Source organism: Ambystoma mexicanum, chromosome 6p, assembly GCF_040938575.1.
Source record: "Ambystoma mexicanum isolate Mex_15411 chromosome 6p, UKY_AmexF1_1, whole genome shotgun sequence".
Taxonomy (NCBI): Eukaryota; Metazoa; Chordata; class Amphibia; order Caudata; family Ambystomatidae; genus Ambystoma; species Ambystoma mexicanum.
Genome location: NC_090935.1, coordinates 855,788,557 through 855,860,645, shown reverse-complemented (window position 1 = coordinate 855,860,645; position 72,089 = coordinate 855,788,557).

The window sequence follows — 72,089 nt, the reverse complement described above, 5'->3', positions numbered from 1 at the left end:
CACTGTACACCCCCACACCAATCCACACGAAGAACATACTCAGTGCTATGCCCTAGGTGACAGACACACCCACTGACGCACACCTTTATTATTTTTCACATAGGTTTTTCAAAAATGCAGAAATGCATGACGCACAAAACACTCATCTAAATGCTTGCTGACGCTTCTCCTAACCCTTGCATTGTGATGAAAATACAACGTAGACATGGTCCTGCCTATGAAGAAATGTGATACTGCAACTTAAAGTGCCGTGCATTAAACATCCCCACCTATGCACCAGGCCCAAGTAGGCCGCAAGCAAGAGCCTCCACGAACATTGAACGAGCAAGAGTACAATTGCTGACCCTGCAGAACGCGCCCAGCGAGAACTGACAGCCAAGGGAGCGATGTTGCAACTCGCTTGCCACCAGCCGACGCCAAGGTCGCACCTGCAAGCTAAGCCAGACACACAGTGGAAAGTACAACTTAAATGTGCAGAATTCTGCCTCAACCACGGTCTCTCCTCACGTGACCAAGCCAAACCTGACAGGGTGCCAGACCCAGAAGGGAGAAGTCGCCTGGGTCCCACGTTTGAGACACAGGCTGCAACAATGAAATGACCCAATGGACACCTACAGCGATGGGAATGGTCTGCTCTCAGGCATATGAGCAAATCCACGCATTGTCTGCACAAACACATAGTTAAATATTGTTGCAAATGACAGGTACACCGCGAGCTGGGAACAACAATGGTCCCAGGCTGGGGGGCTCGCGAGTCGACCAATCAGAACATGGGGCACTCATCACTGACGCCACTAACATTATCCAATCATTAGGGGTCTTTGTGTAACAATTTTAAAGTATCTAATAGAAGGGAGAACCCAAGTATATGACCTGACTGACCCTTAACCACTAACAGCGTTCTCTATACGTATGCTATACTAACCCTACCACTTGAGGGACCAATCCAGAGTGGTGATAGGTTTTTTGCTAACTTTCCCAGGTGACGCAAGTAGCGCGTCATACTGAGGCAAAAAGGGGCCTGCGAGCCCCACGAATTTCCAGAGTCTGGACGGACGCGTACGATCCTAGACCCATCCCTGCCATTATTCAATAAACAGCAGTAACACCTGTCCTAGTCCATATATAATGTTGTCCCGTGTTGAGTGAATGGACTTCCTCCATCACCAGTGTAGTTTCTTATTCCAGAATTCATTACCTGCCCGGCGTTTGCTGTTGCACCGTGTGATTTTGCGCAACTCCATTTCCACCCTGCTGTAAGAACATATGCAGATTCACCATCCCTCCTCTAGTACCTTGGTCGTTTTGCACCATGCCTTGACTTCTGCATGAGTGTGCTATATGCCCTGTCATCCCACACATCCAACATATTGGCAGTGGTCTGATTATTTGCCGTTTGACATATGCTGATTGCCGTTTTGCATGTTTTGGAAACCTCCCTGATTACCTTGAAAACCTCCCTGATTACTCTGCCATCCTCTTCCTCGAAAGCCTCTCCATCTTGGGTAAAACCCGTTATTGCCTTGATCAACCTGCCTTTGGTTATTTATCTGTTGCAAGTTTGATCCATCTGTGTTAGTGATCATTGCCCCTTCAATGGCATATTTTGACAATGTCTCCTGCACTAACTTTGCCTCTTTGACCTTTCGTGCAGCCTCTTTTTTGTGATTTTTCTCTTGCAGCAGCCTGCAATAGTGCGCAGTGGTCAAGTGTATTTCAGATAACGGTTTTGCCTCTGTTCCTACCAATTTCTTGAGCTGCTTCTGGACCTGATTTGGCAGCCCTTGGCATAATATATGTAAAACACGGGTATGGATTTCCCCCAAGATTCTCGAGTTTCCAGTACCCAAGCTTCTTGGAAATTCTGAATGTAAAGCAAAGGATCCTCTGGCTCCTTCATTTTACGTGTCATTATAGCTCCCGTGTCTGAAGTGTTCGGGTATAGCACTTGCAGTGCTTTCCATACCGCGGTTCTGCAATTGTTAAACAGCGCTCTGTCATGCGCAGTATTAACTGTAGTCACGCCAGGGTAACCTCCACGTGTCCAAACATCATCAGCTCTATCACCAAGTATGGCGATTAAAAGACCCTTAATGTCCCCGATAGCTAACGTGTGCCCTTCCGTCATTTATTCTAACTCATCTATCCATTTTCCTGCTCCCAATGTCAAAATTGGAAGCTTATTTTTCAGATTTTCTCGATTCATGTGTGGCCATGGTATATATTGTGGCCTAGTTTGTTCTTTCTTGAGTAACGGGAACTGCGACACATGATACTCCTTTTCTTCTCTCATCATTTTTCTATCCCCTGCAAGGGTAATATTCCTGCATGGCCGTCTACCTGGCAATTGTCCTTTATCTATCAGATAGGGTGGTGGAGACACCCCCATCTGACCATAAGAAACTTCTTCATGCCGACCTGCTTGTGTGGCTGACTCCGATGTCCTGGGTGCAGACTCACTAGTATCTGACCATTTTATTCCCTTCCCTTTAGAGAATCGCTTTTCACATTCTTTCTCGTCTTCCTTTTTTTTGCATTCTTCTCTTTCTGTGTCTGATATTGTCTGTGCCCAACTTGTGCAACTTCTCTCATCCGCCTCATTCCTATTTAGTGTCAACCTATCTTGGGACAGCTCTCTGTTTCTGCTACTTCGGAAGACATCCTTAGTGTTATATAACTGAGTGCTCTCAGGACGTTTGTCCTCTTCTTTCCCTTGGGGTACCTGTTCAAGCCCATTTCATCATATATTCTATCAATCGTTTCTCCGATGCTTCTGGTGTGGAAGTCATCTTCCAGATTTGCCCTGGAAGTGCCTGGTACTGAATCATAACAGGAAAGAATTCTTCTATATCTTCCCAGTCTACTACTGGATCGGGTTTTTTAATCTCTCTTTCAAGATATTCAAGATATTCAAGATCCCGTGCTCTCTGTCTTCGCTTGCGTTCTATATCATCGAATTTGCTGCACTTCCTCGCTTCCTCTCTAACCCTATCTTCTTCCTGTTTCTTCACATCTCTTCGTTTATTTGCTCTTCGTGTCTCCTCATCTCTACGTCTTTTTATTCTTTTCTCCCGTATTTTTTGTTCTTCTTCTTCTATTCTCCTTTGTTCCTGCCTATCCTGCTTATCCTGATCATTAGCTGTTCTCTGCTTATGATCACATTTCCTTTCTTGCTCTTTGCGATATAACTGCTCACGTTTCTGACAATCTTTCTTTCCGATTCTTTTGTCTCTCAATCCTTTTTCTTTTTCCTTCTCTTTTCTTTTTGAATCGGCTGGCTCTCTTTGTCTCACATCCACAATGCCTTTACCATCGAGTTTCAATAAAATCTGACCTCCCAACCATTTGTTCTGTGTGAATGCCATCTCATCAGTTCTATCCTCATCTCCTTTCCATCGCTTTCATGCTCTACCCATTTCTAGAGATGTACTTGCTTGTGCTTGATGTTCTTCCTTTTCGTGTCTCTCCTTGTCCCTCGGGACTTTGGAGGTAATATCTCTTTCTTTGCTCTTCTCTGGGCTTTCGTCACTACTTTACGTATAGCGACTCATATGACGGGTTGCTATATCCCATGGCTGCTTTAAGCTCTCTCAATGGGTATAATCCTTCGTCTGTATTGGCTTCGCTTTTCGTTTCAGACAGGGCGGGTGGCACAGAAGGCGTTTTACCCCCCTCTGTGCATACATTAAGTAGCCAGTCTACTGGCGGCTCCTCCTCTTTTTCCTCTTGGTACATCTTTCAAAGCTCTAAACTAGCTAGGCATTTGTCTAACTTTTGTCCAGTATACGTGGTGTGCAAATATGTCGTCATGTGTTGCAGGATTGTTTTAGATAGCGAGCCACCTTGGGCCCATGGCATAAACATTTATTTTGCGGTTTCTTTAACCTATTCTGCACTGTACTTCTTCAGCTTAGGTGCATGATTTGGCAACTGTTTGCACAAGTGTATTAATAGGGTAACATCTTGCATGCTTAAAACCTGTTAATCCTCTCTATATGTAACACTTTATTATATTTCATGTTTCACCAACAAGATCAACAATATGAGTGAGCACCAATCGTCGCAAGCTCCAATCCCGTTTTTTCACAAAAATGTTACTTTTGTTTTTTCAAACAACAACCATCAATCCATGTCATGCAACATCATTTTATCTTAAGCGTGTAATTTTCAGGCTATTTTTCCCGAAAATGTTCTTCCCTCATGATGTCAGAGAGAAAAAAAAGACAAGACAGACAAAACAGACTCCGGCCGGCCACATAAATCTCATGCCCCTACCATTATTCGGACATGGAATGTAAGCCCATTTCTTTCAAAAAAGTTATTAATCGTTTTGGTCTCCTATAGGGTCCTATTTAATTCAGGACCTTAAATGAAGGCTTCTTCTGCTGCTCTTTAAAACGTAGGTATCTGGGCATGTACTCCTCTATATTCTCTAATTTCTCTTGGGTGTCCTCCCAATATCTCTCTATTTTCTCTCGGGTGTCCTCTCGGTATCCCTCTATTCAGTATTTTCCCCTTATGTATGTATTATACTCTTACTCTGTCGCTATTTGTGTCCCACCTCCCTCCATTACCTTCCCTTTACTTCTTCTAAGGCATGCAATTTTTGCCAAAGCATTTAGTCTTTTTCACTCACCGTTTGCATTTTTTTCCTCTCCGGATGCTCGGGATCACCGCCTTTGTTACCGCCTCTCTGTGCCATTCGTCTGATAAGCTGCTCGTAGAAGTGGGAACGGGTTTATGGGGGAAAGCAAGCGTCCCTTCAGACCTAACCTGCAGAGTTTTTTCTTAGACTAACCACTATCTAGGGGGAGCCTCTCATTCTACTCAGCCGGATGGCAAAGGACTTGTGATATTGCTGAGGATCTGGAGTTATTTTAATGTCGATGGTCAATAGGTGTCTTATCTAATCGATTCTAATCGAACCATCAATCTCTGCAACCAAGTGTGCACGATGGACCCCAGTTGGCCCATTAGAGCTGGTGGTTTCCAAACGGCACTTTAAAATGAGTAGCAGCTCCTTTGAGATAGATGGGGATGCAGATTTATACTATTGCATCAAATCAATAATGACAACTCAATGGTTTGGCAAAGGGAGTCCGTTTAATGACAAGTACAAAAAACAGGGAGTTCAATAAATATCAGCAATCGCTCGATCTTCCTTCTCACTTAAACTCCAATTAATTTCAGAAAAAAACATGACATTTATACTAAAAACGTGTCATCATTGACATGTAACTCTTAAAAATCTGCATGCAACTTGATTGGTTCTAGAAAGGTAACTCAACTATAGGTACCATATCTGTATATGGTAACGGGGAGAGGGGATTGGATAATTAATGTCAGGTGGCACAGCTAAGCCCTTCCTTCAAAAGGGCTACTGTAAAAGTCACAAGAAGCATGACGTCTCATTGGTTCTACTAACGATAGGACCCTAGATTACACAGTCCACTATGATTGGGTTGGCATCAACCCCACTCATACTTTTCCACTTGCACTTAGCAGCGTGCAAAATAGCTGGCCAGGTGCAGGGAGTTCACCTGCACCCCCACCTTCCCTCCAATTATTGTTACAATCAATCATCACTTCAGTAGTCATGTGTCAATTATTTCTTTGTAGTTGGCCTCGAGTCTGCTTCTTGGTCTAGGAAAGTTAAGGCGTCTGAGTATGGCCAAGGTCCATGCGTAGGTATGAAAGTTTCATTTCTTCAGCTTGCCTGGTCACGTGATTCCGACACTGGGAAATTGGCCTTTCCTTCATGTAATTTCATGTATTTGATTTAATTTAGCCAGTTGTCTGCCATCTGTGGCTTATCTTGACCTTTCCGAACAGGATACTCTGTTCTTCTTTCGCTTAATTGTATCCACTGTCGGCCTATTCCAGCTGATACAACCTTGGCTTCTTGGCATGGTTACCCTTGTCTGAGTCTCTCTCCGGTTTTAATTCTCGATTTGTTTGCTGTGAAACTCTCCTCTTGAGCCCTTTAGTAACCTTTGGTTGATTCTGCTCTTGTGCGTAGTGGAAGTATACTTATATACAGTGTCTTTTGAGGTAGATATATGTATAAGTAGCTCTTGTCGCAATCGATTTCACTTCTTAGCATAAGCAAGCCTCATGATTTCTGTGCTTCTTGCAGTTACTTTGCATATGTACATGTGTAAACTAACTGACTATCTTCATCGAGCATATGACATAAGTTTCTGACATCTTGACATCAATTGTTTGAGATGTCACTTATCCATGGTATTTCATCTCTTTTGTCATCATTCTCAGGTCATTATATCTTTTATATGTGAGTCAGTCTGGGTTCTTATGACATCACCATTCGTCTTCCTTCAGTATCTTCTTAGCTTCTTCAGGTATTAAATTCTGACAATCATTCTGTCTCACTTGTCAATATGGATATCTTACTGTATAGGTTTTCTAAGGTGGCAGTACTTAGGTGCTGTTGTTCTGATAGGTACTGGACAGAGCCCAACTGCGGCTCTCTGCTGGTTGATTTGCCCATCATACGTTACATATTTCGGCGTGAATGTTCCTGGTACTTCAAAATGGGCAGTTGCCGTGTGAATCATGCTAGTCACCACCTCTACAACAGGTTTGGGGTTCCAAGTGCACTTCCCTGTTATTATTGAGTGTGTTGTCAAATTTCTTTGGCTTCATAATTGTGTGCTCTTAACAGTCACCATGTACACCATTGCATGGCTTATAATTATACCCTCCAACACAAATTGATACCTCTACCTGCTGTGATTTTGTGTCCCTACAGCTGCCAGAGAAACCCAGGTGACATTGAACATATTCTGTGCCACATTAGAGCAGGTGCTGTAATTGTCAGGTTAGTTACAGCAAGGGTCCTCCTTTTTGGCGGTTAGTCATCAACTTTGAAAAATCAAAACAAGTTTTTCTTTGATAAAATATTTCAATATACCAATTCAATCAAGCGTAATATACAAGCAAAGTTTCTAAAAAAAAAACATTTAATCATGGAGATATATATAAGCAGAGAACATCCAATTGTCCATTGTCAATGGCCGACGCATTTCGAGGTAGTTCCTCCTCTTCTTCAAGGTCCTAATAGGACTGTTGATAGGTGTCATACATAAAGGAAAAAAACATAGTGACTTCTGTTATAACACATTCATAAGTGTTTGACAGAACATAATGCAGTCCATCTACTAGAAGTATATTAGGAATTGCATCACATAACAATCCATAAACAGAGAGGAATATTTGCAAGGAATGCCTTGTACATTCCATAGGTACATCATATTGAAGTTAAATATTAACTAACCACAGTACATCAATGAAAGTGACTGGGAGCAAGCTCATTCAATTTGATATGTAAGTTGTAAAAGAAATGAAAAAAGTGGGTCTTAGCGTTTGCAATCAGTGTTCATGTGAGTATCAAAGTCACTAGGAAGTATTAGATGGGAATTGAAACTACAGACATATTCAACTATTATTGCTATTAAAAGCACTGGCCATCCAGAGTTATGTGGGAGATCTAAGAAGAGTGGGTCTAGGTGGTTACAAACTGTCCTTAGGTGAGTATCAAAGTCCCTAGGGAGTAGTAGGTGGGAACTAACAACATATTCAGTTATTATTGCTATAAAGGCACTCACCATCCGGTGTAGTATCTCCATCTAAAGGTGTGCATACAACCCCATGTGTTGTGCAGGAGCTCCCTTCCACCACTGCAGGAGCAGTGCCCTGCCAGGAGGCTTGCCCCCATCTAAAGGTAGGCTATCTGCCTCATGCCACAGCTCCCTGATGTCCGCTGATGTCCGCTGCACCATAAAAAACATTTTAATTCACTGGAGCCTCCATAATTCGCCAGCACACTCAATTTGTGCTTAATGCCACTCGTTCAGCATCAGGCCTGCCTCCAGTACTCCGGAGTGCAATCGCCGCCATAGACGACCACGAGGACTATAGCCACTTGAAAATGGCCACCTGCAACCTTTGTTAGCAGCTTCCACTCGAGGAAACACACCAGGCTCAGCCCCCTATCCTGATTGGCCTGGAGTCCCTATTTTCTGGCCAATAGTAAGCCGGCAGGCGATTAAGCTGGCCCACCACCGAAGGCACACTGCCTAAGGCTTTCTCCTGTCCAGAGCCTGTCAGGAGCCGAAAAGTTCTGAGTGCCAGAACCCCTGCTACTCCTGGGTCCCACTTGTAATACGTTGCTAATGCATGCTCATATATTAGGGTAAGCAGCTCACCAGTGTTTATTGTCATACCTTCATTGCAACCTATGTTATGCTGTTTACTCCGTCAGATTGTTGTTCACATTGCTGCAAGGAACTGTTTAAAAGACACATTTTTTGTTGCCCGCGCTTTGGACTTTTGCAAATTGTGCACTGCTGCCGGGCTTCATGGTTGTCTGACCTTGTTGGGATCTCATATCGCATCTCTTACGAGCACGCTCTATGTATATCATCTTATCGGTGCTGCGCCTCATACTGTTTACCCCCACCCAGCCTACACTTATATTCAGCAAATATGATACTTGCTCCTATGCTGGCAACCCGCGCTGCTGAGTGCAATGCATTTTTGTATTTCTGGCTCACTACAACCTATATGGTGTGTTAACCAAATCATCCTCTCTAGTTTTGAATGAGCTAAAATGCTCACTTGGGCGAGCCAAAACGTATAATTGACTGTTTCACTACTGTTCCTTACTCAACTATTCTCCTTCTAACCATATATTTACACTCTGGTACTACTGCCATGCATATTACTGTAATGCTATGATTGAGGTGTATTGCTGTTGCTCCCGCTTATTAGAGTAATTTTTAAGTGACCACTGGAAACACTATTGCCAGTTGCCTTAGTTCCTGCTGCACAGTGTTTCTAGCCTAATCTGTGATTTTCAAACATAGACAGACCCTGTTGCCATACTGGTCCTTACCTGCCTGCACAGTGTTTCTAGCCTATTCTGTGATTGTCAAACCTAGACAGACCCTGTTACCATACTGGTCCTTACCTGCCTACACAGAGTTTCTAGCCTAATCTGTGATTGTCAAACCTAGACAGACCCTGTTGCCATACTGGTTCTCACCTGCCTGCACAGTGTTTCTAGCCTAATCTGTGATTGTCAAACCTAGACAGACCCTGTTGCCATACTGGTCCTTACCTGCCTGCACAGTGTTTCTAGCCTATTCTGTGATTGTCAAACCTAGACAGACCCTGTTACCATACTGGTCCTTACCTGCCTACACAGAGTTTCTAGCCTAATCTGTGAGTGTCAAACCTAGACAGACCCTGTTGCCATACTTGTTCTCACCTGCCTGCACAGTGTTTCTAGCCAAATCTGTGATTGTCAAACCTAGACAGACCCTGTTGCCATACTGGTTCTCACCTGCCTGCACAGTTTTTCTAGCCTAATTTGTGATAGTCAAACCTAGACAGAACCTGCTGCCATATTGGTTCCCACTTGCCTGCACATTATATTTTAGCCTAGCTCATGATTGTCAAACCTAGTCAGACCTGCTGACATATTGGTTCTCACTTGCCTGCACATTGTATTTCAGCCCAGCTTGTGACTGCCGATCCTAGACAGACTTTTCTGCCATACTATTTGTACCCAGCTGCCCCGTTCTTGACCAACTACTCCGGCTATATAACTACTCCGGCCACCCATGATGCACTTAGCAGTTACTTGCCTTGCCAACTGACTACCACACCCCACTTATACCTACAGAATGTACCTACTAGGCATCTTATCAGCACTGCTGAGAGTAATTCTCCACCTCATCCACCTGTCCAGCCACCCCAGCCTCACTTCTTATTCTGCTTCCATAGGCACCACTGTCCCACTCACAATGCACCTCTCTACACCATGTAGCCTCGCAGCCAGAAACACCAAACTATGTGCCAGATTACCCAAAATTATATGAGCCCCGATCCAGAGACTCCAACCAATCCAAATTCACTAACCGGAGCCTACCCATGCACTCGGTCCCTCCCACCAACCGCCCCATGGACACAGCCAAACTAATAACAAGCATCAGGCTCTCAACTTAACCACCTCAGCCACCCACACTAAATCTATCACCCCTCTCATAAGAGGCACCTTAATTGATATGATATGATATGATATGGCATTTGTAACGCGCCTATATACAAATGTAGTAGCCCATGCCACAGACATAGCAGACCTCATTCTAGCAGAAGAACTAGACTTCCTAGCCATCACTGAGTCCTGGCTCTGTGCAGCCGCTGGCCCTGCTCTCTCACTAGCCATCCCTGACGGCTATACTATCATCTGAGTGGACAGAACAGAATCTAGAGGTGGAGGCCTCACTATAATTGCCAAAACACAACTCAACATCAGACTTGACACCACTAACCACTTCCCATCATGCAAATCTCTCACAGCTAAACTTCCTACCGCCAGCTCCCAAAGTATCACCATCCACTTACTCTACAGACCCCCTGGACCACTAGGTTCCTTCGAGGAAGATCTCACTACCACCCTCACCAACAACCTAAAAAACACCACCCAGAGCCTCCTCTTAGGAGACTTCAACCTGGGCCTCAAAGACCCCAAACACCCCCAGGCTACCCTCATTAACAATACCCTGTTAGAATTAGGCTTTACCCAAAGAGTGTCCACCCCTACCAACAACAAAGGAAGAACCCTGGACTGGGTAGCTGACCACAACTCTGTGGCCTCCATCACAGCCAACACCCCCCAACCATGGTCCGACCACCATCTCCTCACCTTCAACCTGGACGCTGCTAGCCCTATTATTAACAACTCTCTAGCCACAGCTATCCCCACGAGAAGCAAGAAAAACATCACAGCTGAAAAACTCATCCCCCCTTATCCTCCCAACTTTGAACCAACTCTTAGCCACCTCTAACCCCCATGACCTCATAGAAAATTATAACAATAGCATGCGCTCAGCCTTAGACTCTATCGTACCCCTAAAACTGAGAAAATGTAAGCCGAAAAAACATCTGAACACATGGTTCTCTACCCATCTAAAAGCCCTCAGATTAGAGAAGCGCATAAAAGAACAAGCCTGGAGACAATCTCCCACAGACATTAACAAGCAGATCCTCAACAAAATAGTCTCTACCTACAAAAAGAAAATCATCATCGCTAAACAGGAATCATACAACCAGAGAATATCACAAGCCAAAACCAGTACTAAGGAACTGTTCACTATCATCAAAGAACTGGAAACACCTGTCCTAGTCCCAGACACATGTGTGAAAGATAAACAATGGTCCACCAGTGTCCAAAATGCCCTCTCTAATAAAGTAGCAGGCCTTCAAATCAAAATGTCCAACAAGAAAGATTCCCTAACCAACTCTACCAACTTCACTAATACTCCCACACACCCAACACCACGCCTCATGCCTCAGAACCCGATACCTAACCCACTCCCCCGCTTCAACTTTTCCAAAGTCTCTACGCTAGAAGTGGAAAAAATCATCCTCAGCCTTAAACCCTCAAACTGTCAGGGCGACCCTTGCCCCGCACAAATCATCAAAGACGCAGCTAGCGACCTCTCACCATTCATCACCAAACTTATTAACGCCTCCTTCAGGTACCATCCCTAATAACCTTAAAGAATTGTGGGTCCTCCCTCCACTCAAAAAACCCTCCCTAGACCTGATAATACCCATTAACTACAGACCTATTACCACCGCCCCCTTTTTGCTCAAAATATTAGATAAGACAGCCTATCAACAAACACAAAAATATCTTGAGCGAAACCACCTCCTGGGAATACGGCAATCAGAGACAGCTCTCATTGACCTTAAGGCCCAAATCGACACTCTGAGAGATAATGGGAAAACGGCTCTATTGCTTCTTCTAGACCTCTCCGCAGCGTTCGATCTAGTGGATCACAGAATTCTCTGTAACCACCTATACTCGGCTGCCCACTTCTCCCAAAAAGCCATTGGCTGGATTGAGTCATTCCTGAGCAACAGATCCATGCGTGTTTTCCGCACCTCAGCCTCCACCGACCCCATCCCCATCACATGTGGGGTCCCCCAGGGTTCATGCGTCTCCCCTACACTCTACAACGTGTTCATGAAGCCCCTGTTTGATGATCTGGATGGTCTGGGTATCACCTACACTAATTACGCTGATGATACCCAGATCCTCATCCAGTTGACAGGAGATTACAACAAGGATTTGGCCTTGGTGAACAGGGTGTACCTCATCATCCCGGCATGGATGGCCTCCCACAGTCTATGCCTGAATGATGACAAGACTGAACTCATCATCCTCGGATCCACCCCCAATCTAAACAAACTGGAACACAACTACTCGAGGTTCACTATAGATGGCAACCCCATCAAGGTAGCAAAAGTAGTGAAAACCCTAGCAATCTACCTAGACTCTGCCCTATCCTTCCATAAACAGGTTAGCTCCATAGCCTCTTCCACAGCCTACACATGTAAGCTTATAAGAGCAGCCAAACCTTTCCTATCCACTGAGAATTGCATTACCCTTGCCAGAGCCCTTGTTTTATTGAAACTTGACTATTGTAACGCCCTTTATGTTGGAGCCAAAAAACAGATAACTAACAAAATCCAGACCTTGCGAAATAATGCTCTCAGAGCAGCGCTCAGCATCCCCAAGAGAGCACATATGCCAACATCAGGAGATCGCACAGCTGGCTCACCACCACCGACAAAATCTGCCTCAAAGTATCCTCATTAACACACAAATGCCTCAATAATGCAGCCCCCCGCTACTTAGCTGACAGAATAAAATGATACTCCCCTAACAGGCCCACCAGAACTTCCAATGCTAACTTGATTACAGTTCCCAGGTTCAACCGATCCAAAATGGGCGGTAACAGCTTCCAGGTAAAAGCGCCCAATACTGGAACTCCCTACCACTCACCCTTAGGACACCCCAAACCTACCCCCTCTTTGGACATAACTACATCCAGTGGCTAAAGAATAACGACCAGTAACTGACCTGCCTTTGCATTCTATGCTTCTATGTAAATATGTATATTTGTAAACTGTATATCATTGTATCCATCGCAACTGTATTAACCTATGCATACACTGTATATTACTGTACAGCAATGTAGCCAAGCTGAGAATAGCCTTACTGCTCCTGCGCCCTCATACCTTCGGGTCTGGTACGCAATATGAATGAATAAACTAAACTAAACTGAACCTGGCCTAAGCACCACCCACCTTTTTAGCCCAGCCCCTTTCTTCCTGCTCTTAACTCCTAGATCAAGGGTGTCTCTTGCCTGGGCATCTGACGTGAAGGGCTGACGAAGAAAAGGGCAATTCCTGTTTGGACCTGTTCGGACCGGGAGGACTCAGGGCACAACACCCTGCTCAGACAGCAGGTAAGCTGCACCAACATGTATTTACTCCCTCTGTCTCCACAGGCCATCCCCTCCCCCATGATGTTCCCTTGTGCCCCCCCACCCTTCTTGCACACAGGTGTTGCCTCTTTTGCTTGATTCTTCTACCCTGCCCCCCCTCACCCTCCCAGCCTACTTCTGCAGGAGTCTGTCCTGATACATTCTGGTTTCACCATATCACCGCCCTGTGGCCAATTCTGGATTTGACTTTTATGGGCTTCATTTATTCATGGTGTGTCACTTTTTCTCAACTCTCATGCTGGACTTCCTTTGCAACTTTTACTCATTATGGCCCAGAATCATACTGTTCCCATTACATCTTGTATCCTGGCTTGCAACGTTATGTGTTACTACTCACTTCTGCAATTGTATTCGCTCTCCCCTCTTGCTTCTCCACTCTTTTGACTGCTTACTTTCTCTTCTCTCCTCTCTCCCTTTTCCTATTTCCTCCCCTTCTCCCCTTATTTTCTTCTATGCACTTACACTATCAGAATTGTCCCTGGACCTAGTATGATAGCAACCTTATCTTTCTCCTCCCCCCTCCCGTTACTTGCCCCACCCCCTTCAGCACTATCTGAAATTGTGTCAGTCCTAGTACGATAGTCGCTTGTTCTGCTCCTCCCCTCCCTTTCTGCACCCTTCAACCTCACCATTTGTTTTTCTCTGGCTCTACCAGAAATGTCGTCAGGCGTAGTATGGTAGTCGCCTGTCTGTTTCCATTTCTGTCCCACTCTCTCCCTCCCTTCCTTACTTGAGCTTAGCTTATCTTAGCTTAGGCTTAGCTCTTGCACTATCTGAAATGTCATCAGGCCGAGTACGATAGTCAATTTCACATCCTTACTGTTCATGGTCTGTAAGAATGTCATTGTATTTTCCCTTGTTCCCTCCCTTGTCTTGAAGCACTTTGAAACACATTGTGTATAGATGCTATATAAATAAATGATCATATCATATCATACGAGCTGAGAGCAGACGATTTAAAAACTGGCTTTGCCATGAAACGTGCCGGGAATTGTGTTGTGAAGTGTTTTGCAGTGGCTCCCCATGACGCTGCTGGCTGTACTTTGCTGTTCATCCAGCTGATGGTGCTGGTGCTGGTGAATACACTTTTAAGGGGCTGAGAGCACAGGATTTAAAAACCTGCCCTCACCGCGAAGCGTGCTGTCAAGTGTGCCAGGAAGGGTTTTGCAGTGGCTGCCCAAGACGCTGCTAGCTGTGCTTTGCTGTTTATCCAGCTGACGGTGCTGGTGCACACACCTTTAAAGAGTTGAGAGCTGAGAGCGGAGGATTTAAAACCCACCTTTCCCGCGAAGCATGTCGTAAAGTATGTCAGGAAGTGTTTTGCAGTGTCCTGCTGGGTTCTGTTGTGCTTGTGACCACGACACACGAGTCAGCTGTGGTCTGTGATCTTTCCAAATCGATGGCAAGGTGAGTTCCTCTCTCTCCTTGTCTTGTCCTGTTCACAATCACAGAGCTTCTCTAGTTTACCGCCACTACCCCAACTTGACTGTGCCTGAATTTCAATTACTTAGTCTGCCTAGCTCCGCAGTGCCTTGCACGCCTACACACATTACCAAGATCACTCTAAGGTCTGCGTGCTGGCTAATAAATACATATTCATGTTGCTGGGCAATGCATCAGATAACATGCCACCTATCCCCCCACTTGCCCGTACATCTCCATCTTGCCTTCCACCATTCAAAGATCCTAGGATTTTGTCCACATCCGATTATGATGAGAGCGAAGCTCCCATAGTATTGACAATCAGCGTTTGTGAGATGGATTTGGTACCTGTGTCGGCTACTGTGTTCGCTGTGACTAATGATGGCACAGAGGGAAGGGTGGAGCCTAATGCTCTAACTGTCTGTGATAACATAGCCCCAACTTCTAAACCTATTGATAATTGTGAGAACACGCCGAACTGTACAAAGGTAAAAGCGACCGTTCCTACGTCTATGTTGACATGAATGAAGATGAAGTTGGGTAATGATTTGACTATTTTGCAAATGACGAAGAAACACTATTGAAAGGATGCAACTAGAGGAACATTTATTGCAACCACTCCACTCAGTCAGGAGTTAACAACTCAAAATAAGACACTGAGCAAATCCAGAGCTAAAATATACGATGGCCATGTAGAGATGGTGGAGGGATTATCTGAAAACAGTCAATTTTATGCAGATCGGAAGTTGTCCCTTGACCATGACTCTGCTGTTCTGTGAAAGGTCTCGAACCAAGCAGGACACCTGTCGCCAGAAGCCATTGCTTTGCTACAACATACTATGATGGCAGCCCTCATAATCTCAGTTGCACCATTTACCAAACTATATGAGTCCTTATATGATGCTCTCAAAGACCAAGCAACACTCCTGGCCATGACTCACACTAAATTGTACACGACAGAGTGGACAAAGAGGCGAAACCTCCTTGATGTGGCAAAATAGACTATGTGACCTGGTAAAATGCAAAGACTGTGACAAATCCATTATCATGACTGCTGTCTTAGAAAACTGTAAATGGATTCATTGTTGACTCTTAGAGCCAAAAGGAGACAATAAGGAACGAGAAATCATAAATAGAAAGGCTCCACATTGACAAGAAAAGCCAGCTGACTCGAACCACCTAGCTGGAGCTACCAGAGAATACACTAATAACCATACATACCTGCATCTGGAGAGACAAATATATTTTACTTGGCCGACATCCAAATAACCTCTTCAAACAGAGGAGAGGGCCACAACTGCCAGATGGAGTACTAACAAACAAGGCACACACAGAGAAAGACCTTTTAGCCATGTATTGATCTTGCAAGCAACAGAAACAGCTGATGTATCACCCTTGACACCAGCGATTAATTCGCCTTCCTCAGATGACAATGAGCCCTTGTCTGTTCAAATGGTAGTTAAATAATTTGCAATATTTGACAATAAGACTAATGGGAAAAGATAGTCAACAACAGGTGAAGAAAACTAAAAACGAACAAATACCCAAAACAACAAAGTTAAATGGCTCTTGAGCTTTCTTAAGGTTTATAAGAAGTCCACCTGCAAAGAAACAATTGGATGGTTCGACAAAGAATAAGGCCAATCCAGTCACAAGTCCATGTTACAATCGATCTATCGATCAAGATGTGATATTAATTAAAAAAACAAGAGATAATGAGCCCGGTTTTTGACTGTATGTTAGATCAAGAAGATCTTACTACCTTATTGAAATTATTAAACAACCATGAAGACCATGAGGAAATACTAAAGGCGGAACCAGTGGCTTCTGCCATGTTCAACTGCTCACTTTGTCAGTTGGCAAAAAGAGATTCATCCCCGTCCAGAGTACTACTGGGGAAATCGAGTGGTTCTTTTACTCAACCCAATCTAAGACTCGGCTTTGTGACACTTGAAGAAAGGCGAAATGGCACTCTTATAAGGGGCTCTTATCTGCCGCTCCCTTTAAAGACTAACCCTAAAAGAAGCCATAAAACACACAAAAAGGCATGGAGAGATGTCCCCCCTCCCCAACAAAAGACAACCTAATAGCGTTGAGAGAATCCTCTGAGCAAAGGACATTTTATTCTAAACCATAGAACTGTCCTGAAATTGTTCCATCACAGCCCTTATTTGAGATATATAACATCAGAATATATAAAGATTGTCCAATTAATTAATGAAACAAGATTGGACTGGGTTGTTCTTCACTTGAACTCAACTCTAGTGAAAGAGGCGCTGTTTAAGAGTGCTGTGGATTTCCCACGGCTTGGTTTTAAAATATCGAACTATAGTGATCATGCCAGCAAATCCTTTTCAGATTTCTGCACACCCCATTATCCACAGTCACCTTTATGGTGTGTTTCACTTGTGCTATTTTTTACGTGCACGCGCACCCGCTCCCCTTGGTTCGTGGTGCCGGCGCTATCCGCCTTTTCTCGCCCTTGGTTCTGTGGTGTCTGTATTCACCCAGCTATTGTGTCTGCCAGCTCTTAACTCAGCTTCACTCACCCTTTTTACTACCACAGCATTCCATTATTTCTGTGTTTCAGTATACACTCCTCTGTGTTAGTAACCCTCATCTGTTACCCGCTGGGCCTTTTCTACATACCTGAGGCCTCCCTCTTTCTTATTGTTTTTGCCTCTACACTTGTTGTACTTCTGCACAGCGATTTAGAGCATTGGCCCAGGCTCCCTCTCCATTCGGCTGAACCGAGTTACAGTCCAAGAATCCTAATATACTGGGAAAGTAGCCCCACGGATTCCCCCCTGTCCCTAATGTGTCTACAGGGGGATTGATCCGTGTATTCGTGACAGCAGTCCACTAACTTAGATATTCCTTAGAAATTGTCCAACAGAGTACTACTTGTATAAAACATGTCCCATTTCTCTCTGCCCCCTTTAGGGTGAAACTACTACACTACACTATTCCTGACCTGAGGAAGGCCCTTACTATTCATGCCCGTTTGGCACACCGAAACGTGTTATCCCTCCACCTCCACAGGTGGTTCCCCTGTCGATTGGAAGTACTCCGGGAACAAGTCTATGATTTCTCCTACACGTTGGCAGATAACCTCACAAACTTAGTCGATTGAATAATGTCTCTTTTTACCTACCAGGGTAATTTTTAACACACCCTGGTAGTACCTATGTTGTAGGAATAATTTGCATCCTGCTAGGATAATTTCAGCAATCCAAGTTATTTAAATTATCCAAATTGCTCTTTGATGAATATATTGCTCTTTGTGAATTGATGTATATATGATGAATGTTATGTTTTATGTTCTTTTCTTCTTTCCAATACTTTCATTTAATTTTTGTGAACATTTTGAATAACCAAAAAATGTGTTCTGAATAATAAATCTATTTTCTGAACTCTTTTGACTTTTTTCTTTGGTTTACCCTTCGTGACTTTCTCTGAAAGCACATTCCTTGCATTATTATGGAAATTTAACCTAAATAATTGACAGAAATCAGGACTGTCAACAGCGTGGGTACCTCTTTTGCTTCTGTTTAAGAAGCAAATCCTGGGTTGGCTTAATAAAAGAACAAAGACAAGTGACTACAAGCACAGAAGGCCACCACTTCAAGCGGGCTAGTGAAGGGGAATACTAAGCGACCTGAGACAACAAGATATCCCCCATTGCGAATCAGTATAAAATATCCTAGGGAGCAACCGGCTGCTTTACTCAACCAAGTGGCGAGAGATAACATAGTTCACAGGAATGAAGACTGGTCTGGGCTGGCAAAGGATATCATTCCACAGCCTTTATTAAATCATTAGAGCCAGGATTTGAGAGAGAAGGTTCGCTTGATGATTGGTTCCTGGAATACACATGGCTTCATATTTGTTTTTAACAGTGGCAACCTGGGTTAGAAAAATATGACGTATTGTGCTTCAAGGAAACTTGGCTGAGAGAGGTCCCTGTATGCGATGGATGCGATTGTTACCTGAACCAAGCCAAAAAAGGAGAAATGGGTAGACCCTACTCGGGTTTCCTTATCCTTGTGAGGAGATGCAGAGGCCTAACTATGAAAAACATTCAGAGCCCGAATCTCTATAAACAACTGGTGACAATTGAAAAAGCCAAAGAGAACAAGCTTGAGAACATTACGACTGTTATCTGTAACGTGTATAATAGTATGGATAAATACAATTACAATCTATTCACCAATTAAATAATGGAATCTGGGAACGATTTCCAACGAGCCAATAACGATCCCCACATTTTGATGTGTGGTGACTTAAATATGCGCCTTATAGATGAATAGGGATCGATCATCAATAAAGAGGCCTTTGCTTGCAATGCGCACAGATGGCTAGACAAAGCTACAAACCGTGAGCTCCATATGCTGAATGCTCAGACTGTAGAAGGCATCCCTGTAAAGTGTACTTGGCTCAAAGGAGGACCCTGGATTTGTATAGACTATGCATTTGTATCTGTAAACCTTCTACAATTGGTGTCAAAGTTTTGAATCAGACAGATGCCGACTAGTGACTATAAGCTCTTTGAAATATCTTGGACTATTTCAACCATGAGCCACATAAACAAGCTTGATTGCAAGTTGCAAGTAGGGCAAGAAAGAAACAGATTGCATTTGAAGGCTCAAGAGATAGGAATAATGACCAACTCATTAGACAATCAGATCAAAAAGAACTAGGAAAGCTCGGAATATGTATGGATTCTAGAGACTTTTAAAGAACATAGTAGCCCATATTCCAAGGCATCTTTTGCTCCCCTGCATCTAAGCAATGTAGAAGTTGATGAAGCAAAAAAAGCACTTCCAATAGACTTGAGAAAAAGAACTGCAAAGAAAGCCCTCTGAATGTACATTGGGGGATATATTGACCCACTCAACAGCATTCCACCACATCACCATGCTGCCTGTCTGCAGAAAACAGCAAATAGCTGTGCTGGCTACTGTGCGCACAAGGACCTCAAAACTGCGTTTTTGCAGCGACAAACAAAAAGGCTGCACCTTCCTACCAAGCACACTTCAGGCAGGATGGAACAAGGGGACACACTGAAGGAGCATGCCAGTGTGTTCTGAAACATATAAATGAAATAAAATGAAAAGGCAGCACTGCTTGGCTGCAAAACCCCAAAATTCCCCTTCAAAATGAAACATTTTCACCTTGTAAACATGCTGCTTTGACGCTAATTCCATCTGTTCTGTCTTAAAGTACCATGATTAAAAAGGCCCTGCAATGTCCAGGATATTTGTTTATGCTTCACCAAAACCAGGCATAATTTCTGAATGACAGGCCCTGTCAAACCAACTCTGAAAGAAATCAACAAGGAACTTACACTTTTATTCGCACAGGAAAACGCGTTAATTTCTTTACAAATATATCAAAGCTTAATAGTACAAAGGAGACTCCAGCTATCTGAGCCAGGTCAGTTCCAAGGTATCTGTGCTTCAGACAAAACTCCTGCATTCAAAAAAATAACTATAGCTGCAAGACAGTGTGGGAATCGGATGAAGATGCAAAATCAAATTTGAAAGGAAATGCTAGCAGTTTTCAACACATGTGTAGAAATGGGCTTTTGCAAAACTAAAGGAAAACATTGGCCCTTTTAAAAATGAAATTGTTGAATGAAAGCTTGCATTACCTAGCAAAGTGAAGGGGTTGTGCTGTTGGTGATAGTACACACATGGGCTATTTTATTCCACAGGTTTGTTTTAATTCAGGACCCAAAATAAGAAGATACAGGGGGTCATTCTGAGTCTGAAGGTAAGGGAAAAACAATGGCGGTAAAGGATTACCCACATTGCTAACCGCTCCAGGCTATTCCGACCTGAGTCCCCGCTATTAGCGGCACCGTTATTTAACGGTACTGCAAATAGTGGCATTTGCACAGGTACGTGGCACATCATAATGGCAATACAGGCATGCCGCTAATGGGAGGAAATCACAAGTCAGGCGGACAAGCAAATACCGGCATCATGAAGGCGCTTATAGGGGATACCGGCATGCCAGTAATACCGGCATCTCGAACCAACCATAAAATGCAATGTGCAGTGTTCCCAACTGCCACAGATGCACACAATCAGCACAGGTGGAGACAATGGAGTCTGGGCAAGTACAAAAGGAGCACACCCACACACCACACCCCTTCCCACACCAAGATGATTCTAATAGTAATAGCAATACTGGAGCTGGAGGACATGCTTGCATTGAAACACCAGCAACAACAACAGCAACAGCAGGCACCACAGAGGAGACACAGGAGGAGAAGGAGGGTGAGACAGGCCCAGCATGCCGCACCAGTGCAGCCAGCGGTACCACGCAGGCAGCCAACAATCCCTCGCATCAGAGCCAGTCCTTTCAACCTAACCCCAGAGCAGATCCACACCCTGTACCGACTGGAGCGGGACACCATCACCCCCATCGTGGATATGATACATGACGACATTGTCAGCCTCATTGAAATATGAACCGCCATCCCCCCTCTACTGATGGTAGCGTCGGTGCTCCAATTCCTTGACACAGGCACCTACCAGCACACAGTGGGGCACATGCATGGCATATCACAACCCTTATTTTCTCACATTCTGAACCAAGTGCTGGATGCCCTCCTCAAGCACACAAGGGACTACATATCCCTATCACGGACTCCCCAGGAGATTCTTGATACTAAAGTTGGCTTCCATGCACTGGCAGGCATGCCAAATTGTATCGGTGCCCTCGACTGCACCCATGTGGAGTTAGTGGTCCCGCAAGCCATGGAGGTGGTGTACTGCAACCGCAAGCAATACCACTCCATCAATGTGCAGATGGTATGCGACGCCAACAAGATCATAACACATTGTTGTGCCCGATATCCCGGATCAACTGATGACTCTATGGTCCTGTCAATCTCCAGGCTACCCCGCTACATGGAGCGACATGCTGGACGACGTGCCTGGCTGCTTGGTAAATTGCATGACAGGCATATGGCACTGATTTGGGGGGAGAGATGCACACACCACCATTATGTCAATATTGATGTGACAGCATGATGTGCACATCACTAAACTCTGTGCCCCAAAGCATCCCAAACAGAACATGACATCCAGATCCCATAGGACAGAAGAAAGGTGGACACCTATCACAACATGACAAACAGTAAACCCCCCCACATCCCACTAAACGTGTACCACTGATCAGAGGACCTCACCTTCCGTAACACCATCCAGCAACATGAAGTGAATATGCACTATGTTGCTGTCTCCAGCAAATCACCACACAGGACAAGCATTCATGGGAGTGCATTGAACCAAACCACTAAGGGAATCCACTGTCTGTCACAGGGCCGCCACAACCACAGGAATGCAGCATGTCACCATGGTAAAAATCAGCACTGAATGCCTAACATTGCAGAGCCTACTACAACTCTCCCAGTCCGTAATTCCTACAGAAGACAACACATCACAAATTAGATACAAACACAGCTGTATGCGTAGACGATGCATGTGCAACAAGACGGCAGTGCACACCGTGTATCATCTTGAAGATGCAACCCACACCATTAGTCCATGGCACAGGACACAATGAGGGCCTGAAAATGGCGTGCATACAACCAGGGACATGTGCATGTGACCAACGATAATCTGCAGACATGTGTGACTAGTACAGCTGTCCATCATGATTCGACTGACATGTACCTTTTGTTGCCTCCCATGCAGGTGACAGTGGCTATCCCTTGAAGCCGTGGCTCCTCACCCCTATCCGAAACCCTCAGAACAGGAATGAGGAGGACTACAATCGTTCCCACACCCGTACCCGTGTGGTCATTGAGCAGACCTTTGGCCTGTTGAAGGAACGATTTCGCTGCCTTAGCCGGTTGGGTGGGGCACTCCTCTACAAGCATGTAAAGGTGGCCAAGATCATCATGGCGTGTGGCATGCTGCACAATATGTGTATCTGACGGAATGTACCCCTGCCCCCTGACATTGGACTGCTACCACCTGGTGATGATGAACGGGATGAAGAAGATGTGGCTGCACATCAACGCGGTGCTGATGCACAGGAGGGACGTCCTGTGCGTCAGTCAGTGATAGCACAATATTTCTGAAACACATGGTTGCAGAGGGTGCCATGACAGTTTGACAGAGGGCACTGGGTATGGGAGTACATGTACACTATGCACTGTATATGAATAAATGACACATGAGCAATGATGAATGTCCACTCAAGATGTTTTTTTTCACACAACTGGTGTATTGAAATTTACAATGAAGTAGAAAGTGCACCAACCCCCCACCACCCTAACCCCTCTCCCCCCAAAACTCCCCAACACACCCTCACCCCCTCCCCCTCCCTCAAAACTCACCAACACACCAACACACCCTCACCCCGTCCCCCAAAAACTCCCCAACACACCCTCACCACCTCCCCCCAAAACTCCCCACACATGTCCAACAAGTGTCCATTGCCTTTATCAGGCTGGCCAGTCTACTTCCTGCCACTCCCTGCACCTGGTGGCTTCATGTCTGGGTGGCGCAGGGTGCACGCCGACCTTTGCAGTGGGCTGGTCTGTGTTGAGCTGGAGGACGATGGTGTGGCCGCCTGCTCCATCTGGGGTGCTGGACGTTCAGCCTCCATAGCATCAGCGATTCGACTGAGGACCTGCCGCAGGGTGGATACCTCCTCGCACAGTCTTCTTGTATTTTCTGCAAAGATCTTGCCCAGGGAGGCTGTGTTTTCGCGTCACTCCTGCCCTGCTTGGGCATTGTCATTCACAAATTGATGCACAAGGGCAGTCAGCTCCTCATGCTGCTGCGGCCCTGCCGGTACACCTGTGGAGGGTGCTTGGGTGTCATGTTCGACTTCTATGGGCTCCACTATGGGACTCATGGCCCCTTGTTTGTACTCCCCCCCAGACTGCTCCAGGGTGGTGTCGTGGTCAGACTCTAAAGATGTGATCTGGGGGGATGGTGCTGGTCTTGGTGTGTGGGGCAGTTCGGAGGAGTTGTCCTCCACGGGCCCCCACACCTCTTCCTGCGCCTCCTCCTCAGCCAGGGGTGCTGTGGCTGCTGCCTCCCTGACTGAACTCGACTCTGCTGAGTATGGAACTTCAGCTGTGTCCTATGGCAGTGTGACAGGGGTTGCAGCTTCCGTCTCGATGGCCCTTGGCGGCACCGTGGCATCTAGAGGTGGTTTCCTTAGTGGTGCATGGCAGGCCTTGTGTTGGCCCTTTGAGGTCAAAGGCCTGTTGGCCTCATCCCGGACCCTCTTCCGGGGTGCGTTTGGCTGTGGGGGTGAGTCCCGTGCCTCGCTGTCATGGTCTGAGCCTGTGGGGGTCGAAGAGAGGGATGGTATGAGTGATGGTTTGATAGGCATCATGCATACATTTGTATAATTGCTCATCTACACAATAGAGGGTAATAGGCATTTGAGTTTGGATGATCATGTTGCTTGCTACATGGGTGGGTAAGGCATATGTCGGGGTCGTTCATGTTGGGGCAGGAATATGGTATGTGACATGCATATTTGTTGGGGTCTGCATGCAGTGTAACGTATGCCATTTACATCTTAGTGTGGTTTGTGTAAGGTATGGCATTGCCTTGCTGCATGCATCTGCATGTGTATGTGCTGCGTCCAACAACTTTGCTGGGAATGTGTGTGTATTGGGCCATGGTTTGCCTCTTTAGACAGACACATTGGTGGACTTTCATCAGACTCTGCATTACAGTGTTTTCTTTGGACACTCACCTTCGTCCGCTGATGACGGGGCGCCACACTCCATGTCTCCCACGCCTTCTATGGCCTCCATGCCGATCAGGCTTTATGGGAGAGCTTGCTCCTCCGCCAGTTGACATGGCCTGGCTCCTGTTGGCCGAGAGGATATTGCAGACTCGCAGGCACAACTCATCCCACCTCTTCCTGCAGTTGTTGATTGTGCGAGGGTGTTACCGACCACGCTTGCTTTTTCCGCCACTAGTGCCCAGATCTCCTTCTTTCTAATTATGGCCTCCCTCTTGAGGCTCTGGGCAAACACAACATCTGCATTTTCGTCCAGGGTCTCCGCGAGCATGGTCAACTCATCTTCATTAAAGCGCTCCCTGCGCTGGCGGGAGGCGCCCTTCTTCACAGCCTTGGGCATTGTGGTGTTGTAGTGGTTTGGATTTCACACACAACAGTATCCTACAGGTCCTGGCTGCTGAGTATGGCAATGGAGAGTGTTTTTAAAGATGGGCGCCGTGCTCTTTCCGGTTCCTGTGCGATGACGCTACTTCCGGTTCCGCTTATTTACGGTGACCGTTATCAGCGGTCACCGCTAGAAGCGATGACCGCTAATGCGTCTTGATTCATGCCGGTAGTGCAATCTGCACTTTACTTGATGGTGCTGAGGGGCTTTTTCGGGACTTTTGCGGCATGCCGGTAATGTCGTTACCAGCATGGCGCAAAGTGTGTGCCTGCAAGGTCGTAATAGTCCTCTATTTGCGGTCTCTGACCTACACGGACACAATATTTACTCCATGCCGGTAAGGACAGTTACTTACCCCCAACCTCGGAATGACCACAGATTTTAAAACACATGGGCTGAAATTGCAAGCTCTCAAAAATCAGTTATTCCAGATGGCAGAGACTGATACTTCCACCTAGGAAGGGAGACACCCCATAAACTCTCAACAGAGACTAACACCCCACTGATAATTACAGGGTGGGAAAGAATCTAGGCTGGGATGAACCCACTGACAATGGACTGCCAGGGCAAGGAAGTTTGAAGTGTGAAGGGGCAATACAAAAAAATTAGCAGGCGCCCCTCTCTCGAAAAAACAAGGCATGATAACCTGTTCAGTGATTATTAACCACATTGAGAGTTCGCAGCCATTGCTTTTTGCTCACTGTACCTTCACAGATGGGAAATATCCATTTGCATATCAGTCTTTGTCCCGCCCACAAGGGCAGTCCAGCACCGAAATGCTATGGCAATTCCTCTCTGAACAAGAGTACCATCAGCAACCCCATACACGTGTTTCAGCTTTGTTGGGCATCATCAGTGAGGTGAAGCTGAGCCTCTCTAAGCACAGTGAGCAGGGAGTCCACGTCTGGTTGCCCCCAGGTAACCTAGGGTGACCAACCCCAAGTTCCTTTCAAAAATACAAAAAAAGGTAGCAGGCGCCCCGCTCTAGAAAGAACAAGGCATGATAACCTGTTCAGTGGTTATTAACCACATTGAGAGTTCGCAGCCATTGCTTTTTGCTCACTGTACCTTCACAGATGGGAAATATCCATTTGCATATCAGTCTTTGTCCCGCCCATAAGGGCAGTCCAGCACCGAAATGCTATGGCAATTCCTCTCTGAACAAGAGTACAATCAGCAACCCCATACACGTGTTTCAGCCTTGTTGGGCATCATCAGTGAGGTGAAGCTGAGCCTCTCTAAGCACAGTGAGCAGGGAGTCCACGTCTGGTTGCCCCCAGGTAACCTAGGGTGACCAACCCCAAGTTCCTTTCAAAAATATAAAAAAAGGTAGCAGGCGCCCCTCTCTCGAAAGAACAAGGCATGATAACCTGTTCAGTGGTTATTAACCACATTGAGAGTTCGCAGCCATTGCTTTTTGCTCACTGTACCTTCACAGATGGGAAATATACATTTGCATATCAGTCTTTGTCCCACCCACAAGGGCAGTCCAGCACCGAAATGCTATGGCAATTCCTCTCTGAACAAGAGTACCATCAGCAACCCCATACACATGTTTCAGCCTTGTTGGGCATTATTAGTGAGGTGAAGCTGAGCCTCTCTCAGCACAGTGAGCAGGGAGTCCACGTCTGGTTGCCCCCAGGTAACCTAGGGTGACCAACCCCAAGTTCCTTTCAAAAATACAAAAAAGGTAGCAGGCGCCCCTCTCTCGAAAGAACAAGGCATGATAACCTGTTCAGTGGTTATTAATCACATTGAGAGTTGCCAGCCATTGCTTTTTGCTCACTCTATCTTCACATATGGGAAATATCCATTTGCATATCAGTCTTTGTCCCGCCCACAAGGGCAGTCCAGCAGCGAAATTATATGGCAATTCCTCTCTGAACAAGAGTACCATCAGCAACCCCATACACGTGTTTCAGCCTTGTTGGGCATCATCAGTGAGGTGAAGCTGAGCCTCTCTAAGCACAGTGAGCAGGGAGTCCACGTCTGGTTGCCCCCAGGTAACCTAGGGTGACCAACCCCAAGTTCCTTTCAAAAATACAAAAAAGGTAGCAGGCGCCCCTCTCTCGAAAGAACAAGGCATGATAACCTGTTCAGTGGTTATTAACCACATTGAGAGTTTGCAGCCATTGCTTTTGGCTCACTGTACCTTCACAGATGGGAAATATCCATTTGCATATCAGCCTTTGCCCCGCCCACAAGGGCAGTCCAGCACCGAAATGCTATGGCAATTCCTCTCTGAACAAGAGTACCATCAGCAACCCCATACACGTGTTTCAGCCTTATTGGGCATCATCAGTGAGGTGAAGCTGAGCCTCTCTAAGCACAGTGAGCAGGGAGTCCACGTCTGGTTGCCCCCAGGTAACCTAGGGTGACCAACCCCAAGTTCCTTTCAAAAATACAAAAAAGGTAGCAGGCGCCCCTCTCTCGAAAGAACAAGGCATGATAACCTGTTCAGTGGTTATAAACCACATTGAGAGTTCGCAGCCATTGCTTTTTGCTCACTGTACATTCACAGATGGGAAATACCCATTTGCATATCAGCCTTTGCCCCGCCCACAAGGGCAGTCCAGCACCGAAATGCTATGGCAATTCCTCTCTGAACAAGAGTGCCATCAGCAACCCCATACACGTGTTTCAGCCTTGTTGGGCATCATCAGTGAGGTGAAGCTGAGCCTCTCTGAGCACAGTGAGCAGGGAGTCCACGTCTGGTTGCCCCCAGGTAACCTAGGGTGAATCAATCAAGCTGAGAAACCCCAAAGTTGCTTTGAAGGAAATGACAGTTGGTTGCAGTTGAAAGAAGAAAAAAAAAATGATCTAATGGGAAAGGACTGCCATTTGTTTCTAAAGACTATTTCATAAATAAAGTTTAAAGACTTTTATCTCTGCAGCAGGACTTCGTAAAAATGTATAATTTTCACAGTGTAATATTGATTTTTTAGGCTTTGTTTTAAGAATTGGTAGAAATCACTGACACCTTGGAGACAGAAAGGGCGAAGAATGGTGGATTACAAGAAAAGCATCCATGTTGCAAATGTGAATTTATGTACATACATCCCTTATGATAATCCACACATATGTTTAAAGTTATAGAATTTTGAGTAATATAAATACCGTTGAAAATTGCACAAAATTGGTAGAAGGACAAAACAAGGTCTCACGGACTGGATGATTGAATCAGACAGATGTCGACTAGTGACTATAAGCTCTTTGAAATATCTTGCACTATTGCAACCATGAGCCACATAAACAAGCTTGATTGCAAGTTGCAAGTAGGGCAAGGAAGAAACAGATTGCATTTGAAGGCTCAAGACATAGGAATAATGACCAACTCATTAGACAATCAGATCAAAAAGAACTAGGAAAGCTCGGAATATGTATGGATTCTAGAGACTTTTAAAGAACATAGTAGCCCATATTCCAAGGCATCTTTTGCTCCCCTGCATCTAAGCAATGTAGAAGTTGATGAAGCAAAAAAAGCACTTCCAATAGACTTGAGAAGAAGAACTGCAAAGAAAGCCCTCTGAATGTACATTGGGGGATATATTGACCCACTCAACAGCATTTCACCACATCACCAAGGTGCCTGTCTGCAGAAAACAGCAAATAGCTGTGCTGGCTACTGTGCGCACAAGGACCTCCAAACTGCGTTTTTGCAGCGACAAACAAAAAGGCTGCACCTTCCTACCAAGCACACTTCAGGCAGGATGGAACAAGGGGACACACTGAAGAGCGTGCCAGTGTGTTCTGAAACATATAAATGAAATAAAATGGAAAGGCAGCACTGCTTGGCTGCAAAACCCCAAAATTCCCCTTCAAAATGAAACATTTTCACCTTGTAAACATGCTGCTTTGACGCTAAATCCATCTGTTCTGTCTTAAACTACTGTGATTAAAAAGGCCCTGCCATGTCCAGGATATTTTTTTATGCTTCACCAAAACCAGGCATAATTTCTGAATGACAGGCCCTGTCAAACCAACTCTGAAAGAAATCAACAAGGAACTTACACTTTTATTCGCACGGGAAAACGCGTTAATTTCTTTACAAATGTATCAAAGCTTAATAGTACAAAAGAGACTCCAGCTATCTGAGCCAGGTCAGTTCCAAGGTATCTGTGCTTCAGACAAAACTCCTGCATTCAAAAAAATAACTATAGCTGCAAGACAGTGTGGGAATCGGATGAAGATGCAAAATCAAATTTGAAAGGAAATGCTAGCAGTTTTCAACACATATGTAGAAATGGGCTTTTGCAAAACTAAAGGAAAACAATGGCCCTTTTAAAAATGAAATTGTTGAATGAAAGCTTGCATTACCTAGCAAAGTGAAGGGGTTGTGCTGTTGGTGATAATACACACATGGGTTATTTTATTCCACAGGTTTGTTTTAATTCAGGACCCAAAATAAGAAGATACAGGGGGTGAAGCGTGGTCATTTACATATTAACATTGGCGACGAGGATTGGGCCAAGGAGAAAAGGCCCCCAGCAGCAGCAACACTGCAGCAATATTGATTACAGTTTGGATGCAAATGGACGGAGTGTTACACTAGATGTGTTGTGTAATAGCAGGCGAGAAACACGGCCATCCTCCTGGAGCGGAGTAAACCAGCAAAGCGCATTTTGGAGCGGAGCACCAAGAAAGAAGTCAGTGCCTGGCAGTGGAGAGAACCATAAAAGCATACTGGAGCTGAGCACGAATATTGAGGAGGTTGGATGACCTGTGGATCACAAATTGGATCACCTGTGGATTACGGAGGAGGCTGACCTGTGGATCACAAATTGCAACTACCACAGACAGCGCTGACAATATCAGCACAGGTTCCACCTGAAATCACACCTTATAAAATTTAAGTACAAGTAAGTGACAGTGTGGCTGTGTAAGGTTTCCTACCTGGGGGTGACATTAATTAATTCACAACATGGCAAACGTCCCAGCCCCAATTTTCTTCCTGCCTACACCAGGTGAGCCCAGAGTGCGTTGGATAGACTGGAAAGAGGGTTTTCAAAAATATGCACTGGCAGCATTTGGACCCAATTTCTCCAATGAGCGCAAAGAGGCGCTCCTATTTCACTGTTTAGGTGCCGCAGGACAGGAAGTGGTCAAAAAACTACCAGAACCTCCAGACATTCCTGATGGGCGTCCATATGAGAAAACATTAGCAAAATTAGACAAACACTACTGTGTTGAAGAAAATATAATTCTTGAAAGGTACAAATTTGCCACGAGAACTCAAAAAACTGGAGAGAGTATTGAGGAATTTGTAACTGCTCTTAGAGGTTTAGCCATCAAATGTAGATTTGACCATTGTCGAGATGAGCATGTCAGGGACCAACTCATGATTAAGTGTTCCAATGATAACATCAGGAAGGAGTTATGGAAGGAAAGAAATCCTTCTCTTGATAGAGCAATTGAGATAGCGAAAATGATAGAACACACAGACAAATGTATACAAATGCTTCAAATGGATAATACATCTCAAGATAAGCCCAAAACTGATGACAATGAAGCTGCCATACATAAGGTTTCGAGAGTGATGCAGAGAGGTGCGGCAACTGCGCGTCGCACTTGGCAAATGGGTAGGAGACCTGAGGGTCGCCAAGGTCCCTTTACCAGAGCATGGGGACAAGGATCATCTACCAGAGGGTCGCCCAGTGAGAATGTTACATTCAGGGGTGGCAGGGACTCTGGTTATCCTAGAGGTGCATCAATTAGGAGGTGTTTCAGATGTGGGAGTCTATATCACAAAGCATCTGACAAAGAATGTTATGCATCAAACATTATATGTAATGAATGTGGGGTCAGAGGACACATGGCTAGATGCTGTAGGAATTTTTATACCGCCCCAAGTCAAATACATGAAGTCAATGCAGATCAAGAATTTATATCAATTGATGATGCTGGTAGAGAAGTTATATTTTCAGTCAATGCCATTGATGGGAAGGTCAAGAAAAAGAAACCATATGCAACTGTGTTAGTTGGAGGGGTGCCAGTATCAATGCTCATGGACAGTGGAGCAGATTATACTTTGATAAGTGTGCAAGTGTGGAAGGAGAAATTTGGATGTTGTACATTGTGGGAGAATGTAGTCAGAGCAAATGCTTATGGAGATGTGCCCATAGAAATTTTAGGGTGCTTTGAAGCTGAGCTCCAATTCAAAGACAGGAAGGCGTTAGGGACTATCCATGTAGCCAACAGAGGTGGAGAGCTGTTGTCCTGGAGCGATCAGGCAGAGCTCAAGATAAGGCTTGAAGCAAGCCACCCAGAACAGGTTTTGACTGTTGAAGGTGGAAAATCCGGTGGAAAATCGGTCTCGAGCATTGTTATGGAAGGGGCCAGAGGGCATATGAGTGGCACTAAGTTAGGGTGCTTGAAGGGATTTGTGCACAAAATTTGTTTGAAAAGGGATGCCATTCCCAAAGTTGCCAAATTACGGACCATTCCCTTGGCCCTGAGAAAAGATGTAGAGAGTGAATTGAATAAAATGGAAAGTGAAGGGGTGATAGAGAGAATTGATTCCTCAGAGTGGGTCAGTCCTATTGTAATAGTGAGAAAGAGCAGTGGATCTCTGCGGATATGCATAGACCTTAGACACCTGAATAAAAGTGTAGTGGCTGACAAATTTCCTTTACCCAGAATAGATGATTTATTGGCAGGGGTGTCTGATTCCAAAGTATTTTCTCTTATTGACCTCAAATCTGCATATCACCAAGTAGAATTACACCCTGATTCGAGAGATCTCACAGCTTTCATTACCCCTATTGGCCTTTTCAGATGTATAAGAATGCCATTTGGATTGATTTCAGCAGCTAGTGTATTTCAGAACGTCATGTACAGATTACTGGGAGGAGAGAGAGGTGTCATGTGTTACCAGGGTGATGTGCTAGTATGTGGGAAAAATGAAGCAGAACATGATAAAAGGTTAGAGAGAGTGTTGAACATATTCAAAGAGGCTGGCCTTACAGTATCGTTAGAGAAATGCATATTCAAAACTGACAAAGTTGAATATCTAGGTCATGAAATTACAGGTGAAGGGATCAAACCCAAAGAAAAGGCCATAGAAGCTATTCGCAAGATGGAAGCACCAAAATCCAAAGCAGATATACTATCTTTTCTAGGTCTGGTTGAATTTTATGGCAAGTTTGTTAGAGGGTTGGCAAATTTGTCAAGGAACATGAGGATGTTTACTCGTAAAGGTGTTACGTTCAAGTGGAATGAATCTTGTGAGGAAGAGTTTGGTAAGATTAAAGATGCTATAGTCAATGCACCCATCTTGAAAACGTTTGAAAAAAGTAGACATTCATTACTATTTGTGGATGCAAGTGACTATGGTATTGGGGCAGTCCTAATGCAGGAAGATCAGGAGGGCTTACACACCATAGCATTTGCCTCTAGATCTCTCAAAGGACCTGAGAACAGATATTCAGTGGTAGAAAAGGAAGCATTGGCTTGTGTCTGGGGAGTGGAAAAGTTCAAAAGATATTTGTGGGGCAGAAATTCACAGTATGTACAGACCATAAACCCCTAATAGGAATATTTACCAAAGGTGGTCTGGAGGGAGTCTCCAGACGCATCATGAAGTGGGTGACATCCCTACAAGGCCTGCAATATGATATGCTTCACATTAGTGGTGAAACCAACGTAGTTGCTGATGCCTTATCCAGATCAGTAGTGAGAGAAACAGTGTCTGAGGAGTCTCCTCTGACTCGTGAGAAAGGTGTTGAAATATTTCAGGTTCATGAGTCAGTAAAGAAAGAGGAGTGGGACAATGCATGTTCAGAGGATGAATTGTACCAGAGAGTTTTAACATTGGTGACGCAGAACAGAATAAGAAACTATATTGGTGATTTAGGCGGGTTTGCCAAAGTTAAGGAAGAACTCTGGATTGATAAAGGATACTTACATAGAGGACATCAGATGGTTGTACCTATTAAAATGAGAAAATTAATAATTGAGCTAGCTCATGTTGGGCATTTGGGACTGCCTAGAACCAAAGGCTTGGTTAGAGCAGAATTTTGGTGGCCTAATCTTGACAAAGACACTGAAGAAGTGGTCAACAATTGTTGTGATTGCATTGAAGGTAATAAGGGTCTCAGGATTCAAAAAGTACCCATGACTGTTAGAAAGCCATCCACAGTTCCATGGGATGAGGTTGCTTTAGACTTACTAGGGCCTTTCAATATCAAGGGTGGGAGAGACACCTATGTACTGGTTGTCATAGATTTATTATCCAAGTGGCCCAAAATATTTACACTAAGAGACATATCCAGCAGTAGCATCATTAAATGTTTGGAGCAATTATTTTGGAGAGAGGGATTCCCCAGAAAGTGTTTATCAGATAATGGGACCCAATTGGTTTCCAAGGAATTTAGAGAGTTCTTGAGTAACCATGGAATAGAACAAGTAACCACTTCATTATATCATCCCCAGACCAATGGGTGTGTAGAACGCTTCAACCGCACTCTCATGGATGCAATTAGAATTGCGGTAGCAACAGGAGGTGACTGGATCAGGACCATAATGGAGAGAACATTCCAATATAGACTAGCACCACACAGTGTTACGGGTGTATCCCCATTTGAACTATTAAGAGGGAGGAAACCTAACTCACACATGTGTCCAGGCTGGATGGGAAGGTCAAAATTCGTAGGAATAGATCTGGAGGGAGTGAGAGAGAAGATATTTGAATCTGGGATCAGGTCCAAGGAGCAATATGACAGGAAGAATGCTTGTAGAGAATTCAGTCTTGAGGAAGGTGATTGGATCAAGATCAAACTTCCCACCAAGGTGCGCAAAGGTGCATCCATATTTTCACAGCCCAAACAAGTTGTTAAAGATTTGGGATCTTCGGTGCTTGTTAAAGGGGGTGGGGTCTGGAACAAGGAGAGGATAGCAATTTGCAAAAAGGTAAACAACAACTTGTAACTGCACTGCAAGGTATTTAAAGCAATTTAATTATTTCTTCATATAGCGGTGTATCAGATACTATGTAAATAATGAACTACTTATGTTCAATGAAATCTATTATCTAGTTTAGGCAAATACTTATATTTTGGTAAAAGGAAGGGAGGTGTTAGGAGGTGGTTACATTTACTTCATTGAGTTTACAATCACATCAATTCAGCTGCTGCCATGTAACCTAGTTACCAAGGAACCTTTGTTGTTATGATTAAGCAAAGGTTCCACATTCTAGCAGCAGAGAGAGAGAGGATTGAGAGCAGGAGGACAGCCACAGCTGGGGGCCTTTCTCTTGGATGAACTAAAGAAATAAAGCCTCTCTATAAAGACAAGCATCAGCGTGAAGCGTGGTCATTTACATATTAACAGGGGGTCATTCTGAGTCTGAAGGTAAGGGAAAAACAATGGCGGTAAAGGATTACCGACATCGCTAACCGCTCCAGGCTATTCCGACCTCAGTCCCCACTATTAGCGGCACCGTTAATAACGGTGCTGCAAATAGTGGCATTTGCACAAGTACGTGGCACATCATACCGACAATACAGGCATGCTGCTAATGGGAGGAAATCACAAGTCAGGCGGCAAGCAAATACCGTCATCATGAAGGCGCTTATAGGGGATACTGGCATGCCATTAATACCGGCATCTCGAACCAACCGTAAAATGCAATGTGCAGTGTTCCCAACTGCCACAGATGCACACAATCAGCACAGGTGGAGACAATGGAGTCTGGTCAAGTACAAAAGGAGCACACCCACACACCACACCCCTTCCCACACCAAGATGATTCTAATAGTAATAGCAATACTGGAGCTGGAGGACATGCTTGCATTGCAACACCAGCAACAACAACAGCAACAGCAGGCACCACAGAGGAGACACAGGAGGAGAAGGAGGGTGAGACAGGCCCAGCATGCCCCACCAGTGCAGCCAGCGGTACCACGCAGGCAGCCACCAATCCCTCGCATCAGAGCCAGCCCTTTCAACCTAACCCCGGAGCAGATGCACACCCTGTACTGACTGGACCGGGACACCATCACCCCCATCGTGGATATGATACATGACGACATTGTCAGCCTCATTGAAATATGAACCGCCATCCCCCCTCTACTGATGGTAGCGTCGGTGCTCCAATTCCTTGACACAGGCACCTACCAGCACACAGTGGGGCACATGCATGGCATATCACAACCCTTATTTTCTCGCATTCTGAACCAAGTGCTGGATGCCCTCCTCAAGCACACAAGGGACTACATATCCCTATCACGAACTCCCCACGAGATTCTTGATACTAAAGTTGGCTTCCATGCACTGGCAGGCACGCCAAATTGTATCGGTGCCCTTGACTGCACCCATGTGGAGTTAGTGGTCCCGCATGCCATGGAGGTGGTGTACTGCAACCGCAAGCAATACCACTCCATCAATGTGCAGATGGTATGCGATGCCAACAAGATCATAACACATTGTTGTGCCCGATATCCCGGATCAACTGATGACTCTATGGTCCTGTCAATCTCCACGCTACCCCGCTACATGGAGCGACATGCTGGACGACGTGCCTGGCTGCTTGGTAAATTGCATGACATGCATATGGCACTGATTTGGGGGGAGAGATGGTGTCAATATTGATGTGACAGCATGATGTGCACATCACTAAACACTGTGCCCCAAAGCATCCCAAACAGAACATGACATCCAGATCCCATAGGACAGAAGAAAGGTGGACACCTATCACAACATGACAAACAGTAAACCCCCCCACATCCCACTAAACTTGCACCACTGATCAGAGGACCTCACCTTCCGTAACACCATCCAGCAACATGAAGTGAATATGCACTATGTTGCTGTCTCCAGCAAATCACCACACAGGACAAGCATTCATGGGAGTGCATTGAACCAAACCACTAAGGGAATCCACTGTCTGTCACAGGGCCGCCACAACCACAGGAATGCAGCATGTCACCATGGTAAAAATCAGCACTGAATGCCTAACATTGCAGAGCCTACTACAACGCTCCCAGTCCGTAATTCCTACAGAAGACAACACATCACATATTAGATACGAACACAGCTGTATGCGTAGACGATGCATGTGCAACAAGACGGCAGTGCACACCGTGTATCATTTTGAAGATGCAATCCACACCATTAGTCCATGGCACAGGACACAATGAGGGCCTGAAAATGGCGTGCATACAACCAGGGACATGTGCATGTGACCAACGATAATCTGCAGACATGTGTGACTAGTACAGTTGTCCTTCATGATTCGACTGACATGTACCTATTGTTGCCTCCCATCCAGGTGACAGTGGCTATCCCTTGAAGCCGTGGCTCCTCACCCCTATCCGAAACCCACAGAACAGGAATGAGGAGGACTACAATCGTTCCCACACCCGTACCTGTGTGGTCATTGAGCAGACCATTGGCCTGTTGAAGGAACGATTTTGCTGCCTTAGCCGGTTGGGTGGGGCACTCCTCTACAAGCATGTAAAGGTGGCCAAGATCATCATGGCATGTGGCATGCTGCACAATATGTGTATCCGACAGAATGTGCCCCTGCCCCCTGACATTGGACTGCTACCACCTGGTGATGATGAACGGGATGAAGAAGATGTGGCTGCACATCATCGCGGTGCTGATGCACAGGAGGGACGTCCTGTGCGTCAGTCAGTGATAGCACAATATTTCTGACACACATGGTTGCAGAGGGTGACATGACAGTTTGACAGAGGGCACTGGGTGTGGGAGTACATGTACACATTGCACTGTATATGAATAAATGACACATGAGCAATGATGAATGTCCACTAAAGATGTTTTTTTCACACAACTGGTGTATTGAAATTTACAATGAAGTAGAAAGTGCACCAACCCCCCACCACCCTAACCCCTCTCCCCCCAAAACTCCCCAACACACCCTCACCCCCTCAGCCAAAACTCACCAACACACCAACACACCCTCGCCCCCTCCCCCCAAAACTCCCCAATATGCCCTCACCCCCTCCCCCAAAAACTCCCCACACATGTCCAAACAAGTGTCCATTGCCTTCATCAGGCTGGCCAGTCTACTTCCTGCCACTCCCTGCACCTGGTGGCGGCATGTCTGGGTGGCGCGGGGTGCACGCCGACCTGCGCAGTGGGCTGGTCTGTGTTGAGCTGGAGGACGATGGTGTGGCCGCCTGCTCCATCTGGGGTGCTGGACGTTCAGCCTCCATAGCATCAGCGATTCGACTGAGGACCTGCCGCAGGGCGGATACCTCCTCGCACAGTCTTCTTGTATTTTCTGCAAAGATCTTGCCCAGGAAGGCTGTGTTTTCGCGTCACTCCTGCCCTGCTTGGGCATTGTCATTCACAAATTGATGCACAAGGGCAGTCAGCTCCTCATGCTGCTGCGGCCCTGCCGGTACACCTGTGGAGGTGGAGGGTGCTTGGGTGTCATGTTCGACTTCTATGGGCTCCACTATGGGACTCATTGCCCATTGGTTATACTCCCTCCCAGACTGCTCCAGGGTGGGTCGTGGTCAGACTCTAAATATGTGATCTGGGGGGATGGTGCTGGACTTGGTGTGTGGGGCAGTTCGGAGGAGTTGTCCTCCACGGGCCCCCACACCTCTTCCTGCACCTCCTCCTCAGCCAGGGGTGCTGTGGCTGCTGCCTCCCTGACTGAACTGGACTCTGCTGAGTGTGGAGCTTCAGATGTGTCCTATGGCAGTGTGACAGGGGTTGCAGCTTCCGTCTCGATGGCCCTTGGCGGCACCAGTGCCGTGGCATCTGGAGGTGGTTTCCTTGGTGGTGCATGGCAGGCCTTGTGTTGGCCCTTTGAGGTCGAAGGCCTGTTGGCCTCATCCCGGGCCCTCTTCCGGGGTGTGGTTGGCTGTGGGGGTGAGTCCCGTGCCTCGCTGTCATGGTCTGAGCCTGTGGGGGTCGAAGAGAGGGATGGTATGAGTGATGTTTTGATAGGCATCATGCATACATTTGTATAATTGCTCATCTACACAATAGAGGGTAATAGGTATTTGAGTTTGGATGATCATGTTGCTTGCTACATGGGTGGGTAAGGTATATGTCGAGGTCGCTCATGTTGGGGCAGGAATATGGTATGTGACATGCATATTTGTTGGGGTCTACATGCAGTGTAACGTATGCCATTTACATCTTAGTGTGGTTTGTGTAAGGTATGGCATTGCCTTGCTGCAGGCATCTGCATGTGTATGTGCTGCGTCCAACAACTTTGCTGGGAATGTGTGTGTATTGGGCCATGGTTTGCCTCTTTAGACAGACATATTGGTGGACTTTCATCAGACTCTGCATTACAGTGTTTTCTTTGGACACTCACCTTCATCCGCTGATGACGGGGCGCCACACTCCATGTCTCCCACACCTTCTGGCCTCCATGCCGATCAGGCTTTATGGGAGAGCTTGCTCCTCCGCCAGTTGACATGGCCTGGCTCCTGTTGGCCGAGAGGACATTGCGGACTCGCAGGCGCAACTCATCCCACCTCTTCCTGCAGTTGTTGATTGTGCGGGGGGTGTTACCGACCATGCTTACTTTTTCCGCCACTAGTGCCCAGATCTCCTTCTTTCTAATTATGGCCTCCCTTTTGAGGCTCTGGGCAAACACAACATCTGCATTTTCGTCCAGGGTCTCCGCGAGCATGGTCAACTCATCTTCATTAAAGCGCTCCTTGCGCTGGCGGGAGGCGCCCTTCTTCACAGCCTTGGGCATTGTGGTGTTGTAGTGGTTTGGATTTCACACACAACAGTATCCTACAGGTCCTGGCTGCTGAGGATGGCAATGGAGAGTGTTTTTAAAGATGGCCGCCGTGCTCTTTCCCGTTCCTGTGCGATGACGCTACTTCCGGTTCCGCTTATTTACGGTGACCGTTATCAGCGGTCACCGCTAGTAGCGATGACCGCTAATGCGTCTTGATTCATGCCGGTAGTGCAATCTGCACTTTACTTGATGGTGCTGAATGGCTTTTTCGGGACTTTTGCGGCATGCCGGTAATGTCGTTACCAGCATGGTGCAAAGCTTGTGCCCGCGAGGTCGTAATAGTCCTCTATTTGCGGTCTCTGACCTACACGGACACAGTATTTACTCCATGCCGGTAAGGACAGTTACTTACCTCCAACCTCGGAATGACCACAGATTTTAAAACACATGGGCTGAAATTGCAAGCTCTCAAAAACCAGTTATTCCAGATGGCAGAGACTGATACTTCCACCTAGGAAGGGAGACACCCCATAAACTCTCAGCAGAGACTAACACCCCACTGATAATTACAGGGTGGGAAAGAATCTAGGCTGGGGTGAACCCACTGACAATGGACTCCCAGGGCAAGGAAGTTTGAAGTGTGAAGGGGCAATACAACCTTCAATCAAGCTGAGAAACCCCAAAGTTGCTTTGAAGGAAATGACAGTTGGTTACAGTTGAAAGAAGAAAAAAAATGATCTAATGAGAAAGGACTGCCATTTGTTTCTAAAGACTATTTCATAAATAAAGTTTAAAGACTTTTATCTCTGCAGCAGGATTTCGTAAAAATGTATAATTTTCGCAGTGTAATAGTGATTTTTTAGGCTTTGTTTTAAGAATTGGTAGAAATCACTGACACCTTGGAGACAGAAAGGGCGAAGAATGGTGGATTACAAGAAAAGCATCCATGTTGCAAATGTTAATTTTTGTACATACATCCCTTATGATAATCCACACATATGTTTATAGTTATGGAATTTTGAGTAATATAAATACCATTGAAAATTGCACAAAATTGGTAGAAGGACGAAACAAGGTCTCACGGACTGGATGATTGAACTGCCATGTGCTGCACAAAATATGTAATCTGTGTATATAATTTGCTAAGAGATTGCAATTGTATAAATGTATGTTTGTGGAAAAAATCGGATTTTAGTAAAGTAACTGTGGGAGGTTTGTGGCCATTGCAAAACTCACATCATAAATCGGACATAATTTTCCATAAATCCAACCAGCTGAGAGCGAGGCGGAGACTATCGCCCTTGTCCAATCCCGTTGTTAGAGGCGTGTTTATTTAAGCATGCTCCAGTCATAATCTTTGATGATGTCACTATGCATTATAAATAAGAGTCTCTGACAAGACACTAGACACACACTCTTCCTGATTTTTCTGTGCCAGCGTCCTGTTCCTGTTCCAGCCATCCAGATTCCAGATCCCAACTGCAATGCCAAAACATTTCTGACCCTCCTCCAGGGTCCACTGCAAAACCCAAGCATTGCTGATTTTGCTCCAGCAAGGGCTCCATTCTGAACTCCCACTAAAATTCCCAAATAAGCAAAGGGGAAAGCTGTGGTGTTTTTAGGAAGCAACCTGAACCAGCCTGGCTTGCTGCTCCCTAACTGTATAACTGCAAACCTGCCATCGAGATGATCTTTGGTATCCAGAGACCAGAATTGCCAGTCCAGAAGTGCCACCCGGTAAACAGAACTTCCCAGCTGTTTGCCAGGCGCGCTGCCGTGTAGTGACCAGAACCATTGATGGTCTAAAATCACAAACTACCCCATAGCATCCATAGTCTACTTGGCTTGCATTTGTCCTTATCTCACTCTATAAGTCATCCTATCCTTACCCTGCTAGTGAGTTAAAACTGTCAGAATCATTCTTACAAATCTGGCCTTGATTTCTAGTGCTAGCGCCATCTCTATAGTAATTTTGTCTTGTGTAATCTTAAGCCATTAGTCCTATTTCGAGTGATCGGACTGGTCCACCAGGGTTGGGCACTGGGGTGAGAGGGTTGAACTCCCAAATCAATCCTGGAGCTTACTGTGTCCCTCTTTGGTGGTCTAGCCTGAATACTCTAGTGTAAAGTAAAACTGTTCTTGTCACAACTGATTTCCTTGCCTATTTCCCATCTTCATTTTCCTCAAAGTGCACCTTTATAAATCTTGTATAACTCATCCAATTTAACAGCTAGAGACTTACTTTCACTTCCATATTGTACCTGAGATATACCCCTATCCCCCAACAAACTGCATTCCAAATCAGTGTATTTCACCTATTGTTATTAAAAACCATTTGAGTAATTTCAAGCGGGAATTGCAAAATTGCAAAGTTTCCAGCGTGTCATTTTGCTGCAATTTCTTTTAAACTTTCCACTCATTTTCGAGCTGTATGCTTTTGGTGATCCATTCTTTGTGATTGTTAATGTCTTTGCATTGTTGCTTTAGTAAGGAATTATATTTGCTTCAAGTTTTTTAACACACATTAATTAATTATATGTCCATTTCCGAGTGTCATTTCATCACTTTGCAAGGGGTTTGAAATCCGTTTTTCTCTCTTATTTGGCGAGGGAAAGTCAGATTTGGATTCTGATTCAATCTCCTGTTTCTTATTCCTGATTACCAGCTGCTTCTGTTTATCCACTCGGAATTGATTATTTGTGGGTTGAGGGAACATTGCAAGGGGAAATTCCAACTGGGGTGATATCTTTCCTAAATCAAGAAGTGTTCCTATTCTGCTGGGCTGTGTATATGTTTCACTAGCAGGTTAAACCCAATGTATTGCTCCCATTCTCATTGTAATTATCACCCCATTGGTGATTGCTGCCCCATATTAAAAAGTATATGATTTCTTTTAAATTTTTCAATAAATAAATAAATATTTTATTTTACCAACTAGCCTGGTTCATGGTCCATTGTGACCCAGGGTATTTGAAAGGGGGTGTGATATGAGTGGTGTACCATCTCAATATTGAATCAGTATAAAAAGAAAGGCAGAAAGGCATTTCAGTTGTGCGCTGCATACTTGGCTGAGACCAAGGTGTGTGTCGCCTGATTGAAATCCTTAACAAATTACTGATGAAAAAAAGAAAACAAAAATATAAAAATTGGTTAATTGTGACCATATCGCTAAGAGCCCAACATGATACGGAATTAATGCTAATGGCTATCAGAAACAAGAACAGCAGAGGCCTATGCGAGCTGTATTGGAAGACTCGTGGATAGCTCAGTTTACAAAGCTATTTTCTCCAGTACCTACAATTGAGGCAGAATACTGTTCGACAATGAAAGGCTCGGGGTCCATTGAGTGTTTATTGGCAGACATCAAAATCGCAATTAAAAAATGAAACCCATCTCGCGCCCCAGGCCCTGATGGTCTGACAAATACCATGCTGATGGAACACAGTGATCCCCGCGTCAAATTTATCTTCCTGCTTTTCAACCAGATCAAACATACCAAAGTGAGTCTATCCTCCAGGAAGCGCACGATTATAATTCTGATCTTTAAAAAAAAGAACAGAGAAGACCCTCGAAATTACTGCCCGATGGCCCTCTTAGACATCAGGACTAAACTATTTGGATCTGTTCTTTTACATGACCTCAACGAATGGGCATGGCGCAGTGGTAGGCTGGATAGTAGGCAAAATGGATGTGTGAAGGGAATTGGTACATCTCTAAATCTTTTCATTTAAAATATATTAAAACTTAAAGGAATCAAACAGAAAGTGTGCTTCTAGATTGCCTTCATCGATATGGAGCAGGCATTTGATTTTATCAACAGAGAGAAGCTATGATGTAAGCTTCCTACATGGGGGTGCCCTGATGACCTGTTGAATGCTATCATGGCTATGTATTCTGATACATTGTTTGAAGTGTGACTATCAAAGAATGGAGAAACGACAAAGAACATTCATACATATCATGGTTTAAAGCAGGGTTGCCCACTAGCAGCAATCCTATTTAATATATGTTATGTTATTAGAGTTTATTAAATGCAAAATCATTGTGTTTGTTCTCTCCACTGTTCCCCTCCCTTTGCCTGGTCGCGCTCTGAAACACCTGTGTATGAGCGCGATATAAATAAAATATCATCTATCATAACAGTCACCCAAGAACATCTTGGCGCTAACTACCAAAGGAAGCCAGCAGATACAGGATCAATCTGATTTAGATAAATAAGAGTCTTCAGGGAGTGGTGAAAGGAGAGGTGATTATCCATCACACAAAGGGAGAGTGGGAGAGAGTTCCCAGCCTTTGCTGCAGCAACAGAGAATGCTTGACTGCCTATCCGGGAATAATTTATCTGGGGGACCTGAATAGTTAGCGAACAATGAGAGTGAAGTGCTCTGGAGGGGACACAGGCAGAGCATTTGTCCTGGAGATATTCAGCCCCCAGTTTGTAAAAAACACTATGGACAATACACAGAGATTTGAACAACACAAGCTTTCCAACAGGGAGCCGGTGTAGCTAACGTAAGAGGGGAGACATTTGAGAACCAAAAGGGAGGTGGAACATAGCTCTTGCAGAAATATTATGTAGGAGCTGGGGTCAATGAATCAAATAGGTTGGTTGAGCCAGATAGAGGGCTTTATAGGAGGGGATGCTGCTCATGACTAGAGCACATATGACAGGAGCGTAGAATTGAGAGGAAATAAAAGGCAGGACTTTACAGAGTGCTCTCAACTTGAGATGGCCAGCCTTACAGACAGCTGCCACCTGGTCAGATATTGACAGAGATGTCATCATTTTAACTCCCAGATCTTTCACCACAGTAGTCGGCACAGGACAGTGTCCGAAACTAGCAGGCCAGAGTCAGAGGTCCAGAACAAAGAAGGGGAGACAGATCCAACTACCAATCTGCGTCTCATCGGCATAGGAATAGCAGAGGAAGCCACGGGAGTGGATGAGAGCCAGGAGTGGCTGGATGTAAATATTGAACAGGATAGGTGACAAGGCGGAGCCCTGTGGGACTCCACATGACAGATGCACTCTTTTGGAAGAAAAGGGAGAGAGAAAATTAGATTCAGTGCAACCAGAGAGAAAAAAATAATACCAGGTAAGCACCTGGCCAGAAAGACCTGCGGAAGACAATCGGGCAACCATGGCGGGGTGGTCCACGGTGTCAAATGCTGCTGAAAAATCTAATAGAATCAGTGCCCCTTTGCCACCCAGGTCATCCAGACGGGCAAGGTCATCCACCACAGATACAAGAACAGGTTTCGTACCCCTGACTGAAAAGGGCAAAAGAAAGATAGAAGATTCAAGAAAATAACTCACTTAAGGAGACACCAAGGATACAAGCAGCTTCATAGAGAAAGAAAGAAGTGAAATAGGATGGAAATTAGACAGAACTGCCAGATCCAGAAAAGGTTTTTTTAACAGAGGGATCACCATAGCATGCTTCAGGTCACTGGGAATAAGGCCTGAGGAGAAGGAGTCATTCACTGCTGCTTTGGCCCAAGAATTGATATCAACCAAAATATCTTTAATAATAGAAAGAGGAATGGAATCCAGGGGGGGAGCAGATTTGAGTTTATTAATAACAGACAGAACGTCTGATGGGGAAAAGTCAGAAAATGGACCAGTATGAACTTGAAATGATATTTAAGGTGGGCACAATAGACATAGGAAGATGAGGGCAGGACCCAGCGATCTTTTCATCAAACAAGATTGACAGGGATTCACAAAGATCCTGTGATGGAATAATATTTGAATGTGACTGAGCAGATGAAGATAGAGACTGATAGAGCAGCTTCACCCTTCCTGCTAAAATAAGCTTGTTTAGCATAGAGGATGGCCTTCTGATATACCCCTTTGGCTTGGCGAAGGAGAGCTTTGTCAGCTGGGCCATAGCTAATTCTCCACTTCCTTTTGGCCTGCATGCGAGATAGCCTAAGAGATTTAAGGTCATCAGTGAAACAAGTTAAACATATCCGACATGCAAGACTCACAAAAGGATGTCATTGCATTTCCTCGATACACGATAAGGTGTCCCCTGGATCCTCTATGCAGATGATCTGGTCTTTATTGATAAAAACCTAATAGGCTTGCAGCTTAGATTGAACACCTTCACGTGATGTACCTCCAACAATGATTTACAGATAAACGCGGAGAAAACCTATATTATGGAATTGGCAAGCCTTGCAAAGTGCTCTCGGAAAAGAATGGAGGGCTTCATTTGGAAACTCACCGATGAGAAGATTGAAAAGTTGATTCAATAACATACCGGGGGGGGGGGGCTCATTTCAATAGATCAAGAAATGATGCTGAATGGAATGTTATACTGAGAGCAAAAATCAGGAGGCTATCATCTCAGGCGCAAGCTATACTAAAGCGATTTGGAGCCTACACGATAGCACCAGTGATAGCTTTTTATAAACAAAAGGTTCTACCAATAATCACATACGGTGCATAGACCACTCTGCATTTACCATGGCAAATTTGGTCATTTTTGGAAAGCCAGTTTTAAAGACGTGCTCTAAGGCTGCCGAATGGCCTTTCGATAGCCTTGCTCAGATATGAGCTTGGACTTCAATCAATGGAGTCCACTGTACTCTGGAAATCAATATCTCTCTACAGAAAAGCCATGATGACTGATGATGTTCCATCATTGGAGATCATCAGAAATTCAGGGAAGTTGAGCAAGGACCCGCTGATACAGAAATGGCAACAGAATTGTGGCCTATGGCTAGTGACAATTGGGGCAACCCTTGATTTGCTGATAACTAATCCAACTGCAGTTAAAAAAAGACTAAAAGACTGTGGGCCTCATTACACGGTAGGCGGTAAGGGAATAACGGTACCAGTAAGCGATTACCGGTACCGCTAATTCCATATCTAATTACGACCCGGACTTGCCGCTATTAGCGCAACCGGTAAATACGGTGCCACTAATAGCGGCAAGTCCGTGGGCGCGCGACCCCCAGGTCGGAAATAGAGGCATGGCGCTAATAGCATGCCACCACAAGCTAGGCGGACATGGCAATAGCGGCATGGGTAAGACCCAAAAAACCCTTACCGGCATGGCGCAAATACCGGCATCGCGAACCACCCGTTAAGAGACCTGAGCAGTGTTTCCACCTGCCACAGGTGGACACATCTAGCACAGGTGGAGGCGATGGAGACTGTGGCAGCACAAAAGAGCACACCACACACCTTCCCACGCCCCTTCCCACACAAAAATGCTTCCAATACTGCCAGCATTACATGGGCTAGAGGACGTGATTGCAGTGTGGCAGCACCAACAACAGGCAGCACAGAGGAGACGCAGGAGGAGGAGGAGGAGTAGGGCAAGACAGGCGCAGCAAGCACCACCAGGGTACCCAGAAATACAACAGAGCCAGCCACCAATCTCCAGGATCCAAGCCAGTCCATTGAACCAGACACCTGAGCACATACAAACCCTGTACCGTCTGCACTGGGATACCATCACCATCATCGTGGATAAGATACATGACGACAGAGTGAGACTCATAGACATCAGAACTGCAATCCCCCCTCTAGTGCAGGTGTTGACTGCGCTCCATTCCCTGGCCACAGGCTCGCAGCAGCATAATGTGTGGCAGATGCATGGCATCTCACAACCAGTATTCCCATGCACGCCAAACCAGGTACACAATGCACTCCTGAAGCTTGGCCATGAACACATATTCCTGCCACGGACTGCCCAGGAGATTGCAAACACAAAATTATGCATCTATTTACTTGCAACCATCCCAAGTAGCATGGGGGCCAGCAACTGTACCCATGTGGAATTGGTGGTCCCACATCACAATGAAGTAGTCCACAGAAACAGAAAATAATTTCACCCATCATTTTCCAAATGGCATGTGATGCAAACAAGACAATCACACATTGTTGCGCCAGACATCCCGGATCAACGCATGATTCAATGGTCCTACAGAACTCAACCATACCAAGCAACATGGAGCGACAAGCTGGCCAACGATCGTGGCAACCTGGTGAGTAGCAGGCCATGCACAGGGCGGTGTGATTGGTGGGGAGAGAACGATACAATAACTGTGAATTGTCTGGTGTGCGTGGGACAAATGGTCATACAGATGTACTTCAATGTCCATTGGGGGACTTCACAATGTACTTGATAAAACCCCACATGAAATGCGAGGCTGCACAACATTGCATACATTCCAACATTTCAAAGATGACATATTCATCCACACCCACATTTCACATCATGCCACACCACATAATACACAAATCATCATCTTGCCCTCAGGACAGTCATACAGAATTTGGGCAGCACAACATCAATACCGCAATGTGCCCTAGAATGCATGCAAAGGAATCACCCCTAGTCATAGCACCTGACCACAAACCCATAGCACCACTGAAGTGATGCCCCGCAGCACAGCATCATGGATGTAGGAATGGCAGCACACTGGCATAGCGGTACAAAATTTGCCTGGGCCCAAGGACACCTGAGGCCTGGCCTCAGCCAGGACATTTCCATTACTTGCGGAGGCATGTTTCGGGCATTTTGACTTGCATGGTTGAGCCCAGCTTTGTACATTGCAGTCACGCAGATTGTCTGCATGCATGCTGTCAGTTGTGACTTCCAATCACAATGCAAAGAAGACATGTGCGACATGTACAGGCCACAGCAGGGTGGCCGGTAACAGGTACCCATTCTTCACCCCATACAGGCAAAGCCGGCTATCCCCTGAAGAGGTAGCACCTAACCCCTGTATGGAACCCACAGAACCAGCAGGAAGAGGACAAAAATATTGCACATACCCGTACCTGCATCGTGAAGGAGCAGGCATTCAGCCTCTCCAACATACAGCTCCGGTGCCTAAGCGTGCCGGGTGAGGCTCTCCTCTACGGCCATGACAAAGTGCTGAAGATAACCATGGCATGTGTGATGCCGGACTAAATTTTCATCAGACGGAATGTGCCTATGCCACCTGACATGCAAGCGCCAGATGAGGATGATGTGGATGGTGATGAGGATGGGACAAAAGGCCCGCAAGGACATGCAAGTGGCAATGTCCAGGAGGGACACGATGTGCGTCAGCATCTGATGTATCAGATTCCATGACATCCAAGGTATAACTATTATGGATGCAGATGGGTATTACTGCCCTGATGCATGTGGTCAGTCCCACAAAGAACCATCTCCCCAATACAGTACACACAATGATGAATACCAAGCCTGTGTTTCAACTTTTCAACAGTGTATTGTGAACAAAAGACAAAAATTAAGTGCATGGCCCCAACTGTGCAAACAACCTTACCTCCCTCCCCCCACAACACTCCCAAGAACACCCTTACCCCCTCCCCCCACAAAACTCCCAAGAACACCCTTACCCCCCTCCCCCCACAACACTCCCAAGAACACCCTTACCCCCCCTATCCCCACAACACCCCCATGTGAGCCTCATGGTGTGTACGTGTCCTTCTCCACATGTGCCACCTAGTCCTTGCTGGCCCTAATTGTCAGTGCCTCCTCCACCATTTGGTGGTTGGGATGTGGTGCGCCTCAGGTTGTGCAGAGACCGGTGCAGGGGGCTAGTTTGCCGGGAACTCCCAGAGGAGGTGGTGCCCGGTTCATCCTGTGTTGTGAGTGGGCATCGGCGCTCAATCGCGTCCGCTATACGGATCATGGCCTGCCTGAGTTGGGCCATTTCATTACAGATCCTGTTCGTGCATGCCTCCATGCCCTCCCTTGTCTGCCGTGCATACATATTGAGGTCCTCCCTCAGACGGCCTGCCTCAGCCACATGCTGCCCTATCAGCCCAGTGATCTCTGCCTGCCTCTGGATGATGGAGGAGAGGTCATGTTGCATGCTAGGTGCTGGTGGGATGACTGCTGCACCTTGATCCATGGCACTGGCATCAGGTGAGGACACCTGGGGGATCCATGCCCCTTCCAGGATGGGGGTGGCTGATCCTCCATGGCTACCCAGACCTGATGACAACCTTGGGCTTGCCAGAATGGAGCATGTTGGGCTGGGGGTCTGGCTTTGATCCACAATGCCATGTGCTTCCTCCTCGTCCGAAAGTGGGGCAGTGGCTGCTGCCTCTCCAGTTGAACTGGTGGCAGCAGAGTGCGTGTCCTCCATGCTGGTTTCACTTGCAGGGAGACACACTGCTGTGGGTGCTAAGATGGCAGCAGGCATGGCTGCAAGGAACTGGTGCTCCTGCTGCCTTTGTCCCTCTGGTCATGGTCACTCCTCCCGGTTCCCCTTGAGGCGGTGGCGGTGTCCCCTGTGGCATCTCTCCTGGTTTTTTTTGTGGATGGGGGAGCAGATGTCGCAGTGCGTGGCTCCTCAGTTTCTGTGTGTGATCCTGTAGGGGTGAGAAATGGGGATATTCATCATTTATGGTTCGACCTGCCTTATGCTGAATGCTTACGTCATTGCATTTGGGCCTCTTTATTGTGGATTCAGGCAATGGGGATGTTGGGTGGGTCATGCATGAATGGGTCTGTGTTGCACGTGTATGTGGTGATGAATGCATGTATGTTTGTGGCTGGATCCACAGCATTAATATGGACACATATTTGGGGGGCCCCTCACACTTCACTGTGCATTTTTTGATGTATGCACTCACCTCCATCGGACGAAGTGCTCCATTTCTCCAACACCCTCTATGGATTCCACTCCAATTGTGGATGCACAGGTCTCCTCCCACTCACGGAGTTTAATAGGTGATTCGCTGCCTCCTCCTGTGCCCATAGCCAGGTTGCGGTTTGCTGTCAGTATGTTCCTGACACGGAGCCGGAGGTCGTCCCACCTCTTACAACAGTCTTTGACTGTGCGGGTGGTGGTGCCCACCGCGCTGACCTTGTTGGCAACCTCTGCCCAGATGGCCTTCTTCTTGAGGATGGTCTCCCGCCGCATGTCATTGCTGAAGACCACATTTGCATTTTCTGCTAGTGTCTCGGTCAGCATTATGAGCTCCTCATTGCAGAAGTTTTCCTTACGTTGCCGCTCAGTAGATTTTTTGACGGCCTTGGGCATCTTTAGGCTGTCCTGGAAGGATTTTTGTCTGAATTTCCTGGAAAGGTGTCCTGGATGCGGAGGTTGGTAATGGATTGTGTTTTTAAAGATGGCCGCCGTGCTCTTTCCCGTTCCTGTGCGATGACGCTATTTCGCTATTAGCGGTGACCGCTAATAGCGGTGACCGCAATTTGCATGCAGTAAGAAGGCGGAGATGCTATTAGCACTTTGGTGGAATCCGTTAATGGACTTTTTGGGGGCTTTTACGACATGGCGGTAGGAGGATTACCGGCATGGCGCTATGCTGGTGTCCGCGTACTCGTAATAGTCCGCAATTAGCGGGCTCTTGCGAGTGCGGGAACGCAAATAACGCCATGCCGGTAAATGCCTTGATTTACTGCACAACGTGTAATGAGGGCCAATGATTGGATATGTACCCGAGATCAGAGATTCAAATACAAGTTGACCATCATACATAACTTGGATAGACGAACGCTCAACAGCATACCACCCTACTTGTCCAAATTTCCATCATGCCACTACAGAGATCTATTCATGTGGTTTCAACTCAGCATCATGCCCACAGCTGAAGTGCTGCAACATAGAAGACCACAACCATTGCAAATGCCCTGGTGTCGATTTTGTGAAGACAGAAACACTCTAGAAACTTTATTCCATGTGACAACTGAATGTAACCAGTTGCACGCTAACAGAACAAAGCATTTAGCTCCCCTTGTGAAAGATACAGTATCCTTATCTGCTCAAGAATGGTGGGAGATGCTTAGGATTGGAGGAAATAAACCCATGATTCGAGCTGCAATGAAATAGCTTGAAGAAACTTTTGTAATTATAGCTGAGATAAACCAAGGGTACAATGTTGAAAGACAATTAAATAAAAGATAAATGTGGTCTATTGAAGGTGCCAAAGATTAGATGAACTGTGAATGACCAAAATGAAATCTGATGTATAAAGGTATTTTTTGTTTCTCTTGAAAGGTTTGATATAAACCAATCAATTAATAAAAAAATAAATTTAAAAGATAGATGGGATACTCTGAAATGTGCCTGTCCTTATACAGATATACATAATTTCTGGTATATAGTGGGGAATGGTACTATATACTAATTATTCACTAATAATGCTCATATAACTAGAGCTAGTGATACGATAAAGCATTTAGTGAAATACACAAGGATATACCTAACAGTCCTCCTCCCAACCATTGCTGTGAGTGAATTCAGAAGGGCTTTGTTCTTGCAGGCTGCATGCAAAGTGCCACTTAGTTTGCCAGTAGATTTTTTCCAACTCAACCAAGCATACAAAATATTTAATGGAATACATAATAGAAAGTTAATTCCATATAGTGAAAAGACCATGAGATTATCCCCATATATGTAAAAGGCTATCATAATGATGCTTTCAATTAACGTCACATCTCGCTTATTGATGCTTATTGATGCTGGTGAAAAGGTATATGGGAAAGTACTGCTCCCATTCGTTGAAAGATGGGTATAGACAACCATGCCTTGTTCAATTTACAATCTGGCTTCAGACCGGACATAAGCACAATTGATCAAGCATTAGATTGTCACTACTTCAACAAAAAATGTATCCTTTGGAAGAAGCAACCCTTATTCCTGACATTTGGTGATATCAGGGCCTCAACTAATTCGATACCAAGAAGAGTTATGGGAATCATGAATGCTTTCTGGTGTATCAACAAACCTGATGTCTGCCATAACTTATCTATATTGGGGCAACTATGTTGTAGTGAGTTATGGCATATGAGGGGAGAGTATGTCTTCCTTACCCATCACAGGAGGAGTAAGGAAGGGCTGTGTACTGGCCCTACTTTTTCTGCTTGTATATAAACAAGTTGCCCAGAACTCCCAGTGTTTTGAATATGGATGCAATGTGCCTCGATGGTGAGCTAATTGGTGTTTGTTCCTTTTCACAGATTATGTGGTATTTATTAGCAAAACCCTCCAAGGGCTGCAAAAAGCCATGACTACGTTTGACTCCCACTATGAAAGGATGGGGTTGGAAATAATATTTCTAAACCTGTTTATTTGGTTTGATTAACAAGCTAGATGAAAGATATCAACCTACATCTAGAGGACTCCAAACTAGAATGAGACCAACAGATATCTAAATAAGGGGCTGAACTCAATGGCTTTTCCACGCATTATGGTGGGAGAGCTATTATCCAAACACTAGGCATTGATTGATCTGGCTAAAGCACAATCAGCAGCGTTTTCTGGTAGAGATTTGGGTTTAAGGAAATCTCAACATTTTGAAGAGAAGAGAAATCAAATTGATGCAAACATTATAAAATCTTCCGGCAAGTGCACCAGATGTACCTTTTTTGATGAATTTGGAATGCATGGCCTACAAAGCCAATGTAAGGCCATTACTGCATTGTGACGCGCTATGGAGAGACAGCTTAAGCCCATACAGGGAAGCATGCAACAATTTACTATCACAATTTGGCTAAAATAATTTAACGTGGTTTTGATACACATACATATTAGTGGAAGACCTTGAGATTGGTTGCCTCTGGGATCACAACCAATGAAAGCAGAGAACATGTTTGCCATCCAGGACAGATATCAAAAAAGCTTACAAAGAATGGTTCCGAGTATGAAAGTTGGCATCAGTGCCCCCATTATGTACAACAAGTAGGATAGAAAGATCCCTTTGGGCCAATATCTGTGTCTATCACTCATTAAGGTTAATTAAGCTAGACTACTTTTTTTCAATTCTGGCTAGCCCCTTGGGGTCTCTTCCAAATAAATTGAAACATGTTCCAAGAAAGTGCTGTTTCTGTCACTTCAATGACGAAAATGTCCATGTTTTAATTCTCTGCCCCGCTACACTTCATTGAGGGCTAAATAAATATGTCGAATACCCAGTTCTAATAACATTAGGGCAGTGAAGCATGCGGTACTTGTCAGTTATTAATGCCAATCAGAATCGTCTCTCTGGGGATTTTTAAGAGAGCATGTGAAATTAGAAGAATAATTATTTAGATTTTATAACCCCTGTGGTATGAAAATGCAATATTCTCAATTGTGGAAATGGATGAATGAGATGTATTGTTAAAGATTAGCGATAATTGTTCAAACCTATTGTCTTCATGGCGAACCATATAGTAAGTGATTTAAAACATGATTGTATATTTGTTATTAAATGTATTAATGAATTGTTCTTGAATTGCTGATTATGGATTTTATTGTATGAGATTTTATGGTATTCAGTTTACCGAAATAAATCTTGTTCAACTGACTGGTTGGCAATGATACATATATTCACTCGGATGTAAACCCATGACAACGTTGCTGTCTAGTAGTAAGCCTGTCAGGTGCTGAGGGATATTAGTTGCTCTTACATTGTAGTGCAGAGACTCACTTTTCTCCAGTGGCTTGCTTCAGGTACACCACTATTCTCTGCTATAAAACCTCCAACAGCTCCAATTGTGCCTTTAGACCACCCTTTGCATGGAGGTTAGGCTCTGGAATGAAAAATATGAATTAAATCTCCCCTTGAAATCAAAAGGTGAAGCAGTTCTCAGAATAATGTTCTTTTAATAATTGACTTAGTTTTCTCTGAAACCATTAACAAGTATGGACATCAAAGAAATGTGTTGTTCTACTATAGCTCACCTGTTCTTGGAGTAATTAGATCAAACTAGCGACTGCTCAGGTGACACCTGACAAATTTACCTCGGGGCTACTTTGGGTATATAAGCACTGCCCTTTTGTCCTCCATTTGCTGGGTCATCCAGAGCAAAGGGACGACAGAGCTAAGGGTTGCTGCTATATCCTTCACTGATTCATCCTGTGTTCCCTGTTAACCCTCGTTTGCCACAGGTTGCCACAAAAACGCCTTGCAGGAATCGCATAAATAACATTAAAATCAGACTTCAACACAACACTCCGCTAAAACCTCTATTTGAATCCATCTGCATTTTTCTCAACTGCCACTCTGCACCTGATCACACACACATAATTAACTTATTAGCACACACTCCCAAGATATACTCTTTCTTACAGAAACACAGATCAAACCCCACCCCACACCTATTATACCTGACATGCTTCTCGTACTGTCTCATCCACCACAGAGAGTTCCCACACAGACATGGTGGTGGCATTGCCATCATATATAAAGAAACATTCTGACTTAGAAATCCCACACCCCCATATACATCTTTTGAAGCACTCCCTCATTTACTCCCCTCAATCACACCAACACCCCACATTTCTCCACTTCATTTATCATCCTCCTACACACAATTCCAACTTCCACATCGATTGTGCTAACTTTACTACTAGCAACCACACCGCCCCTGGAAGACCACGTACCGTGGCTACTTGAACCCCAGTAGTTCTATTCCAGACACCAATCCATACGAAAACCTGTGCTCGCTCCACCCAATGCTTTTGACCTCACAGAACTCATCACCTCTCTGACACACATTGCTGGCAACACCCTTCACCTTTTGATCGCAAACAAAAACCTTGTCTCTGTGGATAATAAAATCTGGGTATTGTGGTCTGTCCATGTTGCTCTCCCCTTACTACCAACCAAAATCCAACCGCCTGCCTCACACCCCTCTCTCCCCCAACCCGACAACCCAAACACATTATAGACATAGCCTTAGCACGACCCATACCACCCCCCTCCTTACATGCACATCCCTCCATAATTCTCCACCAATACAACACCATCAGCACACAGGCACTTGACAGAATTGCACCCTTCAAATTACAAAAACTCTACAAAAACCACCACAAACTATGGTTCAACAGTTCCCTCCTCCCTACCAAGCATGAAGCTAGGCACCTAGAAAGAGGCTGGCAAAATAACCCATGTCCATCAACCAGGATAACCCTCAGACACTGTCACAACAAATACAAATCAGCCATACGCAATGCCGATGTCACTGCCACCCATTACCTACAAGAAACTATTCAACATCATGCAGTCCCACACTAAACCACCATCCACACCTCCTGCACCCACATCCATTGCAGCATGCAATTCCCTCATGAACTAATTCAACTCCAAAATACAGAACACCAGGACAGTGCGCCTCCCTCAGCTCTCCCACTCACAGCCCCCACTCCCAAACATTCCAACACATGGGACTCCTTCCACCCCATCGACACTGACACCCTCATTGCTCTCACTGCCAAAACAAAACATGCACACTTCCTGGGTGATGCATGCCCACCTCAAGGTGCATCCAGTTGCATCATCACCCTTGCTCCGAATGGCTCAACATCATCAACTCCTATCTCTCACATGGTACTTGCCTCACTCCATCTCTCGACCCCACGTTCCCTGAAAACTATGATCCATTACTATCCTACCATACCTCAACAGAACCATGGAATGCTTTGTAACTACCCACCTGCAACAACACATCACCACAAAGAATCTATTCAACCCCTTCCAATCTGGCTCTCAACATGGGTACACCACTGAGACCGCTACTCTCGATATCCTCGATGACCTCCATAGCATCACAAACAAAAGAACACACAACAGTACTTGTACTCCTCGACCTCTATGCAAACTTCGACACCATTGACCAATTAATTCTACTAGACATTGTAGACCACAGGATGAATCTGTCTGGCACTGTACTTGACTGGTTCACCTCCTTTGTCACTGACAGGAAACATGTGTCTCCTTGCCCCCTTATTGATCAGAACCTGTCAATTTTGGGGTCCACAAAGCTACTCCCAATCTTCACTCCTCTTAAACCTTGAATCCCTTGGACAGACCCTTAGCAAACACAATGTACATTTCAACCAATATGTAACACTCACCTGATTCCCGCAGAGGCGCCTGTCTTGACTGGGTGAATGCCGTATCTTCAAAGGTGATGTGTAACACACGGTTGGCTCTTTGGGCTGGACCTCTGTGCACTGTGCGTCTGACTCGAAGAGTAAGATGTCTGCAGATGGAAAATATGGGATTAATGAACTGGGGTTATTGGGTGCCTCTCTCCTCTTCCCTTTCTCTTCTCCTGTAGAACCCCAAAGGTTAACGCCCTCACCTTAGGTAAGTGAACGCCGAGCTCTCCATCTGCCTCGGGGCAGGGTGCCGTAACCAGTTTCTTCACTGGATAAGGGTGCAGGCCTCTTGACCTCAGAGGACTGCTGTCCGTCGTTAACTGCACGAACGGTAAGTTCTGGGCACTTCAAATGTCTTAAAAGTCTTTTGTAATGATATCTCTTGTTTTGCAGGGTTCCGGCGATGGCGGAGGGCGGGCTGATGAGATTTGAGGATCGAACCCGCGTGAGGAATAGAAGCGCCTGGAAGCACGTAAGTAAGCGCTTGTAGCCTGCTTCACGATGCGCGCTAACTGTCCCTTTTATCTTGCAGGTACAAGTTCGGAGCTTTAGAGAAGCTGAAGGGTGCTGGAATACCCACTGGATTCGGCGTGGGAAGGAGTAATGGCACGTGAGTAATAAAGTTGCCCAATGTCTTTAAACGCACCTTCTTTTGTCTTTCAGATGCGGGATGCAGCGTCGAAGGCCTCCGGAGCGTGCGAAGAGCTGGTAAGCTTTTGTCTTTCAGATGCCGGAATGCAGCGCGAGGCGTTGGTGACAGCCGATGGACCAGGTAAGAGATGCACTGCCACTGAAGACCGTAGTGCTAACCTGTTCTTTCTTTGTCTTTACAGGTGCTGCTGAAGACTGGATTCCAGGATGGTAAGCCTTTGTTCCCTTAGGCCCAAGATCAGAAGCAGAAGACACGATGAGCGTTCTGCTGCAGAGAATGCAGAGTAACGCAAAGCAAGATTCATCCATCGGGTGTGGTTTAAATAGCCTCCTGTAGTGCTTAGGTGTCTCCTTCCACAGCCACGCCTAGGTAAGAAAAGAGTTCCTGCTTTCCAGAAGAGTTCCAGTGTTCTGAACCTAGGGAGTGGCTCCTGCCCCACCCAACAGGAAAAGTAGTCCCAAACAGAAGAGGATCAGGGGTTCAACTGGCAGGTAAGTAAGCAGCATGGTCTGCTGCAGGTAAGTCCACCCAAGCATTATGAGCCCGGCGCTTCCAGCGCTGGGACTGGGCATCTTTATGAGCCTGGTGCCACTGGCGCCAGGACAGGGTCCAAAAGGTCCCTATTGGGACTGGCTGGCACTCGGAACCGGGGTTATGGGTCTGCTTCCAAGGGAGTCGGGCAAGTCCTGATCTTTTGGAAGCAGAGATCATGACACAATATGCATATGACACACAAATATACGTGCACATTTCATGCCTTTCACAACTCCATGGCCTCAAAACCTGTCTCTCCACCATCACCAACTGGATGGCTACCCACTTCCTCAAACTAAACAGAATACCTCCTCATCTGCTCCCCACGGCACAAACTCAACCTCACCCCCTGGATCCAAGAACTTTTCATGGACAACCCACACATATCCCTCTCCAAACCTGTCAAACTCCTTGGCTCCACCATCAACCCCCACCTTTCCTTCACAAACCACATAGCCACTGTCATCAAAATATGCAATCTACAACTACAGCGCCTATGCAAAATCATACATATCCTTCCTCCTGACGACTTACGTACCACAGTGCAAGAACTGGTTCTCTCTAAGCTGGACTATGGAAATGCTCTCTTTGCTGGACTCCCCAACAACACCCTTGCCCACTGCAAGCAAAATGCAGCAACCAGACTCATCCTCCACCTACACAAGCATTCACGCATCACCCCTGCTCTTGCACCTCTCCACTGGTTCACCATACCCCAGAGAATTGCCTTCCAAGTATGCTGCATTGTATTCAAAGCTATCCACCTCAAAACCTCATCTTACCTTCATGACAAATTCAAACCCATCAACCACATAAATACCAGACAAGCCACCCACCTTCTACACATTCCACTCTGCAAACTCACGTGCATAAAAAAACAAGCATTTGCCCACTGGGCACGCAGGGAATCGAATACCTTACCTCTTCACATGCAAACTGCATCCTCCATCACCACCTTCATAAAGAGCCTCAAAACATATCTGTTTCCACACACATAACCATGCCCTTCTGTGCTGTTTTCAATTGTCTTTTGTAATCTTCCTCCCCTTTCCTGAAAACATTTTGTAACTTCTTTTTTTAAATCTAACCTTTCTAAACTTTGAACCATAAAAGGTGCTCCAAGATTCTCTGGGTAGGGCCACCGCTAAACAAAAATTCAAATAAAATAAAATAAAATAAATCCAAATACAAATGATGCATGCAACTGGTGACAAACTATTGGCTCTCAGCATGGGCATACATACAATTGGATTTCTTTTTTGATATTATTCAGGAATTCTGTTTCTTTTTTAAATGCAGGGACAACAGAGCCTAACTCACAGAGTCTTCTCTTGTGGTTGATATGGGATACATTTCAATTACTGCAAACACCAATCAAATGCAGCATATATACATTGTTTTTTGTAGATGTATTACCCTGATGATAATGAAGCATTAATTGGATGTATAAGTCAAAACAGGTTGGTGTTTGGGTGATAGTGAAACAGTTCTGTTGATTTCACAATCAGTGATGGGATGGACTGATCACAAAGAAGAAGAGGATTTGATCAAAGAAATGAGTCGGTTGATGGACATTAATGTTCAGCCAGCCAATCCTTCTCTAAGAAGTAGTTTGAGAAAATAAATTGACCATTTATTTTACACAGCTTTAGGAATATCTGCCTATTCTGAATATATATATTAAATATTACACATTTCATTTTGGGATGTCTAAAGCCTAAAGAGATGCCACATTACAAAAGAAAAGCCTTATTATGATGAGGTTACATATGATTTCAATTTTAATTATCAATAAAAAAGGACATACATTTTGTACTAGATTCCTCCTTTAACTAAAATGGCTAGAAAACAGGGTTCCTGAAAATACTTGTAATTGCTATCTGGGATTTAATTAATTCTTGGAACCTTTCTCTAAATATTCTGGACTTATTGTACTCAATTTTAGTATGCCTTTCAAAGGCCCAGGACAGTAGCAACATCAACCATCTTCAGGCAGCTTTTCTGTGTAAGGTCTTCCTTTTTGTCTGTCCACCTGCACCCAAAATCCCTCTATGGTAATCTGGTTCCTTCTAGGAAAAGTCCTCTGAACTCAGCCACATGGGGAAAATACATTCTTAAGAAGCTTTGTTTCAGCAGGTACATACAGATGGAACCCTAATGCACTCTCCTGTCGAACATGCTGTCATCCTTTTCTGCGTTCCTAAAATCTGCCTAATTCCAATGCATTTGAGTTGAAATACCCATCAGACTCTACCCATGAGCATGAACTGAGATGGTAACTTTAGATTGGACAGAGCCTGTAATAGCTACAACCATGACTAAGCTGTGGAAAACAGCAAAATACTGTCCCTCTTTTTTCTTTGATATTTAATTATATGGCTTTTTAAATCGAAGCCCTCATGCCCCCATGAATTGCTGTGCAGTGTATGTCTATTTGTGAGTAACTCGTACTGCACGTAAACCCTCTAAGAACCTTCTCTTTGCTTCGATTAGCCCATAAAATGCTCCTTGTCGTAGGGAAGTGTTAGATATGTGATAGCCCTCTCTATACGATTGTAACATAAAAATTGGGCTGGAATGTTTATTTCCCTTATAATTTCTGGTATGAACACATAATGTTAATTAGAATTTCATATTTAGACTTGCAAGAATATTCTGAACCCAAAGACAACCTTTACACTCTTGTGACTGCATGCATAACCGAGTTTATAAAATATCTGAATGCATGAACAATTCATGCATTTTAATGAATCCTTTATATGTGCATGTTGTTCTCCTTGTTCGGCTGAATTCAGATGTATTTCTCCTTTTCAAATAAAACAAACAGATCTAAAGTTGTAGCCAAAATGATTTTCCCACTTGTCCTCTTTCAAATGCATACTTTTTGTGCAGAAAATCAAATTTATGCTTGGGTTTCATGTTTTGGTAGGGCCCTGGTGTCAGTAGAACCATCTGCTGGAATGAACCAAGACACTTTTACTAGACTGCTTTTAATGCAATTTCCGAGGTCAGGGATTTTGTAATCTTCTGCTTATTTGACGTTGCTGTAATTGGCTTACCATGCATTAAACAATCTCTAACCAGGGCTGCCTTCCATTTAATATTAGAAAAATATAAACATGACAATCCTGAATGTGGAATACATTTCCTTTATTGTTTTGTAGTTTACCACATAGGCCTTTGCTTTGTCCTGGGCACACACTGCGTTGCCATTAGCCTTTAAATGTCTTGTTTATAGTAATAGATAAAGAAGCCTGTTTCAAGCAAAGCGATCCTTGCATAAACTATAGTTTTGGTGAACCAAAAGTCACAGCTTAGGTTTCACAGTAAGTACATAAGAGTTACATGAGATATTCTGCCGCATGTAACAAAAACGTGCTATTTATCTTGTGTTTGTTTATAATAACACTTAAATAATACATAGTTCTGTTCATAAATATACTAAACCTCTCAAGTGAATTGCAATTAACATTCTATCCACCATTTCTTCAGAGATTACTAATACACAAGTTGTGCAGTTTATGAAATTCCCTTTTTACATGGCAACATTAGTATAGCAGCTTCTTTGTATTATCTAATTTCATTTTTAAGTAAAACGTTTGGCTAACATTAATTACATAATATGACATTGTAAATCCATTGTGAATCCACAGTGTTTAATGGAAAGCATTATATTAAATATGATTGCTAGGTATAATTAGAGTAAGTCAAGATTGAATCCCCATCTCTACTTCCCATGATTATTGGGACCATCTGTGACCCATTTTTCACAACACCAGGTTAAGATGGTAGATTTCGCTTAGAGCCTCATTATGAGTATTCTGGTGTTCAGAAGAAATCACTGTTTGTTAGTTACCACAAGAAAACTTGGAAAAGAAGAGCAAATTGGCAGAAAGAGTGAATTTTGTTATTACCATTACCTCATGTGTGTGATATTGAAGGTCGGATCAGGGGAAGAGTATATGAACAGTAAAGCAATAATGGGCATGTGCTACCAAACTGTATACCACATAATGTTATTTTACACGTGCCTGTCAGACAAACATACAATTAAATTAACAGAAATTACCATTCACTCAAGTTATCTTATCTTCGCATAAACATACAACACATCACATGTATCACAGTCCAGCACTTACAGAAAAGTATCTCCAAATGTGATGTCACGTCATACACTCTTATGCATCTACTGACTACTAACTGTATGTTTCATGTCTCCTAAACATGTGCTAGAACATTTGATGAATGGGCTGTTAGCACTTCTGATGATTCAGAGCAGGGCCACAAGCTACCATCACCCCGGCCATCACCACTGTCACAACCACTGCCATAATTGCTGCCACCAGAATTGTTCTGCTGTTATCACCATCATTGCTACTGATGCAGTGAAATCATATGCCTCAATCTAAAGATTCAGCAGATCACAATCCCGTAATGCAACCAAGATGCATGTTTCTGTTCACATGCATCCAGAAAACCACTACTTGTCTCCACCACCATTTGCTGCTGGCCATCAGTGACAATGTGATTGTGCTATTTAGGTTGGGGGAAACCATCACACTGTAATGCCCATGCTAAGCCACTCCACCATGTGCCTCAGTGCAACTTGAGGACAATGGGGGTTCAATCCACAGATGAACATCCAGTGGGATGGTGGGGGATGATGTGCAACTTACACAGATGGAAAGGCTGGAGATGCTGGCCATAGATCCCTCATGCAGATTCTTCTTCTGAAGCAGCTCAGCAGGTCATTGTGTTACATCTGCTGATGGGGAACAAATCATTGTTCAGAAATATATTGCAAGTCAGCAGTCGTGGGCCATGCAAGGTGTTCTGTGGCAATGGTAAATGTATCACATACACAGGTCATGTGAGACGTTGGGCAGCAAGACAGAAAATGGATTAGAAGGTATGTGAGGCATGCTAGTCACACACACCCTGTCATTAAACTCCATGCTAAAGGTATATTGTAAACATGTGTGCCGCTGCCAGAGTATCCTGATTTGTAACTCCTGCTCTCCAATGTCACAGATAAGGTTCTAAAGTCACAGGTAGTCCTGTTTGGCAGCTGCTGTGACAGCCAAGTCACTGTGGATCAGAGTTTGTATTTAAGTCTCTGCCTCTGTTCCAAAACCATCCTAATTATGATAACACATCAAGTGGTGGCAGGATAATCTGTAAATATAATCCACACCTAGGTTTTGGCATGGTTATTTATGGTTCACATACTTATTAAAGGCCACATCATATTTGGAGCACAGCATTGTCAACCCTGTGAGCTCACACTAGCTATAAGAGGTGATGTGGATTTCAGGCACCCTACTGTCTGCATTCCAGTTAATGGGACAAACAACAGGATGCATACCTCTTTCGTCTCTCTGAAGGAAGGTAACCCCTCCGAGCCTGGTCCAGTAGCTCACAACAGGAGATTTCCTGGGAACCTAGCTTCAAAGCGGCATTTCCATATCAAAGTCCTTTATCACAATAGGGGGTTGTACAACAGAAAGCCTTTGAAGCCGCAGGCTAGAGAAATAGGTGAGTTAGGGCAGACAGAAAAGCACAAGTGAGTTTGAGGAAGGGTTCTTCCATCATACTTTTCTGTTGGCTTTTCACTCCTTCCTGACCCCTCCACTGCCTGTGGAACTTGCCACTTTGTGTAAGCCATCAGGTGGGAAGGGTTGCTTGTCACAAGGACAGAGACTGGGACCTTTAAATCAGGCTTGCCTTCATCCAATCTCGGTTTACCTATAAAAGCGGGTGTCTCTCACTCCCTTTTGATTTGCTTTTGAAACTTCAAGAACATCAGGAAGAATTCCTCTTTTCTTTTTGGGAGAACAGTCCTCTCAAACGCCCTCTGCCAGAGTTGAAGACAGCTGCTCCGAAGCAAAGGCAAGCACTGTCCCCTAACCATCCACAGGGAACATTTGGGGTGCCTGCTGTTGAATCGAGACTTACACTCTCTGCCAGCTGCATTGGAGAAGAAGGCCTCCCTCAGGTGCCCACTAGCCCCCTTGAACTGGCAGTGAAGAGAGAAATGACATCTTGTCCCTTAGCCTCTGGATCAGGGCTCACAGCACACAGAGTCCAAGAGCAGCTGGAATCTTGTTCACATAGCTTCAAACCACATTTTGAGCCGGGTTGACACCTTTCTAACCAACACAGGACTCTTGCTTACACAACTTTAAACCACATTCAACCCGCGTTCGACATCCTTTGAACCAACATTGGGTCTACTGTGCCCCTTTGGCACTCTGTTTGCATCTTCAAAGCACCATCTAACTGGTTTGACTTGCAGGGAGAGCATGCAGAAGCTTTAAAAAAGGCGGCATTGTTGCAATTCCCTGTTGCTTAAAACACTGTGTCCTGCATGGTCTGTGTTCTTTCCACAGGGGTGGGCTTTTGATGGTGTTTTTAAAAGTTGTTTAATTGATTTGCTTAACTAATATATATATATATATATATATATATATATATATATATATATATATATATATATATATATATATATATATTCTTTTTATTCTTTTATTTTGGAACGTTTGTACTATTTCTGTTTGGGTTGCTACTGTCTCACATTCGCACCCCTTCTAAGAGTATAGGTTTTCCTCGGCCCACGCGACCACAAAAGTGGAAGGAGGTATATCTCTTGTCTGTGCCTGTTTTACCTTTATGATTGGGACCACTGTTGGGGTGTAGAGTGTTGGTTTGTAGATGCTTAAGGGATGAATAAGCTGTTTAGCCACTACTCATCCTTATACTTCTCTTACAGAACAGAAGTAATTTTGTCAGAAGGCAGGGAGAAACAAAATCATGCCTTCTGCAAGGTGGTGAACCACATGGCTAAATAAAATGCTACTAAAACCAGAAAGGTGCCAGAGGCTATAGAAGAGACCCACCAGAAATGCAACTCCTGGTAAAAAGTCTTTCCCATTTATCTCTGGTGTTGGCAAGGGTCCAAGAGACCCATCCACTGCTAGGCCATTCTCTATCTTCACCTCATCATTTCAGAAGGCAGCAGCCAAAGGAAAGTGCTCGAAAGGGGCGCCTTGACTCCTCTTCCCTAACCATGTGGGAGAGGATGTCGAGCTGGGAAATAGCCATGTCAAAGGTATTTTGGGGGTGTGGTGGATATTTGGTTAGTGAGAAGAGGAGGTATATGTAGCGATGTGATGGGTTTTGTGGCCAGGGAGGTGAGTGATGTGGGGTTTGTTGGATGTTGGGTTATCAAGTGTGGGACGTGTGTGAATATGTGATAGAATTGAGCAATGATTGTATGGGATGACATGGGTTTCACGCTAGCGAGTGGGAGAGAGATGATGGGTGTGATGGGCCATGGAGGGTATGGGTGTAGAATTAGTTGAATGAAGAACAGCACCAGTAACATATTTATGGATTACTTAATATCTGTGTATCATAAACTAAATGTGGTATACTGGCATACATAATACAATGGGAGATGTATAAAAAAGCAGTCAGTGAAAAAATGTAAACCATTCCATAAGGAAAATCTGTACCTGGCAGGTAGCTCAGTCATTGTGAGCATCCGCCTGCACATATGAATGATGCTGTGCCTACTCATAATGGCCACTATAAGACCCTTTTCCATAACGGTAGTAGTCACTGCATGGCTAGTAAAAACTGACTGTACACAACTTGGACTAGTTGTATAGATCTATAAATGTGCCACAGAGGCACAATGAATAACAAATGTGACATGAATGGCGTTGTGGAAATTATGTTTATAAATTGCACCATAAAATGTGAAATTAGTCCAGATAACATGTAATGAATGGCCCCACGAGGTTAGGGCCATGAATATAAAAACAATTCTTGCACTGAGGTAAAAAACTGATTTGGCATAAGGGTAAAACAATTGTGCAGAATAGGCTAGGTGGATAGATTAACACATGTGCCGCAACGAGATAATTATCAATAGACGTGACATGAAATCACAGACATGACAATACCACGTTAGACACCATGTAGCAAATGGCCATAAAAGGGCCATTTATATTACACTAAACTACAGAAAAATGATTGGAGCATATAACAACCATTATAAGAATTTAACTGATCATATGGTTAAAGCAACGTTACTACATTGATGACGTCATATGAAAACATCATCATGATGTTCTGATGCATCGTGACGCGATTTTTAATCTATTTAGTTATAGCGGCACAACAGTGCGTTTTCAAGCCAGTTGACTAGTGGATCACTTGCAGATAGGACGTACTCTGTATGAGATAAGAATATATTAGGCAGGACTAAACTTTCTGTCAATAAGAGTGGGACGAGAATCTATGTTTCATTTTACCTTTTCAGACCATGCAAAAAAAAAGGGAAGATGGAAATAAAAACACAAAAGAAGATTGAAAATATCAGCTGGTGAAGATAGATGAGATAAGACCACATCCATTAGCGAGAAAAATTGAGTTAAAGTTCTCTTCAGATATGTTATTGATATAATATATTATTCACAGAACTGGTTTTGTAACGGGAGGAAAAATATATTTGAGTCACAAATATATATAAGATCACTATAAGTAGAGGTACACATATAATGGTAATTAATGATTGGGAGAGATATTAATACTTATTTATCTAAATTGGTTTACAGGAAGACTGGACAGACACTCCTGAAGATGGGTTATGGTACCCAAAACACGAAAAGAAAATTAGTTATGGGAGGGGATTCCCATAATGTTGTCTAAGAATCTGTCGCCTTTAAGGAACATTTTATTTGAAAGTCTAAAAAATTGCATTTTTTCTTTACTAAAGTCAAGTATTAGACGTAACTATATTTTTATGTTGATGTTGAAAAGAAAGTGAAATATGATATGAAATTGTATTGATGAATCAGAAAATGTACGTTGATGAGTAAATGCTAATGAAGGCATTATTAAATTATTTTTTTTAATAAACATATACACGCCAATATACAATAGTGATATGCGGTTCAATAAAAGAAAGGAAAATTAGGTCACAGAAGCAATACATCACAGAACGTGCTCACCAGGTTGGAGGGTGATGGATTTTATAATGCTTGCCTGCTTATAATCTACCTGCTCATGTGGTGTTTTTCATAACAGGGTAGAGAAATGTTCTAGCCTACTGGCCTGGGAGTCCATGACAGCAAATCCTGAGAAGCCTCCCAGCAGCTACATTCCTACACCCACTCTCCATATTGTAATCAAACCCACAAACATTTGGCAAAAGCCAGTCATGGACATAGTGCTAGAGTTCCTCCTTGCTTCCTACAAACCAGCCAAAAATATATCTATTCCTATACAAGTAGGCAAACCCAACTCAAATGTTACTGTTTTACCAGAAACTGACTTTCACACCGGTAGTCTGTGCCTTGTTTCAGCCAGCCTGTCGCTGAGGGGGCCATATCTAATTACAGGTCTACCTTTGCCAATATGAAAACCTCTCCAATATTGCCCAACAACTGTATTTCTTATTGAAAAAAAAGTATCTATTCTATCTATTACTGTGTGTCTTTTTGCTTCAACAATGGTGCTCAACTGAACAAGGCATCAAACAAGATGTGTAAACAATTACAATTGTGACTTGCACAAGGTTTTGTCCTGCCAAATACCAGGATGGTTCCTTCACCCATTGCCAAAAGACACTTTTAATATTTTATGAATGCAAATGCCATTCACAGTGCAGTATATCTACGGGTGATTTAAAGATTGTTGACATTGTAGCTGAGTATGTTATAAGATTGTTGTTTCCTACCCGTAGACGTCTCCATGATGCCCACCCAGTCAATTCTATATGTATCTGTCTTGTCTTTGGAAAGTTAAATTGCCATATCTGCAATGATCAAGAACAGAGCTCTACTTAACCACCTTATCATCGCTCAGTGGTTGGCAGATCCCCTGCCCATTCAACCAAATAACCACTAAAGTTTTGGAATACAAGTTTTCGATCACAGTGTAAGGATATTGAGATTGGCCAGACAGCCCATGTAGCTAATACTCACGACATTTGGCGAGATCAAATGTTGTGAATGTTAAGCCCCAATTAATACATTTCAGAGACGACACAGGACTCACCGATGCTATGTCTGATTCATTTATTTCCCTTACAACAACTAACCTTTCCCTACCTACCCTCCTCCCCTTCCTCCCTCCTCCTAACTCCCCCCTTTGGCTTTAATCTGCTACACTTAAAGGGCTCCAGCTCCATTCTCTGCTGTAACACCTCCCCCTTGCTTAACAGGGAGGTTCACGGTCTACATTTGCTCAGTTAGGCATGTAGGTTTACGTGTGATCCGCTTTGGGTGGCCCAGTGATTCACGGGTTTCTCCAGACTGTTCTGTGTCCAGAGGGTCTCTGTCTTCCTCCGCTCTTGGTTCTTCTTATTCTGTCACTGTTTCTTCTGCCGGCTCGGGCTCTTCCTTGTATAACTTGCGCAAGAAGGAGGTGTTGTGGGTTATTTCTCCTCTGTCCCCCATCGCGGTGACCATGGGTCCCTTCACTTCGGTGACCAGGAGTGGTTCCAAGCCATATCTTGGATCGGTCTTCTTCTGCTACCTTTGTCTTACCAACACGACCTCACCTATCGGAAGTTGATGTTCCTTTGCTCTCCTCTTTCTGTCCGCCCACTTCTTTGCCTTCCTTTCCTTTTCTGCGTCTCTTTCTCTAATCTCTGCGACCTGTACTAGCGTGTAGTCTTCTACTTGTGGAAGCCGAGTCCTCGGTTTGTACTTTATCATTAGTTTGAGAGGCATCCGTCCTGTTGTCTCATGTGGGGTGTTTTGTAACTTTCTAAGCATTTGACAGATGGCTTGAGGTTACATCGTTTGATCAGTTGTTGCCTTATGACGGATCCGTTTGATGGTGGCCATGAATCGCTCCATCATGTCGTTGACTTGTGGTCATAGTGAGGTGATTCTCTAGTGGCGGAAGCCTAGGTGGGTGATGAATCTATGGAAGTCTTGTCCCTGTTATGGCGGCCGTTGTCCGTCTTCACTGTGTTGGGAGTCCCTCATTCACTGAACAGCTCATCGATCACTCCTACAATGTGGTGAAATGCTGTGAACTGTACATGTTTTATGAGTGGGAAGTGTGAATACTCGTCCAGTGTCACCAGGAGGTGTCCTCCTTCTTCCAGGGGGCCATAGAAATCCATGGCTACTCTTTGCCATGGTCCTTACGGCGGGCTACCATCTGGAGTGAACACAGGGGCTGTTTGCCGCTGTCATTTGGCAAGGTATGCAGTGTGTCAAGGTGTCTTCCACAATGGTGTCCATGAATGGGAATCATTGCTTGATTTCTTAATATCTTCTTTGTATTTGTGACCCCCTGGTGACCTTCGTGAGCTATGATCACAAGCGCTTTCCTCAGGCTCTTGGGAGCTACTAGGCGGTTACCTCGTGGCAGTGTTCCTTGGTTGGTTGTGGCGACTTTGTCACGTATCTTCGCCATCCTGTTTCATCCACCTCTCTGTTCGCAAACTGTTCCTTATCGAGGTGTTTCCACTTGTTGATGTCTGTGAGGCATATCGCTGCTTTGGATCATGTGGTCGGCCCTTCTGTCGACAAACGTCTCTCACGTGATGGCGGGCAGGAGGGGATTTAGCTATAAGCATGATATGAAGTCCTCTGCTTCTTTTCCCATCACATCATCCACCTTGCCTCCGGTTGTCTGGACAGCTAGTCTGTTGGGTTGGCGTCACCACCAGGTTTGTGGACAATCTGATAATCATATTCCTGTAATCTGATGCCCCATCTTTCGATGCGTGGGGGCATTTTGGTTTTGGGGTTCCCAAACTGGGAGAGCAATTCCTGGTGGTCCGTGATGAGGATGAATTTTCTGCCAATGATAAAATGATGGAATTTTTGGCATGCCCTTCCTGCTGCTAGACTTTCCCTTTCTGCTTGGTAGTATGCTTGTTCAACAGGCGACAGCGCCCTTCTGGCATATGTCACTATCTCAGACTTGCTGGGTACATTCGGGCCAACAACTAGTATGTATGGCCCACAAACCTACTGGGCTGGCATCGCATGTAAGTTCTGTGTCCCATTTCCGGTTGAAGTAGGCCAGTTGACAGTTGTTGGCAAGTTTGTCTTTGATGGTGTGGAATGCTTCCTGGCATTGTAAGTCCCATTGCAATGGGGAGTCTTTCTTGAGGAGTCTCCGGATGGGGGTCTGTAAGTGTGGCATAGTTAAGCAGGTAGCAGGCACAGTACCCCAGCATTCCGAGGAAGGATTGTAGTTCCGCAATCCCAGTGGGGGCATCGAGGTTGACAATGACGCTTATTTTGTCGGGGTCATCCGTGATGCCTCTATCGAAAAGATGTGTCTGAAGAAGCAAAGGCTTCATTTGTTGATGGCACATTTGGGCCCATTGAGGGTGAGTCCGGCTTTGTGGAGGATGTCACATACTGATTTTAATGCCGCGTCATGTTGTTCTTGGGTGATGCCAAAGACGAGGATGTTGTTGCTATAGTTGAGCGCACTGGATACAGGGGATTAAATCAGTTTGTGGATGGTCTCTTGAAATATTTCCGTGGCAGACGATCTTCTGACGATATTCTGAAGTTGAGCCTCTTGTAGTGGAACAGTCCCTCGTGTGTCTGAAGGTGGTAATTGGTCTGGAGGCAGGGTCAATAACTAGCTGGTGATACCCCTAGTTGAAGTCTAGTTTGGAAAACTGGGTGGCTTGGTTGAGTCTCACCAGCATGTTCTCGATGTTGGGTCCTGGGTGTCTCTCTCTTGATTGCAGTGTTGGGGATTTGCATGTCAACACAGAGGCGCAGGTGACCATCAGCCTTCGGTACAACTACCAGGGGTCATACCCATGGTGTAGGGCCATTCACTCTCTTGATGATGTCGTGACATGGATGGTGGTGGGCACTTGTCATCCTCTGCGGAATCGGTTGCAGCGAAATTGGCCTTTGGACTTGAGTGACTGGGATAGGCATAATGAGTGGGCACCTGCTATGGCACCGTAAACACCCTCATTCATGACATTGACTGTTGCTCCAGTGTCTACAAAGAACTGGTTATTTAAGCCCCCTATCTGGACTGCGACCTTTGGCGCTGTGCTGTCATCTGAGGTGTCGCAGATCAGTCACACATATTCTTTGCTGTACCTGTCGTGAGTGTAGCATGGTACATCCAATGGATGCTCTTCTTTGTTGGGTGGAGGGTTCTTGCAGGGGTCACAGACACAGTATTCCTGAATAGCTCCTTATTCCAGAGAGTAGTTTACTTGTGGATTAGGTGCATAGTCATACGAGTCGGAGTATCTCAGAGGTGGGTCAATGTTGAGGTTTTCGACTGCTCTTATGAACCCCTTGTGGGTGGAATAGGTCGGGGCATTTCTGCCTGGGAACGTTCTCCCAACATCTCTCTATTGGTATGACTGAGGAATGGGCCCTCTCGGTAGGTCATATTGTGGAATCAGAAAAATACAATATTAAGGCTGTTACACCATGCAAAGGAAAATACACCGACACAGGCTTGTAAAGATTCCCAGAATCTTTATTACAAAAACTGAACAGTATCGAACAAGGTATACAAGTAGCTATTTGGCTGTCAATACATCACAGAGACCACCAGCAGGGTTCAATGTAAGCAGTGAGCAGAATTTGCTAGCTGGACATCAGCGTATTTATACAGTTTGTTATAATGATGTCCAGCCTCTTACAAGTTAATTATACACTGGGCTAGGGTCGCGCCAGGTTCATTTCCTAATTTACATATCTTGTGCATGCGGTTTACTTTTAAATATATTTACTAACAAACATTATTATTCTCTAATTTAACGTTACACTCTTTACATATTGCTTTAATACAGATCAAACAAATGTTTCACATGTCGTATTTGGATATCATTATTGTTCTTATATACTTGTAGTTTAACATTGCTGATTCAAGTAATCCCCTGATCCTGAGGTCAACGAAGGACAAGGTCTACATGGCCCTAACATGTAGCCTGAAGGCAGGTTGGACATTAACCCTCCTACAGAGGTTGAAGAGGTTAAGGCAAGAACAAGAGCACACAAGATGGCCATTTTAGACTACAGGGTGACTTTGTACAATAAACTAAGATGGCGGTTCTAACCTAAAATGGAGACTCAATTCACTTGAGGTCACAACCTTGTAATACGGATTTCCTCGCAAAGCGACTGGGCATAGGCCAACATATATAATGAGGACGAAACAATATTATATCAGTTCTAATAAACCCTCCTTTTGGCCTATGCCAAGCGCTAAACTACCTTCAATCACTTTGCGACTAACTCCACATTTCAACATCTATACATACCGAATCATTGTCTGACATATCTATTGCCATTAGATCAGACACCATAGTTTCTTTTAACACATACTCTTTGGAAACCTTCTCTGGGGCGTATATTTTATGCCCTAATACACTTGTTGCTTGCGCGCAACATCCCCCTAATACTGAGCATATACCAGGGAGACACTGTATACAACAGCAAAGAAACAGAAAACGTCCCAAGATAATCAGCAGGGCCGAAAACAACTTCCATCCCCATGACCGTAGGAGGTCCCAAAACCATGCACTAAGTTCCCAGTTTCCCTCAGGAACATGCACTTCTGAACTAAGAACATGTAGATTTTGGATAGCCCTAAAGATCGTCGGAGAGGAGTCTGGTCGTAAACGCAGCAAGCGGACCCCACTAATTTACATACTCCTCCACGCTCGACCAGAATGACATCTAATGCCATCCGGTTCTGAAGAGCCACTAATCTTATCGCTTTCTGTTCTAACATCATATTATAGAGTATGTCAGTGGTCCGATTGATGGTTCTCTCCAATACTCTCGCTAGTCCCCTGATATCTTCTGAATTCATAATTTGGCCAAAGAATGGCACAAAGGATTTCATGATATCTCCTAGAGTTTGTGCTAGATTATCCCCTTTCACACCTCGTCGTGGACGAGTTTTCGAAACATCTGCTGTACTAGCAATAAATACCCCAGGTAGTAGAATCCCTAAATAGCAGGTTCCTTGCCAATCACTGGGAAACCATGGAAATGCCACATCACTGCAAACAAAATAGACAGGTTCACCTACGTACAGAGGTCTGTTTTCACTAGTCAAATTCGCAACGTTGGCGCACTTTCTAAAATTACCCATTGACTGTGTTCCAACCCTCTGTATGCAGAAGGATACTGAATCCGGGCTATGGTTAACAGAATAGGATGGAGGCGTGGCATCCTTATTGCCTATAGGAGCCATTTTGAAAGATATTAAAGACTGAAAAGGACGAGACAATCTATCAGAGGGCCTAACAGAAGCCACATTTGGCTTACTTCTATTTGCAAAAAGCGAGCTTCCCAGGGGCATCAAAACATCTTTTTCAAAACTATTTAAATTTGTACCATCAAAGTT